Raw genomic sequence first — 72089 nt, forward strand, 5'->3', positions numbered from 1 at the left:
AGGATCTAAATGCCATCTATAGAACATCTTGTAAAAATTTTCTCTCAGATTTTGAGCTTGTGTAAATTTCACATTTCTTACCCAGATTCTTTCCCATGTATCCAACATTATTGGTTCCTCAATATTTTGAGCCCATTTTATCATACAATCTTTAACTAATTCTGTTTCCGAATCCATCTGTATTAATACATTATATATCCTCTTTATATGCATTAAGCTTTGATCTCTTATTTGTTTAAACAGATTATCCTCAACTTGGATAAAACCAATTTTTTGATCTATTTTCCACCTAGCCTGTAATTGCCCATACTGAAACCATGTTTGAACTACCTTCTCCTCTTTTAATACCTCTAAAGATTTTAATTGTAATACCCCCCTTTCCGAGGTAAGAAGCTGTCTGTAAGTAATTCTGTCCTGTTTTTGTGCTGTATTCATATTTTCAATTGCGTGTCTAGGAATTGCCCACATGGGTATCTTGTCATTTAATTTATATTGGTATTTCTTCCAAACCCGCAATAAAGCATTTCTTAAAATATGACTTTTAAAATTCTTATCCAATTTTTTGTTGAATAACAGGTAAGCATGCCAACCAAATACCAGATCGTGTCCCTCAATATTCAATATTCTATCATTGGTTAAATGAGTCCAATCACTAATTACAGATAATGCCACTGCATCATAATATAGTTTTAAATTAGGTAGTTTCAATCCTCCTCTCTCACGTACATCTTGCATTATTTTCATCTTTACCCTCGGCTTCTTTCCTGCCCACACAAATTTGTTGATACCCTTCTGCCATTCTAAAAGGTTCGCATCTTTTTTAAGTATAGGTAACATTTGGAAAAGAAATAAAAATTTTGGTAAAATGTTCATTTTCACTGCCGCTATCCTACCCAGCAAAGATAAGTGCAATTTCTCCCATTTTTTCATCTCTGTCTGTATGCTATGCCAAAGTGGTTCATAATTATGCTTATATAATTTCCCATTTGAAGTTAAAATGTTAACTCCAAGATATTTGACTTTTTTAACTACCTCACATCCTAGCATCACTCCTAATTCTTCCTTTTGTTTAATATTCATATTTATAGCTAATATTTTGGTTTTTCCTAAGTTTATTTTAAAACCCGACACTTGACCATATTGATTAATCGTATTCATTAAAACCATACTGGATTCCTGCGGTTGTTCCAATATTATGACCAAATCATCCGCAAAAGCGCGGACTCTATATTCTTGCTGCCTAATCTTGATCCCTTTTAAACCATCCAAGCCCCGTATTTTATTCAACAATACTTCCAAAGTTATAATAAACAATAATGGGGACAAAGGACAGCCCTGTCTTGTACCTTTTCCAATTTGAAAAGAGTCTGTTAAACTTCCATTGACTATAATTTGTGCTGTTTGCTGTTGGTATATTGCTTTAATTGACTGTAAAAAATTATCTCCTATCTGCATTTTTTGCAGTATCTTCAGCAGAAATTGCCAGTTATCCCCTTTATACAGTTCTGTAAAAAATTCCCAGAAAGCCTTTTGAATCTCTTCCTGTTGAAACACCTCCTTCCCTCTGTAAATCAGTTTAGATATATTTCGAGTTTTCCTTTTTTTCCTAATCTGATAAGCTAACCATCTGCCAGGTTTGTTTGCATTACAAAAAGTATTGTGTTTTGCATATAGTAAATTAGTAGCTACCTGGTCAGAGATCAACATGTCAAATTGAGATTTTAATATGTTAATAGCTTCCTTAACCTTTGTATCGTCTGGGTTCATTGTTAACTCCAGCTCTTTTCTCTTAATTTCCTCTTCCAGTTCTGTTCGTTTTAACCCTTGCTTATTTCTATGTGTTTTATTTATATTCATCAAAACTCCTCTCATATACGCTTTGCTTGCGTCCCATACAAATTCCATAGATGTACCCTTATTCATATTCAAAACAAAATATTCAGATAGTAATTTTTTACAATCATTAATATACTTTTCATATCTAAATAAGTTTTCATTCAATCTCCAAGACCTTCTTGCCTGCACTACCCTTCCCAACTCCATCCAAACTGGGTTATGGTCCGAAAGGACCCTAGCTGCAATCTTTGTTTTCTTGACCCTAGAAAGCAAATCATTAGTGGTTAGGATAAAATCAATCCTTGAAAGGGATTGATGCCTGTCCGAGAAGAAAGTGAAGTCATATTCCTCTGCATTTCTTTCTCGCCAAATATCTCTCAATTCAAAATCATCCATAATGTCAAAGAAAGATTTGGGTAACTTTGCTCGCATCTTGGTATTTAGGCGGGAAATCTTCTTATCTCTCTTAGTGTCTATCACTCCATTCCAGTCACCCAATAGTATACAGGAACTATAGTCCCACTGTACTAATTTAGCATGAAGATTTCTATAGAATCTATCTTGCTGTTGATTGGGAGCATAAATTCCCAAAAGTAATGTCTTTTTCCCTTCTAAAATTAAGTCTAAAGCAATATATCTTCCGAAGGGATCTGCTTCTATTAATTCAGCTTTCATATCTTTTCTTAAGTATACAACTATACCATTCTTCTTTTCCATAGCAGAAGCTGCAAAATGTTGACCAAGTTTTGAGTTGATCAAATATTTTTGATCAGTTGACTTGATATGAGTTTCTTGCAAACAAATTACATCGTTCTTAAACTGTTTGAGATAATGAAATATTTTCTTCCTCTTCTGTGGAGAATTCAGTCCGTTGACATTCCATGTTAAAATCTTAGTTGTCATCTTTGGTTGGTTGAAGCATTTTTAGAGCTTCTTGCACGGCCTGTTTAACCTTAGGTCTAGCTGCCAGTTTTGTGTATTGAGGGAAGACGCAGGAGCCAAGAATCAAGAACAAGATGTTTATTGAATACAGAGATGACAGCGATTCAAAACGCCCGGGAACGCGCCAGGGTATTTATACTAGCAACTGTAACTGTCAGAACTGTCAGAACCAATCAGGGGCTAGAACTGTCAGAACCAATCAGGGGCTGGTAGCTGGCTAGTAACAGGCTATGCTGCGTCCCAGCCAATCAGGGAGCAGCATAGGATGTTGCCGGCCCTTTGAGAATAACCTGGATATTCAACAGACAGTCTACGAGGAGAAGGAAAATAATAATTACTTCCACAAAAGTCTTCCCTCCTTCAAAAATGAAAAACAGTTTTGTTTCAAATTCACCTTCTTTGTTTTTTATATAATTATCTGTTCATTTAAAAGAGGTGGGGAGGCAAATAAATATAGGACTAAACCTGAGTATGGTTAGATCTAGCACAGCTCATTACCAAGGATTGCTTTATGGGTAGGCTTTTGTTTTATCATTATAAAATGAGTATAATATCATAAATCTATAAAACTGATACTTTGCTTTGTTGAATACTGTAGTAGCATCCTTCTAGCCAATGTAGCAGTAGCTCATTAATATAATATTGGACTTTTCATTCTCTAGTTGTGGAATAAATATATCTAAACTTTCAATAACAATTATACAAAAGTAATAAAATGCCACAATTGGTAATGAAATACCTTTGTTGCTCTTTTATTTCTTCCTATAATCTTAGCATGGCATATAATTTTTTACAACTTTGAAAATGTATTTCAAAAAGTACATTTCATCTAACGTGGTATTGATTTCTTTTTTTAAAAAGTATTAATGTTACTGCTACTTTGTATTGCATTTAGAAAACCTGAAAAGAAAGCAGCTGTCCAATTTGTTATCTATAAATGCTCATTCCCTATATGTATATTTAAAACTGAAAACTGACCTTTGGTATTTATTGCAATTATTGTACTCCATCATAGTACAATATGTTTTTTAGGAGAAATTTACAATAAAAGCCAATAAGTATTATTCAAAACCACCCAATCGCCAATTTAAAACAAGGCACATTGTAGCAATAGGCGTAGAGAAAATCTATCTGCATTAGTAAGACTCAACTATGATTTGATGTCACACAATTATTCAACACAGCAATGGCCCTGGGAAGAGCGAGTCTATTCTATGTCATGGTTTTACTTGCTTTCCTCTCTTTTTCCTCAATGATTGGTTGGTAAAAACTTTATGAGCAGAGAAAAAAGAATCTACCAATTATTGTACCTGTCTTAGTCCGTAAATCTTCAGGGATATGTAGATAACCTAGTCTAATTCATTCTTTTCAGTATTCCAGGATATTCAAGATGAAGTGTTGCCCATTCTCTAGTCTCATATCCAGTATATTTTTTTTGAAGGAAAATTGAAGATGTCAAAGAGGAGCATGATATATTTATTTCAAATGTTGCTGTCAGCCATGTCCCTACAATGATATTCATATCAGATGAAAATAAAAAAGCAAGCAAAATCTGGGGGACTGTCTCTTGCTGATCACATCTACCTGACCCATTAGAGGAGGGAGGCAGGGAATATTATGGGTCCCATCCCCAAGGGAGATACACCTGGTGGATCCAGAAGAAGGGCCTTCTCCACAGTGACTCCCTCTCTCTGGAACATCATTCCCCCAGAGATTAGAATGGCCTCCACTCTAATACTCTTCTAGAAGGTGCTGAAGACTGGGTTCCTCCAGTGGGTCTGGGGAACCCAGAGCAGGATGGAGCACATTAAATGGCTCGTGTGATCTGCTGTCACCAGGGTGGGTGGTGAGGGGTGGGGAATTATTTTGTTACATTGCACGGTATTAATTTATTTGATTCTTTTTGTTAGTTTTTATTGTTTTCAATGTGGTTTTATATTCTGTAAGCTGCCTTGAGTTGTTATGGGCAAATAGGTGGCAATATAAATTCAATAAATAAATAAATAAAAGTCAGATCCTCTTAGAAAATAAAAAAGGGAAAAGTCACCTGAAAGTCATTTGCTTGCTAGGGAAATAAATTGAAAGCCAAGAACCTACATTGGATAGTTCATTTTTTTCCTCTTTTTAAAGATGCCATTAAAGTCTCTGTGTATATATTTCATCCTCCCAAAGATTTACTAAGCAATAATGTTGCTTCATCAATTTTGCAATAAATGTAATCATATTGCTCTCCTTTGACCTGTGAGAATATTGACATGACTAGTGGAAAGGGCATCAAATGAAAGGAATTTAGATTAGTATCTAAGTAAGGTAGTCTAATCACTTCCCCTCCTCCATTAATACTGATTACTTCATTGTCTATTAACAAAATAATATGTATCTCTTGTTATTCCTGTAATTTTACTCCTGTCACACAAAAAAGCAACAATATAAAGTACCACAATGTATATTTTTGGATCATTTAAAAGGATTTCCACTATTACCAAGTAAGCTATACTCTATATTTTTAGGCAAAGGAACATGCTGACTTTAACACTTCAGGAGGATGGGAATTTTTCTTAGGTTTTTCAGTCCTGCTGGTTCTTAAGCTTTTTGGGTTTGTGCGAAGATTAGGAGTTAAAGAGAAAAAATGTGTATCTTAAACTTTACAAAATACAGGTTTATTTTATTAGATTCTGCAGTATAGCCATCAGTTCAGATGAACTACTTGTGAACTCTGGACCTACTTCTTCAATGGAAGTTAACCCAAATAGAGACAAACTCAGAACCAGCTGGAATCCAGTCATGTCAATTATCGATAAGCAGAAATCCCATCCAATGTTCCCTCTAATTTTTTTCCAATGTTAGCAGAAAAGTTTGAGCAGCACATTTTCATGCCTGAGCACCTGAATTTGTTTCACAAATGTCACCTAAGACAACAACAAAATCAGTATTATTTGAAACTCAAAAACTTGCATGCTTCAAATGCCAGAGTTTCTGAGCCAACATTTTGGTTGCTAAGCAGGAGCATTGTTAAGTGATACTGATATTATATAACACTTTTAATTAAACAGGTACCTTGAATAAACATAACTTTGAGTTTCAAATAATACTGATTTTGTTATTGTCTTAGGTGACATCTGTGAAAAAAATTTAGGTGCTCAGGCATGAAAATGTGCCGCTCAAACACTATACTTTTCTGCTCACACAGAAAAAAAATTAGAGGGAACATTGCTTTGGTGGCTTCACCCCAGCCGCAGCATCGGGTGGCAAATCCGGCAGTGCTAGTGGAGGAGGAGGACGCGGCAGCAGATATTCCGGTGGCGGCAGGGGCTTTGGGGCTCCACTACAGCTGCAGCACTGGGCGCAAGTGGCTAGGACTGGCTGCCCACAAAGGACCTCCCCGGGCTTGCTTTGCTGAACATGGGGTGATTGATGGTAGTTTGAGTGGCGCAGCCGGTGCCTAGGAGGTCCTAGGAGACCAGCCGTGCTGCATAAGTTCCTGCTGCCATCCCCACCCACCGCATCCATGCTAATCCTAACCAGGACAGAAAATCTGAGGCCCCTCAGCTTCCAGAGCCTGTGACATTAGAAAATTAGTTTTTTTGCCATGTGCGCGGCCACGCAGCCGCGCACCTTAGAGGGAACATTGATCCCATCCTCCAGCTTGTTTTTCCCTACCCTTTTCCACCCAAATTTTGGGGCAAAGACTTCCTGTCATCCCTGGCCCCATCCTGAGTTGGCAATAAACAACTGAGTTTCATTAACCTTTTGATAATACTTCACTTGAAACTGACAGATGACTTCCCTGTTAATGTCACATAATATTAAATAAAAATATAAATTTAAAAGTAACATTCTTAATATTCTCTCCTTTCTACTTTCCTGTAATACACACACAAATTCCCTGGTTTGATAGAAAGAAGCCTAAATTGATGTTCTCTCTCTTTCCCAATCTGATATGAAGTTTGCATCCTTGTGGCACTTTCTTTGTATAATTATAAGATCTGTAAAGTTTATAAATCATAATCTACTGTAGGATTATGTTTCTATTTGGCTTAATCTGTAGGTGAAATTCTCACATCCATATTTGAGCATAATAAATTGCATAATAATCCAGAAACAGAATGATATGAACATTGCTTCAATACTTTTTTTAAATTTGAAGGGGAGAGAGAGAAGGAGGGAGCGGGGGAGAGAGAGAGGGAAAGAGAGAGAGAGATATATTTAAAATATTTGAGAAGTTTTTGTCCAACACAACACATTGCAATTCTGTTACGTTATGAAAAAGGTTAGTAGCCTAATTTAATTTCTTCTTGACATGCTATTTTTTTTAATGTAGGAGTATATTTCTTAGAGGAATACTTGTTTAAAATATGAAGTTTAAATGAGCCTTATTTTTATTGGGACATGGTATTTTTGGTCAGACATAGGTTTTTCATAGGTGTTTCATTCCCATCACTTTTTGTGAGAAGAAAGCTAAGTTTTCGTAAAAACTTTCGTAAGTTATTTTACATTCTTTGATGGATTTTTTTGTTGTGTTCAGCTTTTGACATAGCCCCCTTGTGTAAGATGCTATAAAAAAAGAGACAATCCACCAAATATCCCTCACAAAACATTCCTTCTGTAGGATATTAAGAATATATAAATGCTGATTCATATAATTTCAGTTTATTAAAAATAATTATGCATTTCACAACATAATGGCAGCAATATTACATTTAGCCACCAAACAATTTGTGAATGGAAGTGACATACTGCTAGTGGCATTGTCAATCTCTGGCAGCAACTATTAAACTGAATATCAGAAGCAAAGTGAGCGACAATAGAATCTGTTAGACTAGAAGCAGGACTCCCAGGGGAAGGGATGGAATCACTTTTTTCAAAGAATATTTACAGCTCAGGAAAACAAAGGATATAAGAAGAGAAAGCTTTATTGTACAATGCCCACAGGGAATCGTGAGGTGTAAAGAACCCTTTTAAATGACTAATTTCTATGATTCTTTGAACTAATTTCTATGATTCTTTGAACTTTGAACTCTTTCATTATAGAATTTCTTAAGTTCTTAATGCTACTGCCTAATATGAGTGCTAAGAGAAGGCTTTACCCAATATCGCTTCCTAAGCCACTATTTGATTTTAAAGAAGTGGTTTTAAAGGTATGCATCATTGCATAGAAAAAGTAAGATAGTATTATTTTAAGCTGAAAAAATCCTGAGATTCTTTTTATTGAGTTTTAAAACATTCCAAATCATTGCACAGAATATCAATTTATCCCTGCCTACACAGAGATGAATGGCTCAGTGGCTTAAATGTCGCCAGAGAAGGTATGTGATCCAGCGGTTTGAGTCCTAACATCGCGTGATAGAGTGAGTTCCTGTCACTTGCTTCAACTCCTGCCAACTTAGCAGTTGGAAAGCATGTAAATGCAAGTAGATAAATAGGTACCACTTCCATGGAAAAGTAACATCACTCCATGTTTCACCATACTTTCTGCGCTATAGTGTAATGTCATGCTAGCCATATGACCATAGAAACCTCATCAGACAGTGCTGGTGCAATGGCCTAGAAATGAACACACATGCAAATTCACAATTAAAATCCTTTGAAAGTTTCAAATCTTATAATATTTTGTAGTCTTGTGCGTGATTTACAAAATTGGGATAATAGCAATTTTGAGAGATTTATTAGTCTTTCAATATTGCATCCATATTATCAACTAGTCTATTCATCATTGTGTAAGATTATATGATTGTGTGTCCTTATATTTTCAGTTATTGAGGTTTTTTCTCCATCCCCAAGCCTCCAAATGGGGGAGAATCTGAAAGTATACTATTATTTTATAAACATTTGATATTTTTAATATGCAATATGACTGCATTTTTGAAAACATAATGGCTATTATTGATACACGGGAAATTAGTTGCTGAAGAAGCAGGGGTGGGCTGCTATTGGTTCACCCAGATTTGGGAAAACCCGTAGCTAACATCATGGCTGGTTCAGAGAACCTCCAAATCCCACCCCTAGCTAGCTCTGCCCCCCTCCACCCCCCAGGAGCCTCCATGCATCTGTTTTGAATGAGAGTAAATGCAGGGCCCATGTAGAGGCTTGGGGAGGGGGAAAATGGGCCTCCCAGAAGCTCAGGAGGGCCTCCAGAGCCCAGGGGAGGCAGTTTTCTCCCTCCCAGAGGCTCGAAGAAAGCCACTGTAGCCTAGGGAAGGCAAAACAGCTCCCTGCCATGGTGCAGGAGCCAACTAGGCCATATCCACCATGACCACGCCCACCCAGCAACCAGACAGAGAATCTGTTGCTGAAATTTTTGAAGCCCACCCCTGTATAGAAAGTTAGCAATACACATTGGTTGCTTGGTTAAAGACTAGTCAGAAGTCAGACCACCTGGCTATAAAAAAGCAGGAGCCTAGTCAAACCCTGCTCAGTTGCCTGTGTATCAGACCACTTGCCTCTGAAAATACCAGTCAAAATTGCCAAAGAAACATCAGGAAATATGTGGTCTAGACCATTAAAACCTGAAGCTCAACTCTATCCAACAGGTACCAGCCATTAAAGCTGTCACCAGTAAACGTTGCTGTAGACATTTTTACAAATAATCCAATGACCAAAACAAGTTCTTCTGAATAAATAGAAATAAAGAAACTTATGTATGCTAACAGATTTACTTTTGAGAATGCTGTTCAAAAATATGAGTGAGAAAAGTATTATCAAGTGTATTGATGGCAAAGAATAATATGCACAAAATTCAATCGTCTTTATATGCACAGATACAAGGAACAACCATTTGTGTAACAGATGAATGAGAGGAATAGTAGATTTGATTTTTTCAATGGCTTGCTGAATGAGGTTTGGCTGTTTAAAAGAAAATATTGTCAAATGTGAAAGTATAGAAGAGTCTATTTTTTCATCTATTTTTAAATAAACACCTGATTTGAAAAATATGCATGCCTGCTGAGATGTTTGTATTTAAAAAATCTCTACAAAATAGAAAATGAGCACCAATTGTGCATTGAATTAAAATTATACTTTAATCACTGATGATGGAATTTTCACTTTAAAAAAGATATGATCCTCTTTTTATAATATATATATTTATTGTTTTCACATTTAAAAGAGTGCAGCATCGTGAAGTTGAAGTGACCATACAATCACATTATATACAAATAATCTCTTCCAGTAACTGTTAGCTCACTTAATACATTATCTATCCTTCTATCCAATCACATTATTTACAGTTTGTTCCAGTCTTGTCACCTTGTCTTATACCAATAATAAAATCTGTTCCAGACTTCAAAATATTCCAATTCCCCTTTATTTTTTAGTTCAAGGGTGAGCCTAACTGCTTCTGCATAGGCCAACATTTTTCTAAGTATGTCTAACTCTGATGGTGTATTTTCTTTTTTCAAATATTGTGCATAAGTTATACGTGCCGCAGTTAGTACACGTATAATTAGGTAAAGGACATCTTTCTTATACCCCTCTGGTATTATGCCTAGGAGAAAAAATTCTGGTTTAAACAAAATTTGATCTCCCACCAGATATGATCCTCTTTTTAATTATTGAAATCAGTGCAAAAAGAGCATTGATGATAACTGATAGTCTATATACACTTCACACCCCAGTTTGGCTGCTAGTGGACTAACTCTCCTAAAAAAAAAACATTAGGAAAGAAACTTCCCAATATGCTTTTTAGGCAACTGGACTTTCTGGTTTTTCTTTGAAGATGTTTCAGTTCTCATCCAAGAAGCTGCTTCAGCTCTGACTGGATGGTAGGGAATGGAAGGTTTTATACTCTTTGCAGACAGCTGGTCATTTGCAACTTTTAGTGAGTTGTTGAGGTCTGCATCTGAAATTTGAAGTGCAAAAGGTTCCTGAGGTCTGCAAATTTTCTGGAAATCCATTTATACTTCCTCACCATTTGAAAGCTGTTCATCTTCATCTAAGACATTTAGCTATGCACTTTGGGATAAACACACTTCAAATTTATAGTGTTGCATTCATCATCAGCACAACCATTTTTGAAAAGACAAAGAAAGACAAAAAAAATGAACTAAGAATCTCAAGTGTTTTCAGATTATCTCCTTCACATTCCCACATTTAACTTACTCACTTCTTTTGTGGAGTTGATGTTATAATTATATTTCTCAACCTTAGCAAGTTTAAGAAATGTGGAGTTCAATTCCTACAATTCCCCAGCTTTTGAGAACTGAATTCTACATTTTTTTATACTTGCTCAGTTTAAGACATTATAACATGTTCTGATTATTTGACATTAATTGACTTCTAATTCTTCAAGTCTTCAAACTCAGAAGGCATATACTAGATTTCAGCCCCGTTGCCGTAAGATTATTCAGAATGATAATGGGTGAACTCTGAAAACAATTCATAAGAGCAATCCCATTTTTATATAGGGAATGGAAGAAATTTCAGAAGAAACTTGATAACTAGGGCAAACATCTGTTCTCTTAATATACATACAAGTTCTTTTCCATGTTAGGATCTTTTAGCACAGTTGAGCTTCTTGTCCTGTCAGCTGAAAACAACTACTATTTTTGGAAACATATTATTTTATTTATTACCAAGAATAAGAGCTTTTCTGCAGGATGGAGCTTAATAAAATATTGTTTAATATTTTCAAAAAGTATTATAGGAGCTGTTATTTTTTATTCATGGCATGGAATAAATGTGATAGATTTATATTCTGAAAAGTTTTTGAAGTGTAGAGGGCTAAAGTATGTGGTTAAAATACAATTTTCAAGAATATTTATGGATTATATGTTCATGGGATTCACACACACAGTATAAAATGATATTTGTGTTGGGTGAGGAACCTCAGATGAACATTTTGGGACCACTCAGGTTGGCATAAAATACATTTTTCATTGTTTTTCTACAACTGTATGGCAAGTCATGAAAACTAAATTGTTGTGTTCTCTTTAAATGAATAGATGAATTGGTTCTGGAGAAAGGAACAATGTATAAATTCACAAATAAATTATCAATTACACTCCAAAGGTAGGAAATAGCAATAACACTTAGACTTATATACCACTTCATAGTGCTTTACAACCCTCTATAAACAGTTTGTAGCATCAGCATATTGCCCCCAATGATTTGGGTCTTCATTTTACCAACCATGGAAGGATGGAAGGCTGAGTCAACCTTGAGTTGTTCAGAATCAAAATCCTGGAGTGAGCAGTGAGCAGTGAGTTAGCATGCAGTACTAACTACTGCCCCATCACAACTCATAGTGAAATATAGTGAAGGAACTACTTTACATTAATCAGGTATTTATTGTGAAATAATATACTTCAAGATTTATATATCCAAGTCAGGAAATCCAGGGCCAAAAATTATGCAGGGGAATTAAAAACAAATATTGGAAGAAGACAATGGCAAAATATTTCTGATTTCTTGCCAGGAAGACAATAGATGTGTCCAGCTGTCTGGTAGTTGATTCCACTTTCAAAATGTTCTATTAGGAAGTATTTTCTAACATTCAGTTTGAGTATCTTCCTCTAGATCAGTGGTTCTCAACCTGTGGGTCCCTTTCACAGGGGTTGCCTAAGACCATTGGAAAACACATATTTTCGATGGTCTTAGGAACCGAGACACCAATTTTATGGTTGGGGATGACCACAACATGTGGAACTGTATTACAGGGTTGTGGCATTGGGAAGGTTGAGAACCACTGCTCTAGTTCAAATCCATTGTCTCTTATCTTGCCCTTATAAATAAAGAAGTCTTGACCTTCTGTGTCACATGAGGTATTTGAAAAATGTTCTTATTGCCCCATCAACCATCTGTTCTCAAAGATAAATATACTCAATTCCTTCAATCACTGTTCATAGGACTTAGTTTAGTCCCCGATCATCCTCACTGTCCTTTTTTAAACCTATTCTAATTGTGCTGAATCCTTCTTAGTGTGTTGAGAACTGGAAACTGAAGAAGGAATCTCACCAAGCAGGATAAAGAACAACTATTTTCTACAATAAAGGCATTATATTTTTGTTGAGGCATCCTAAAGTTTAAACATTAATGAATTCACAAATAAATGAGGGATGAAAATTCAGATTATAATTTCCAAGATTTTGCATTTTAGCCCTAATCCTTGCATTAAAAACATCTTGAATGAGTCTTGTGTAATTCTATCTTTCTTCTTTGTGCCCTACAGTGAAGAGATTGAAATTTTATTCTCTCTTTCTCTCCCCCTCCCCCTCCTCATCTATATCTCTATCTACTCTCTCATTCTTTCTTCCTATATATAGCATCTCTGTCTTTATATTAATTTACATATGAATATAAATTAAAGAGGGGATCTATGAAAGTTAGATGTCTTTACTTGCGCACATAATATAAAGGCCAATACAATTAGGTGCAATAGATTTAATTGCTAAACTATCTTATGCATGCCACAGCTTCTTGTAATATATACTTCAAAATTTATAATCTTTTTAACATCAATGAATGGCTTTTGATTCCCAGATTATATGTTTCAATAAATAGCAACACTCTCAAATATGATGATAATAGTGATGCAGAATCAAACTATTAGAATAACCACCAGCACATTGTATTTACATTTTTCAAAGGCTAAATAACCTGAATTACAGAGCATACCAGTGGTGGGTTTCAATTTTTTTTTGAACCTACTCTGTGGGTGTGGCCTCCTTTGTGGGAGTGGCTTGCCAGCCATGTGACCTGGTGGGAGTGGCTTGCTGGCCATGTGCTCTCTCTCTCTCTCTCTCCTTCCTTTTGTCTCTCTGTCCCTTTTTTCTTTTTTTCTTTCATCTCTCTCTCACATTTTCTTTCTTTTTTATTTCTTTCTTTCTTCCTTCTTTTCTCTTTCTCTCTCTCTGTGAGTGTGTGTGTGTGTGTGTGTGTGTGTGTGTGTGTGGCTCTTTGCCTCTATCTCCCTCCCTCCCTCTGTGTCTCTCTATGTGATTCTCTCTCTGTGTCTGACTGTCTGTCTGTCTGTCTCTTTCTCTCTCTCTCACACACACACACACATAAACAGACACACACACACACATACTGTGGTTACCTTGTTGAGTGTTCCAATAACATTTGAAACACTCAACAACTGGCCTGTATTCATGTTTTTTTGCAGCATTTTGCAGACATGGGGGCAAAATATATGGTTAAAAGTACCTGGCAGTGGCGTTCTTCCCTGGGGGGCTCCGCAGAACATCCCAAGACCAATGGCTCCAGGATGAGGGATGGAATCTTCGCCGCGGGCCAGTAAAGCTTCGTCTACCAGAGGCAGCAGGACCAAAGCCCCTGTTCCAACTGGCCCTTCGTCCCTCTGAGGGCGAGGGACCCAGCTGCCCCGCTGCCTCTGGCTTCCTTCCAAGAGTCTCCTCTCTCCAGGGCTGTAATTGTGCAGGCTGTGTGTGCATGCTTATGTTTTCCATGGGGGTGATGGATGGGCTCCGGAAACATAGGCGCGCATGGGCAGCGGGGCAGCCGGGACAAGGAAGTGCAGCCCGCACGGCTTGTTCAAATAGCAAAAGAAGGGACAGAAGAGGAGGTTGTTTGAAAAGCCCCGCTTAGAACTCCTCTCCTTTTCCTTCTTTTGCTGTTTCTACATGCCGAGCAGATCGTGCTGCCTTGTCGGCAAGGCCACTTTGCAGCAACAGGGGCCAGGAGTGGTACCGGTGTTCCCGGAAGTTAATTACTTCCGGGTTCACCGACCAACCGGTGCGCATGAACCGGGCGATCCGGGAGGAACCCACCCCTGAAGCATACATATGCTTTATTATAATCAAGGAATTGTCTACAACTGATATGAGGTATTGATAGGGTACAAAGGAATTTCTGTACTTCTTCCACAAAGGAATCCAAATTCCTCTGTACCCTATCAATATTCCATATCAATTATAAACAATTCCTTCTTTATAATTGTGTGTGTGTGTGTGTGTATGTGTATGCAAATACACATATACATATACATACACACACACACACACACACACACACACACACACACACACACACACATATATATATATATATATATATATATATATATATATATATATCCTATAAGAGAACTCTGTAGCCTAGTCTTTGTTTGTTAGTTGATCTTGATAACCAGTGATGCACTGTAAATTGCTAGATTTAGTAAAATTATGGTTAGTGTTTTAGGTAAGTTTTTCTACCACAATACAAAGGCAAGTTTCCCTTATCCTATATTTCTGAATTTGAATAATTTTACATTTTATTTTGTTGCTCTCGGCCCATGTCCCCCAAATATTAGGAGCCAGGTAAGTGGGTCCTTTCGTTTGTTATATTATGATACTTGGTGTTATTTTATATTTTGGATTTTATATTTATTTATTTATTATATATGTTTAATATTATATGGTTTAGATTTGTTGGTTTGATTTTGGTTTACTGTTTGTTTTTGCACCATACACTACCCAAAGTCACATTATAAATTGTGTTAATAAATGAATGAATATGTTGATAAGTAAATCTTTATGGCAAGATGATTTTGAATTTTATTTCAAACTTCAAATATTAGTTGTCCCATCCAATTATGTTTTACTTGCAAATATGAAAAACATCGATCTATTTATCATTAGTGAACATACTGAAGAATAATGGATCTAGGAGCAAACTTTATTACATGTACTTGAATATCTTTGGCCAGATCGTTGAGAAACCACTAATTAACATGTTTGGTATATGCTTTTGGAGCCAGCTGTATATATACTTCATTGTATTTAAGACAATGATTGCTTTATGTTCAGATAGATTTGTCTAAATACATTTTTAAGCAATATAAGCTACTGGCAATTACCACATTTTAAAGTAATGAAAGTATGTGCAGCCACTATAAATTTCTTTTCATCTTTCTTGAATCTGTCATTTTTCAGTCTGGTGGAATTATCTTGTGTCTTTTGTAGTTCCTCTGCAGTATTTGATAGTAAGCTCTAGAAATGATTGATGGCTTTTCTCATGATTGTAGGTTTTATTTCCATTGCTAATGTGTTGGGAGTAGAGAAAATCCTTCAACTTGAATACTGTAAAAATACATTGTGAAATGGGACAAAAGCTTGTTACTGAAGCAGGCAGGCAAATAAACTTTTTTTATTAGATTTTATAGTTTTCAATATAAGTAAGGATTTTTCATTACAATCTTTTAAACTTTCAGTTTTAAGCATTTTTTTATACAATTGTGTTATGCTGTTTAACATTCATATGTTGTCACCACCATTAACATTTGCAGAGATAAAGACAGATTGTGCCTTATGATATGTAATTATAGATCATGTTAGTGGCAATAGATTCTTTCAATAAGTTTTTTGAGAAAAGGGAAAATTCAATTGAGTGCTCCTAAAAATGTGTTAAAAGAATGATACATTCTCTAAATTGTAAAATACATCTTAAAATTGTCGATAGAGATCACATTTGCTTTGTTTTTAAAGATGTAATGGGTAAATGGTGTGATATATTTGCATGAGGAAAGGCATGTTAGGTCTGTATGTTTTACTCACTGATTAAATACTAGTGGATATGGTTATTTTTTTTAACATCAAATGTATTGTTTATATGGCTGCAAATATATCTTGAGCAAAGCATTCAAAAATAGGAATATGTTTCATTGAGTGAGAATATTACTTGCCTCATTTTACGTATTAACATTACTCTACATCTCTTATCAAACACAGATGTCAATATAGCTTAAATCATCATTTAAAATGTCTAGTGCAATAAATCTGTAGCTGCATATTTCTAACACATGGTCCAGACCCTTTCCTTCAAAGTTGTTCTTCGGGTTCAGGGATATGATTTGTCAAGCAATAGTAGTCAGTTGCTTGGAAATTTCTTCTTATTTTCTTCTTCACTGTGAAAAACAAATGTGGCAAGAGAAGCACAAGAGGGACATGTTAGTAGCTGATCACTATTTTTTCATCTGTCCATGATGCACTACTGGAAGGAACAAGAGTTGGATCAATGGAAAAATGGAATACATTAAAGGATACTAATAAGAACACATAACCATGCACAAATGTTATACAGTTTATGAAATATGAAGTAGCTATAGAAGTGATGGAATCTTGCTATTGGTGTCAATTGAATAGCTTACTGTGAATGTGACACCTGTTATAGCCCAGGACTCAGATTCTAATGCTGTACCATGAGGCCCATGTTTGATAGCATCCTTAGGTAATTCCTGGTTTAATGTTTTCTTAGGCTGACAGTCCATTAGTTCAGTTGAAGTAGCTTCTTCAGAGTGAGAGTCTGAGTCTTGAGCTATGACAGTATCCAAGCAAATACTGTTCAATACATTTCTTTTAATTTATTCTTGTTCTATCATGCATTTGCAAAAATGATTTTGCAAGATTCTTGTAATTATAATGCAAGAATATGAAATTTTGAGTAGATTCTTTGCAAAGAAATATCTTTACATAATAGCTTATGTTCATTATTTTAAAAAACTTTTGCAAAGAGGTAAATATAATTTAGTGCATATAATTAAGGCTAGTGCGTATAATCAATTCCAGTTGCAATGTATGTGTTTGAAAGTTGGACCATAAGAAAGACTGAGTACCAAAGAATTGAGGCCTTTGAACTATGGTTGCTGGAGAAGACTTCTGCAAGTCCCTTGGACTGCAAGGTGATGAAACCGGTAAGTTCTAGAGGATATCAATCCTAACTGCTTTTTAGAAGGCCAGATCCTGAAGATGAAACTCAAATACTTTGGCCACCTAAAGAGAAGGAAGGACTCCCTGGAGAAGAGCCTAATGCTGGGAAATATTGAGGGCAAAAGAGAAGGGGATGACAGAGAATGAGGTGGCTGGATGACATCACCAAAGCAGTAGGCATGAGCTTAAATGGACTCCAGAGAATGGTAGAGGTCAGGAAGGCCTGGAGGAACATTGTCCATGGAGTCGTGATGGGTCAGACACAACTTCGCAACTAACAACAACAACAAATATAATTTATTCATAAGTTATGCCAGAATCTGATGATCCATAATACTTAATGGTCATTTGTGCTTATAGATATGTAAAGTATATGTATATAATTTCCCCCCAACAGAAGATAATGTATTTGCAACACATATTTTCCTTATGTGATTTTCTTCACAACCATTTTTATGGAGGATAGAAGGAAATGATAAATTATTTCTTGTTTTTCATGAACAAAATTCCAAATCACACTATTGATGAGTTTCAAACACAATATTGGCATCAGGGCCAAATAAAAGATCCAAAATAGAGAATAATATTCTGGGTTTTCCAGACTCTAGAGAACTTCAGAGTTTCTTCCCCTCCATCCTTGTTTACATGTTTGCTGATCTTATTTAAACTGGTATTGCCCATGTGAATTTTTTTCTACCATTTTTAATCGAGATCATTTTCTTATAGATTTACTTAATCGCTAGCCAATAAATAGTCCAGGAGCCTAGAGAAATGAATTTCCAAATGAAATGAATGGGAAAAATGCAACGAGCTAAAATAAGAATGTTTCCTTTGATGAAGTAAAGCTTCAGCTGCTCCTGCCCTTAGTTCTTGCCGTTGCTGGCCTGAAGGCCCAAAGAGAGAGCATCACATAGGCACAGCTGAGCCTAAAAAATGTCTGTTCCCACAGAAAAATAATAATAGGGTGACATTCAAACCAGTAAAAGCCGAGTGTTTGGAAAAGATTTAGTTGACAAAAAGAACAAAAGGAAATTGCTCTCGGCCCACTTGTTGCTCATTGACCTGAATATGCTTCCTCTCTTTGATTTCTGGCTCCTTTGAAGCCAGTCACATCTTGCTAGCTCACCTTGACTGGTGGACCAATAGGTAGTTTTGCAAACATTTAGCAAGGCAATAATTTAGAAGAGGAAAAATGAATTTCAAACCACGTAACTATAAGGAAAAGAGATTGATGAAATATATAACGGGTAAATTATGAAGTGGGTTGCTAGGCTATGAATTATGTCAATGATTTATATATACAAAGTTATATTTTTTTTAATTTAAGAACCACCCATCTTTCTCACAGATAGATTCTGGGGGGGGGGAGTGGTTTACAATAAAATACTAACAGCATAGAAAACAATATGTAAAATTTAGCCACAGAATGTTAAAAATTGATTAAAAGTTGAGGGAAGACTATCAGGCACCAGCCAGACCCAGGGCTGCATACTCCTTTGCACACTCCAAACAAGGGTGCACAGCCATGTTTTTTGCCTTTATGGAAGACCAAGAGAATGGGGCCCCAGCCATACAATCCATGTTTCAAACTTTGGTCATTTGTCTGAATGCAGCAGTTAATCTCCAAGCTGGACTTTTCTTGCTTAGACATCTGCTGCTGGGTGAAAAAAGCTGGCTGCCTTGGGGTCCTTTTATTGCTGATTGAGCATCATGTTAGTTTATGATACATATATTGAGTGACGTTCTGTGCTTAGAACCAAAGCTAAGTGGCCTATTGTTCTATGGAGGTGAAAGTCACATGGTTGGAATGATTAATGACAACAGATGCTCTGGTCAATAAGTGACGAACTTACATATGTGAGCTGGCCTTATGATGTGATGCTGCTTTGAGTGGGTTTTTTTTAAAAAAAATTCTAACTGAATTAACTTATAAAGAGTGTGTAATTTTCCTTGCCATACAGTGAGAGGAGTTTGGCAATAAAGTCCAATGAAATTAGAGATTGTCACTTACCTAATAAATTTGCATGCAGAAAAGCCAAATGGTTTCCTTTCAGATATTTATAGAATTTGACAAAACAGGATGCTAATGCTGAAGTCAGCAATAGCTGGGTCTTGCATTGGTAATGCCAATGAAAGGTGGCTCCTTTTTTTGATTGGACATCAAGGATGTAAGTATTACTGCCCTCTTAGACAAAATAAGCTTTTTCACTGTCTTTTCTTCTTTCTTTGCAAGTCCAAAATAACAGACCTCAAAACAGTTGAGGTATGAGACTTCCTGGGCGGAGCTTACTGATGGAAGCAGCTTAACATAGCTGCTCCCAAGTTCCTGGTCGCGTATCTATTTAGATGATCGTCTATCAGACGTCTAACAGGTTTCTTACTCTTCGGGCAAGAAGGGAAGAAGATTAGTTCTGCTGTGCAAATGCCCTTTGATTTTTGCAGCTTCTGTGTCTGCGGAGAGAGGGGGGCCAGCCAAAGGCAGAACGGCATCCGTGCTGGGAATCTCCAACTGCCGTTGTGCAGTACAAAGTAAGAATCCTCCCACTCAGATCAAAGTTTGAACTATTTGATTTTAATATGAGCTGAGCTCGTATGCGAGGACTTTAATTGTTTATCCAAATCCTAGCTTCATTTTTTACAAGATCTTCTTTTGTAAATTTATCTACTAAAAGAGGCATTTAAAATGGCGATGAGCCTGCTGGATTCTTCCGTAACAATGATTATTTTCTTATTCTCCTTGTTAAATTCTACAGAGCTTTAAAACTTCAAAGGAGAGGAGTGATTTATTACTCTGCCTCACAGCCGGCCAGCAGAGTCTTACTAATTAGTTTCACTTTTACAAGACTTTCTTTCTTCCGTTAATTTTTGCTAATTTAGAGACACTTAAAATGGATGAATATGCTGAACTGTCTCGTTACAATGCTTATTTTCTGAAACCTTTTGCAAAGTCCTACCGAGCCTCAAAACTTCAAAATAAAGGGGGAGATTCAGTATCTTTTTCCATAGTTGTAGAGTGGGCCAGTAGAGTTTTATTAATTGCTTGAAGATAAAACTTGGAATGGCCTCAAAACCAAATCCTAATTTGAAACCTCCCCTCAGGCCCCAGGAGCACATCTCCAATACCTAGCACAAAGTCGCAGCCTCCGTTCTCCATGCCCCCTGCTGGAGATTTCCTAATGAAAGAATTCTTCTTGAGGGAATTAAATGAGGCTCTCAACACCCAGACAATTAAAGTGGAAGGCAAACTTAAAGACTTTAAAGAGGAGCTAAAACAGGAGCTAAAACAGGAGATAAAAGAGGAAATAAAAGAACTTAAAGAGGAGTTGTATGATAAAATTGATGTCAGGGTTGTTAAAATCAAAGATGAAATGCTGGGGCTTGTAACTGTACTGACAGAACATGTTTCCGGAATTGAAGATAGTCTAGAGGATCTTAATGAAGCTAATATCAACTTGACATTGAAAACAGAGGTAGTGCAACAAAAAGTTGAAAATGCTGAAAAAGAAATTATTATGATACAGTACAGGCAAATGGAAATGGCATTAAGAGTAAGGGGGTTGCGTGAAGAAAAACAGGAGAACCTGAAACCATTTCTTTCAGAAGCTTTTGATTGTCTGGTGGGAAGACTGGGGGCTAAGTTTGACTGGCAAATCGATAAAGTTTACCGTGTTAACTCTTGGCTTGCAAAGCAGAAGCAGCTCCTTCGAGACATTGTTATATATTTCGCTACAAGAGAGCTCAGAAACACAATATTACAAGAGTCTTATAACACTAAGCTCCAAATTGGGGGTCAAGACCTGACTGTTTTGAAAGAGATGCCACCTCAAATGCTATGAGCCAGGAGAGATTATGCTTTTTTAGTTGAAGAACTTAGAAACCGCCAGATACAGTACAGATGGGATGCACCATTTGGCATTATACTTACATTTGATAGGCAAAGATATCGTCTCAACTCCGTATGGAAAGCCCAAGATTTTTACCATAACATTTTGATGGCTGGACATCCTGCACCATCTGGACCTGGACAAAGACCACAAGAAGGACAGGACAGACAGCAAACCACACAACTACCAGATAAGATGGATCATCTCTCTCTCCTAGAAGCGCAAGGTGTTATGGAACAAAGACCTAGCCGTATGATTACTAGATGAATGGAGAAACAAGCTAAAAGGCAACAACCTCAACAACCACTATTGGGTGATTGGAATGGTGTGATAGACACTAAGAGAGATAAGAAGACTTCTCGCCCAAATACTAAGATGCGAGCAAAGCTACCCAAACCGTTTTTTGACATGATGGATGACTTTGAACTGAGAGATATCTGGCGAGAAAGAAATGCAGAGGAATATGATTTTACCTTCTTTTCTGATAGACATCAATCCCTTTCTAGGATTGATTTCATACTAATCACTAATGATTTGCTTTCTAGGGTGAAGAAGACAAAGATTGCGGCTAGGGTCCTTTCGGATCATAACCCAGTTTGGATGGAATTGGGAGGGGGGGGGTACACACAAGAAGGTCTTGGAGATTGAATGAAAACTTATTTAGATATGAAAAGTATATCAATGATTGTAAAAAGTTGCTAACCGAATACTTTGTTTTTAATATGAATAAGGGTACACCTATGGAATTCGTATGGGATGCAAGCAAAGCGTATATGAGATGAGTACTGATAAATATAAATAAAGCACAAAGACATAAACAAGGGGTAAAATGAATAGAATTGGAAGAGGAAATTAAGACGAAAGAGCTGGAGTTAACATTGAATCCAGGCAATACAAAAGTCAAGGAAGCAATTGCCATATTAAAATCTCAATTTGATATGTTGATCTCTGACCAGGTAGCTACTAGTTTGTTATATGCAAAATACAATACTTTCTGCAATGCAAATAAACCTGGCAGATGGTTAGCTTATCAGATTAGGAAAAAAAAGGAAATCTCGAAATATATCTAAATTGACCTATAGAGGGAAGGAGGTGTTTCAACAGGAGGAGATTCAAAAGGCATTTCGGGAATTTTTTACAGAGTTGTATAAGGGGGATAAAATTAATGGTTTAGATATAGACAAATATTTAGATAAAGAAAAAATACCCTTAATTAAAGAAGAGCACAGGCAAAAATTGAATCAACCAATAACCTCGGGGGAAATTCTACAGGTAATTAAGCAATTAAAGTCAGGGAAGGCACCAGGTACGGATGGCTTGACAGCGGTTTACTATAAAAATTTACAGTCAGAAATGGTAGAACCTCTTAGAGAATTATTTAATAAGATTCAAACTGAAGGCAAGGTGCCTCCATCTTGGAAGACAGCTTTTATATCTTTGATACCCAAAGAAGATCAAGATACTACTCAACCCAAAAACTATAGACCTATTTCATTACTTAATGTAGATTATAAAATTTTTACTAAAATATTAGCAAATAGGTTAATGCTGGTTATTCAACAATTGATACACGCTGACCAAACAGGTTTTATACAAGGGAGACAAATGAAAAGTAATGTTAGATTAGTTATTAATGCATTAGAATATTTGGGAAAGAACAATCAAATTCCTGCTGCGTTCATATTTTTGGATGCTGAGAAAGCCTTTGCTCGAGTTAATTGGCAATTTCTGTTGAAGATATTGCAAAAAATGCAGATAGGAGACAGTTTTTTACAGTCAATTAAAGCAATATACCAACAGCAAACAGCTCAAATCATAGTCAATGGAAGCTTAACAGACTCTTTTCAAATTGGAAAAGGTACAAGACAGGACTGTCCTCTGTCCCCACTATTGTTTATTATAACTTTGGAAGTATTGTTGAATAAAATACGGGGCTTGGATGGTCTAAAAGGAATTAAGATTAGGCAGAAAGAATACAGAGTGCGTGCTTTTGCGGATGATTTTGTCATAATATTGGAACAACCGCAGGAATCCAGTATGGTTTTAATGAATATGATTAATCAATACGGTCAAGTGTCTGGTTTTAAAATAAACCTAGGGAAAACAAAAATATTAGCTATAAATATGAATAGTAAACAAAAGGAAGAATTAGGAGGAATGTTAGGATGTGAGGTAGTCAAAAAGGTCAAATATCTTGGAGTTAATATTTTAATCTCAAATGGGAAATTATATAAGTATAATTATGAACCACTCTGGCATAGTATACAGATAGAGATGAAAAAATGGGAGAAATTGCACTTATCTTTTCTGGGTAGAATAGCGGCAGTGAAAATGAACATTTTACCAAAATTTTTATTTCTTTTCCAAATGTTACCTATACTCAAAAAAGATGCGAATCTTTTAGAATGGCAGAAGGGTATCAATAAATTTGTATGGGCAGGAAAGAAGCCGAGGGGAAAGCTGAAAATAATGCAAGATGCACGTGAGAGGGGAGGCTTGAAACTACCCAACCTAAAACTATATTACGATGCAGTGGTATTATCTGTAATTAGTGATTGGATCGATTTAACCAATGACAGGATATTGAATATTGGTATGATCTGGTATATGGTTGGCATGCTTACCTGTTATTCAACAAAAAATTGGACAAAAATTTTAAAAGTCATATTTTAAGAAATGCTTTACTGCGGGTCTGGAAAAAATATCAACATTAACTAAATGACAAGATACCCATGTGGGCAATTCCTAGACATGCAATTGAAAATATGAATATAGCACAAAAACAGGATAGAATTACTTATAGACAGCTCCTCATCTTGGAAAGGGGGGCACTACAACTAAAATCCTTAGAGGTATTGAGAGAGGAGAATGCAGTTCGAACATGGTTCCAATATGGGCAATTACAGGCCAGGTGGAAAATAGATCAAAAAATTGGTTTTATCCAAGTTGAGGATAATCTACTTAAACAAATAAGAGACCAAAGTTTAATGCATATAAAGAGGATATATAATGTATTAATACAGATGGATTCAGAAACAGAATTAGTTAAAGATTGTATGGTAAAATGGGCTTAAAATATTGAAGAACCCATAATGTTGGATACATGGGAAAGAATTTGGGTAAGAAATGTGAAATTTACACAAGCTCAAAACCTGAGAGAAAATTTTTACAAGATGTTCTATAGATGGCATTTAGATCCTAAAAAGTTGGCTTCTATGTATCCGAATTTACAACCCAAATGTTGGAGATGTGGTTCTCTCGATGCTACATATTTCCATATATGGTGGACTTGCCAAAAGGTTAAGGCATTTTGGATAAAAATATGGCGGATTATGCAAAATATTTTTAAAAGAAGGATAAAGTTTACTCCTCAGCTATTTTTGTTAGGTATAAGTACGGACTTTACAGTGGTAGAGATTAATTTGATTTTGTACCTAATAACGGCAGCAAGACTGTTGGTGGCGCAATATTGGAAGAAGGAAGACTTGCCTACAATTCAAGAATGGACATTGAAAGTTACAAATTTAGCCGAGATGGCTAAAATATCTGCATATCTTAAAGACCACTCAAATGAGAGATATAAACGAGACTGGAAAAAATGGATTGATTATATACAAAATAAATACGGGACTAAGAAATTCCAGATAGCCTATGCTTAAGACCAGGAATGATTTAAGTTGTTTAAAGCTAGTTTAGCAAGAAGGAGCTAAGCTCAATTTAGAGATGTTATTAATTTCTTATTCTTTTCTCTTCAATATATTTTAGACTGTGTTTGTTAAAAATCTATACCGTGTACGGGTTCTGGGAAGTTGGGGGGGGGAAGGATGTGGGGGGTTGGGGGGGAGGGTGAGGGGAGGGACAGATTTATATTAGGTTAGACAAGATGTGTTAGATCTCAATGTAATGTGATTTCACATGTATACTGTTCCTTTTTTTAAAATTTCTCTTTAAAAATAGGATAGGCCAAGTATATTGATATGTAGCGGAAATACACCAAGGAGTGGAGGAGTGGGAAAGAAGAAAGATGGGTAGAGAGGGATGGGAGAGAGGGTGGGAGGTGAGAAGGAAGGAGGGAGTAGATGTGGGGAGAGGAGTGGTAGAGGGGGAGGGGAAGAAGGGTAGAGGGGGATGATGGAGGGAAGATAGAAAGTTGGAGGGTGGTGGAAGAAAGAGGTGTATGGAGAGCGGAAGAATTATATTGGGTTTCTATTCTCTGGGGCATTGTTGACAAGAGGAATTGATGCAATTATTGTTTAATGCTGTATGGCATTGGTTATGTACAGTATACATGTGAGTGTATGAAAATGAAAATAAAAAAATAATTTTTTTTTAAAAAAAGGATGTAAGTATTACTGCCCTCTTAGACAAAATAAGCTTTTTCACTGTCTTTTCTTCTTTCTTTGCAAGTCCAAAATAACAGACCTCAAAACAGTTGAGGATACAATTTAGTTAATAGGCTAGTGCCATGGAAAATGTTGTAGGAGAACTGAGGGGACAAATGGCTTCCAGAATGAAACATTGAAAAAACATTACATTGGCACATATGTGACAAAAGAAGAGGCATTAAATGAACATCTTACTTCATGCATCTTTTCAGAATCTTAAAAAGGCCTTTGTTAGCACGGAAGTTAAAAGGTAAAGGTAAAGGTTCCCCTCGCACATATGTGCTAATCGTTCCCAACTCTAGGTGGCAGTGCTTATCTCCTTTTCAAAGCGGAAGAACCAGCACTATCCGAAGATGTCTCCATGGTCATGTGGCCGGCATGACTAAATGCTGAAGGTGCTGGAACACTGTTACCTTCCCACCAAAGGTGGTTCCTATTTTTCTACTTGCATTTTTACATGCTTTCGACCTGCTAGGTTGGCAGAAACTGGAACAAGTAACAGAGCTTACTCTGTTATGCAGCACTAGGGATTAAAACCGCCTAACTGCTGACTTTTCTGATCGATAAGCTCAGCAATTTAGCCACTGAGCCACTGTGTTCCTAGCACTGAAGTTAGCATTTACTAAATAGGGAATAAGAGGAATCTTTAAGAAAAATAATAGAAAGATAGTAGGAAGATAAAATTGTTGAATAAAATATGAGTGTAGAAAAATAGAGCAGTAATTGATACAATATTCCAAAACTGAAAGTGAGAAACTCAAAGATATCCTTATACATTGGTTAGCAGTGTATAGTATAGTTAGTAAATTGAGATTTTGCTATTTTTAAGTCAGTGGTGAAATCCTCCCGGTTTGGCCCAGTTTGGCTGAACCAGCAGGGATGATTGGCATCAGTTCTCCAAACCAGTGGCAAAAGTCCCTGGTGGCCCTGCCCATGCTTGCCTGGTCGCCCTGTCACTGCTCACCTCTTCTGGCCACTCAACCCACCCACCCAATCTGAATATTTCTCCCTCCATTCACAGCAGAGCTGCTACAGCCTGTCCCTTTAAAGTAGACCCAGGAAGAGAGGAGGCTGGGGGGGGGGACCATAAAGGGAACAGAAGCTCTGCTGTGAATGGAGGAAAAACGTTCGGATTTTCTCTGGCACAGAATTCAACATTAAATGCAGCAGAGACAATCTGAATATTTCTCCCTCCATTCACAGTAGAGCTGCTGCAGCCTGTCCCTTTAGGGTACTTCGACCCCGGGGAGGGAAGGGGCCAAGGAGGATCATAAAGGGAGCAGCAGCTCTGCTGTGAATGGACTCATACACACATTTTTTCCTACTGGGTTCTGTGGGTGTGGCTTGGTAGAGGTGGGGGCATGTGACTGAGTGGGTGTGGCCATGAGTGACATCAAGTTGGCAACACCACTCAGTCACAGGATCCCATCACCAAGCCATGCCCACAGAACTGGTAGTAAAAAATGCTGAATTTCACCACTGGTTCAAGTTCTATGTTGTATGATCCCTTGTTTTGTTAAATGTAATTCTGCACAAATAATGTTAGTCAGAATGAAAGACACATTTGTTACATGTGAGTCAAGAATTTTCCAAGACAGTCTAAATACTTCCTTGAGTTCAAAAATACTGATCACAACATCTATTAATAGAATATAGTTCGCTCAGAAGCATTAAAATCAGAAATAGGGAGTTTTTCCACATCTGTTATAGAGTCATACAAGGTAAAGCTTTCTAAAAGGAAGGCAAAGGAATTTAGTGGGGCCATAAAGGTTAGGAACAAGAACAGAACATGTTTCTACAGAGGATAAATTATGTTTTGGAAAGTGTTACTGATGTTCTTCCACACAAGTGTCTTTCAAATAGTCATCAAAAGTTGGGCTTACCTAAGTGACAATGATATACTTTTCTTTCCTCTCATAGCTTGGCAAATCTATTCATCAGAACTCCTTCCATTTTCTTCTTGTAAACTGTTGATAGACAGAAAATTAAAATTAATTCCATCAGCTCAGCCCCATGTGGCTTAAACATTAACTGCATTTATTGTAGGGTACAGTACATAGGTTTCTGCTTTCTATTTCCTCCTCCCGCCCATCTGTATGACAATCACAAAGAAGAATTTTTTGCACATGCAACAATACTATTAACACACTGGCAACCCTCTGGGAAGTGTAAGTCATTTGAGAGGTTTGTGTAAGGCTGCCACATAGTCATAAATGTCATATTTTGGCATTTAACAAATAAAACGGTAGCTATATATATGCATATGCCTTTATAACCTGAGATGACACACTGAAACTATCTTCCTTGACTTTTAAAATTCGTTATTCAGATGACTCCAGATGTTAAGTTAAATCCCTAGCATCTTTGTAAATACAAATCTTTCAGCATTCCCGAGCAGAAAAAAAGGACTTCATTTTTATGAAGGTCATCTTGGTTCCGCCCCCCCTCCACAAACAACATGGGTTTCTGTATTATTACATTGTCTGTCCCATGTGTCCAACTCTGTAGAATGGAAAGCAATATTCTCTGCACATATTTATAGTTACGCTTGGGGTCCATCTGCATCTGAAGAAAAAGAAAGCCTGTCTTCCCTCTTGTCACCATGTCCCCTTTGCCAGTATTGATCCTTTTTAATGTCAATTAAATAGTCATAAGGACATTGAAAACTTCAGGCTTAACAACAATATTGGCCAGTGGTATCTTGCACAAAATGTTCAGCAGACATGATTTCGTAAACAAGGACAGATGTGTTTGTTTTAATAAATTTTGCTGGGGAAAAAAAGTCCATTAAGGAAACAAAACTTTTTCCAAAGTTCACAAAGTCCTGTCTATTTCAAGAAGATGAAGGAGGAGCCAATGTTGTGATGTCACAATGTGCTGTCTTGATACTCTGAGACTGCCATTGACACTTTTGCCGCTGGACGGTCCATTGAGACCTAAACTGTTCTGTAGAGATGGTGATCAGGAAGACGAAGTCTTGCTGGTCTCAGGGACATCGCAAAGTCCCTGATCGACCCAGGGGAAGTGCTTCAAGCCGGCAGTAAACAGGCAGCCCCCAGGTGATGAAATCGGGATGGGTCTGGAAGGAAGTGAAAAGAGAAAGTGAGTCCATCTGGTGAGGTATTTTTCTATTTTGTGAAAGACTGCCCAAAGAATTTTTTTTAAGGCAAATTAGATCCTTAAGCAAAAGAATTGAGCAGCGAAATTAACTCATATTGCTTTGCAAAGCTTTTTTTCTTTGTAACTATTCTTTGTGGATTGAGGTGCTCGCAACATTTCTTATTTTTCCTCTTAAAGTGAACAGATTGATTTTTTTCTTCTGCTTTTTGTTGCTTTATTTCTTGACTTCTGGATTAAAATCTTCCTTCTTATTTTAACAATTCTTCCTATTACTTGTTATTAAAAGAAATCTAAAGAACTTTGTTTCCTATAAGCCAGAGATAAATATTATAAAGTGAAAAGTAGCAACACTGCTACTCGAAGATCAGAGGCTGGAGTTTTTGAAGCAACATATCTCTTATCTTTCCTTCTTTGATTTCACTGACTTTGTAGCTGAAGGGTTTGCAACTTGTTTACAGAAACTGTTTACAGGGAAAGGGCATGAATTGTTTCACAGGTGCCTTTGAGAACTATTTTGGCAAGGGAAAAAAAAGGGGGGGAATAGAACTCTTCTCCTTTGAAGAGCATAAAAGAACTTGTGTTCAAGTCAACCTAAAATAAAAATAAAATAAAAGAGGCCTGGAAGGCTAGAGTCGCAGTGGCTATTAGTTTTTTCTTTTTCTTTCTTTCTTCTTTTTTGGAAACATGGATCAATATTCAGATGAGGAAACCTTAAAATTCCAAAATATCTTGGCTGGAATTCAAAATCTATTGGAAGGATATGGGATAATTGAGAAGAGGCTGGAAAGACTAGTCTTCCTCACAGCAAAAGATGATGGGGTTGGAGTCCCAAAAATTAAAGGGGAGAATGAAGATATAGAAGATAAAGACAAGACAATAGATGGATTTATTAATGGAGCAAATGTGGGTGAAAGTGGAAAGAAGGGAATATGGAGAAAGGAATTCGATGAGTTGGAGCTCTACCCCAGATTCCAAGATACAGAAGAAAAAAAATGGTAATGATGATGGACTTAAGAAGAGAATTTTTTTCAGAAGCAAGATTGACAACCAAAGACAAGCTAATTTTAGTAGCAGCTGGAGGGCAACGAGATTACCTGAGAGATCCTTCAAGCAACAAAGTGCAGAGAGAAGTCTATAAAAACCTTATAAAGGAGATAAAAAGAAGACTGACACCACAATTGGCAAGAGAGATAAGACTGTTTTGTTACTGGAAAGATACAGGTTGACAATGAAAGTTGATAATAAAAAATTAGTTGATTTTGGTGATCAATAAGTAGGAATTTAGTAACTCTTAGATTGTTTTAGATTGTTATTAAATGTTTATTCATTAACAAATAATTAACTATAATAACAATAATGAAATTATAATGGATACAGCTTAGTGATATATACATGTACTGGCAAACTAGTAAAAGCAATTTGGATATAAATTGCAAATTGTGACTTGGGAAACAGACCTATAAATTTTATTAACAATTTTTTATTTAGATCTTGTCATAAAGGTGTAAGGTTTTTTTTGGAGGGGGGGGTGTCTGATGAAAGGAGATGGGACATAAATAGTAAATGATTTTTAGCCAATTATAATAACAACAAGGAAATGTCAATGGACATTGTTTAATAATATATACATGCTATGGTATTGGCAAAAGTAACTTGTATATAAATTTTAAACAGTGAGTTGGGGGGAAAAGGGAAGGGAAAGGCTTAGAAACTTTATTTATTGACTTTTACTTAAAATATGCTGTAAAGGTGTAATGTTATTGGAGGATTTTTTGAAATAGCTAATGAATGCCATTACATGGTTTTGTCTTTAAGTATGAATGATTTGAGGTAAAAAAGCATGTTCAAATAATTGTCGTCAAATGAGAATTGTGGTACATTGATAGTAAGATATACAAAGATTTTTGATTTAAAGTGTATAATCTAATATGTACTATAAGTAATGGCTGTGGAAGAAATGCATGAAAGTTATCTGTAACCAATTGACACGCTTTCTACAAGATGTAATGAAGGACAATTCTTTTTTTGTGTTTTTGTTCAATTAAAATAAAAAAACTTTTTTAAAAAATGAATATGCTAATCTCAAACCCTAGAGAAAAAATTGATTTATTTAGAATATATACATTGCACTTTTAATAAAAAATAATAAGGAGGCCCCATATGGGTTCCCAACTAGGTGCTGCATGTCTTTTCCTAAGACTTTATATGTAGCTCTCAGCTTTTGGATCAGATATTATCAATTTTTAACCATTAAAATTAAGTGATTTTAAACACAGATAAAGTGGTAAGCAATAGAAAAATAATGAGTGTGTATCAATAAAACTTTCTTTTGGGATAAATGGAGCTCTTTAAGAAAAAGAAAAAAGTATGTGGGTTTTTTTGAAAAAAAAAATGGGGACCAAGGTGAATGATGGGGTTCCGCAAGTCTGCAGCTACAGAGCCTAGCATGGATCATGTCCTTGTCATGCCCCTGTTGGAGTCTGAATCGGAGGGGGAACACGAACGGCTGATTGAGAGCGGGAGAGTGGCTCCGTTGGCTGTGGAGAAAACTGGGGAAGGGCAAAGTCAGGCTGGGCAGAGCAGGGGAGATGTAGAGCAAGGGAGAGGGGATTCAGATGGAGACCAAGGGCCACCCCCTCCCCATCCTAGGGCATGCAGGGAAGAACGGAGAAGAGAGCAGTGTGGGTTGCATGGCTTACGAGGGAGAAAAGGGCCCTGATTCTCTTCACAAGGCACACCTGGGGATGGAGTTTAAAGGCAAGGAAAATGAGAGGGGCAGTTGTAGGGAACAAACACTGAGTTAATCTGGTGTTAATTGCTTATCTGAGTTCCTGGCATCATCCCCACTGGTTTGATTTACTGCCATGCTACTTCACTTCTGAAACTCCTTATCTTGCTTGCCCTGCCAGATTAATGACCTTATCTTGCCTTGTTGGATTTATAGTTGGAAGCTTTCTGCTTACAATGTTTGGATTGGAGTATTTTCAGCCAAAGGCTGTTATAAGTTTGTGGATGAGTTTTTCTCCAGGCCGGAGAGTTGAAAGGGATGTTGGGAGCACAGTTGGTGTTAATAAAGGGACTCATACCAGTTCTCTGGCTATGTTACCTTTGTGCCATACCCTAGGTCAGTGGTTCCCAAACTTGGCAACTTTAAGACTTGTGGACTTCAACTCCCAGAATTCTCCAGCCAGCTCAGCTCTGCTGGCTGGAGAATTCTGGGAGTTGAAGTCCACAAGTCTTAAAGTTGCCAAGTTTGGGAACCACTGCCCTAGGTCATCGCAATCCTATTATAGATTGTGGAACTTCAGGATTTTAGCTGTACGTCTCATTTGCAACCTTGCCTCTCTTGTTGATACCTTTGTAATATTATAATATAGGTTATAAAGTCATAAAATGAATTAAAGCCTAAAAAACAACAATGGCACCTCATATTCATTTTATATGAAACAAGATCAAGGATGGTGAAATGTTTTTTAAAAAAGGTATAATCTTTTTTGCATGAGTACAATAGGATAAAAGGAAAGGGTCCAGAAATTTGGTACTGTAGCAATATTGACTTGGCTGACTAGAGATAGCATGTGGACTTAAGCATATTCAATTAAAAAAGATTGCTGAGAATCTATTTTTCAGACCTCAATCTGCCAACTTTTTGAATCAATACTTCTATTCAGACTAATCACAAGGTGACTGCAGTCTGCCAAATGGAGAAGACAGCCAAGTCTACAAAACGTATCTTTAAAAGGAAAATATGCTTACTTTCTTACCACAAAACTTGAAGAATAAAAAAAGAATCATCATGAGAGTTTCATACAACCACGACAATCTGAAATATATATATATATATATATATATATATATATATATATATATATATATATATATATATATATATGTGTGTATGTATGTATGTATGTATGTATGTATGTATGTATGTATGTATGTATTTTCAAAGCCAGATCACTTTGAAATCCATTCATGGCAGCCTAATTGTCATAAGCATAACCCAAGGCTACATAAAGACTACACGAAATGGATCTCACTTATTTCAGAAGAAAGTACATTTAGTAATAACAAAGGCATTTGCATTTTACAGAAAGAAAGCCCAATAACAAATCCTGTTTGTAAATCTGAAGTTTTCCCACTACTTCTTTCACTACTGAACTTAAGGGGCTGCTGATGGTGGAGGAACTGTTTAAGAGAAAAAGATAGAATCGAACTTTTCAGCAAAAATGCTAAAAATTGTAGTTGTTGTTAGTTGCAAAGTCATGTCTGATCCATCATGATCCCATGAACAACATTCCTCAAGGCCTTCCTGTCGTCTACCATCCTCTGGAGTCCATTTAAGCTCACACCTGACTCCATCCAGCCACCTCATTCTCTGTCATCCCCTTCTTCTTTTGCCCTCAGTCTTTCTCAGCATTAGGCTTTTTTCCAGTGAGTCCTTCCTTCTCATTAGGTGGCCAAAGTATTTGAATGCTAAAAATACTAAATACTAAAAAATAACTGTCTGAAGCAAATACATCAACTGTAATATACATTGAAATAAAGAGGATGTAAATTATAGCCAATGTCTTTTTCACTGGTTTCAGCACTTCTTTGATTCTCAGAAATGTTGGTGTTCATCCTCTGTTCACTATAATTTAAATACAGTAATATGTTTATTAGAAGGACTTCTCCCTTTAATAAGATTCCCTGTCAAATAGGCAGCATGATATCACTGTCTATTTGCTTCCCAACCATTCTCCATCAGGAAAAAGAAAAACTACTGTGAAACCCAGCACATGTTAACCTTTGGTCCAACTGCAATGGCAGTAAATGCCATTCCAATGAAGAGCCACCAGATAAAAAGACAATGACGACTAGCTAGATTGATGTGGAGTATATTGAATACTACTGGATTTTCTTCCTCCCTGTATGTTAGCAACAGATGGAAGGGAGAGAAAAAAGCAAATATGTTTCTTTTCTTTGCTTCTCATTGACAATGCTGATGACAGCTGTGTTTATCAGTCTGTAGGCAGTATGTACATAGCATTCTTGAGTATCACAAAGCTTTCTCAAATCATTTCAATCATTGTCAGTACAATCTTACAGGATACGCCATTATCACTAACATCACCAGACTCGACATGGGCTGAGGCTGAAACACAATGGTTGAGTCTGTATAGATTAGTGAAGTTTAATGTGTTAGCCATGGTTTGTCTTACTTATGTAACCTGTTAGATTTATTAAATAAGTTATGCTTAAACACACAACGATTCAGCATAAAGAATTCAAATGGTGGCTTTTTGAAGTCCATCTAATGAATTAAGAGGTAAAATTTGCAATTCTGTTTTCACATGTTGAAAAATAAGGTACATTTAACTTAATGAGTAGTAATTTTTCCTTCAACTTTTCCTTTTCCTTCAAAATGAAATCCCTCTGAATCTTATTCCTATCCTATCACCACCATCATATCTTGGAAAATGGATCAAACACATAGCCACTTGCTAAACAAATGACTGATTTTATTCTGAGTACCACTGGTAATTCTTGACTTATTAGACTGGAATTTCAGGCACTAAGTGATGCGGTCATGAAGCGAGTCACCACATGACCAGACTTGATTTTACAACTATTTTTACCATGGTCATTAAATGAATCATGTGATTGTTAAGTGAATCTGGTTTTCCCCATTGACTTTGCTTGTCAGAAGCTGGCTGGCAGAGGTGGGTTCCTACTGGTTTGGACCGGTTTAGCTGAGTAGGCAGTAACTTGGCCACCCACGCCCCCGAACCATCTTGTTTTTTGCTTCTTCATGTGCGCAGTAGCAATTTTTTCACTACTGCACATGTGTGCATAGTGCGCATCAAGCGCATGCACGAAGCACATCCCTGAGCAAACCGGCACTAAAAGAATCCAGAACACATCCCGGCTGGCTGGGAAAGTTGCAGATTGTGATCACTGGATTGCAGAAGTCATATGATGGTCACAACCTTGAGAACAGTTAAAAGAAAAAGAAACAAGTGGTCCTAATGAAACCAGGGATAGAACTTGAAACAATTCTGGAAACAACCTTGGACCAAAGCTGGAATATAAAGGAATTTATAATGTCTCCACAATCTCTCTGTAAACCCTAGTTAGAGCTTCCAAGATATAGGGAGTCCAGGAAAATTAAAGCAGAGAAATAGATCCTTCAGATACTGCTATTCCAGTAGTATAGGCAAAACTCTTGCTGGGAATTTGTGTTAAGTTATTTTTTTTAATACAAATTATATGACTGAATATGTAAATTTATATTTTCATTTGTTTGTCAGACTGTATATAAAAATATCACATTTTCTATATTGTTTTTTAATCTGTAAGATTAATTCGAAACTTATAAACAGAACCAAAATTTTCTGCCACTGATTTCACCTGCGTGAAGAAAGATATTTGAGCTAGACTTTAGCAAGTTGCATTTTGTGTAAGAAAATAATAAAAGTTTGGTTTTTTTAAAAAAAAAAAAGATATGTTAGAAGAACGTTGATAACTTCTATGGGAAAAAAACCCCACAATTTTATTGCGGTTAGTTATCCAAATATATGATGGCTATTTAAATCAAATTTAAATCTGCTCAATTCTAAAATCTTTCATTTTAGAATTGAGCATCTGCATAAAAAACAACCAAATATCAAGCTAGAGGGTTAGAATCTGTGACCTTCAAATATACATTTATAATGGTGACATTTACAGATGAATTTCTTAGGTTAATTAAATGACACACTGTGTACAATATTAATCTCAGCTGAACATGTATTTTTTCAGTCTTTTTTAAAAAAGATGTGCTAGATAGTCCTTGTTTGATCCCTATGTATCCTGCTTACTTTACAGTATTTTCAGTCTTAGATTCCAGAGATTATGAATGGATAATAAATGTATAAGTGGGCTCTTACAAAGGCAATATAAAACTATAATACCACTAAGAAAACTGCGTGGGTCTAGTCATCAATTTGGACTGTGATTGCATTTATGATTTTGACACATATATTATACAGAGAAGAATTTTGGTAACCATTTTGCTATGGTTTCATCTAATGTTATGCCAAAATCTTCATTGCAATTTCTCAACATTTTCTTCCTTCTCAATGAAGATTTTGCATTTCTACTTCAGTTTCAGGATACATGAGACTTTTCTTTTGGATGTTTACTTTGCTATTGAATGGGATGAAGGGTGAAGCAAATGACAACAGATGTCCTCTTTCATAAACTTAAATGAGAACGAAAATTGCAAGAGAAAATTTTCTGCATGTGACCAGTTTCAAACAGTTTCCAAATGATGGGCAGTGAAATAAAGGGGACGCTTGGTAAGAGTAGAAAAAATATATATAGGGTTTTCCCCACAGGCACATAACAAGTTGCAAAAGATTCAGGTTGAAAGCTTAGAAATGCACAAAGGGTAGGAGAGATGTGGCATAACTATAGCAACAGGAGATGAAAAACATTTAAGCAGAACCTGCTAAAGTGACTAAAGTTAAGGAAAATGATAGGAACAAAGGATAGTTGAGAAAGAACAAGGCTTTATCAGAAATAAAAAGTTTTAATGTTATAATGCCTTTAATGCTAGGTCAAAAGAAGAGGCAATACTTGGCTCAAATGTGAGGAAAAAGTAAAACAAAAAAGTAGGACAGAAGAAAATTCAGGGAGCTAATGTATTTGTTAGAATTCTATCCTACCTTTTCTTTAGAACTCAAACTAATTTCATTAGCATATTCTTTTATTTTATCCTCCTAGAAGAACTCTGTGAGGTGGGTTGGAAGTTGTCACCACAAATCACCCAGTTAGTTTCCATGGTTAATAGTGGAACTGTACCAGGGTCTTGCCAATCTTACCTCAACTCCACACTAAGTTCACCTAGTATAGTTTCTATAGATGCAGGTAGCCCTCTATTTACAACCACAATTGGAACCAGAATTTCCATTGCTAAGCAGTGTAGTCATTTAGTGAATTGTGCCCAATTTTACAATCTTTTTTGGCATGGTTCTTAAGTGAAACTGGCTTCCCCCATTGACTTTGCTTGTTGGAAGCCTCCTGAGAAGATTGCAAATGACAATCATTGTAAATACATGACAGTTCCCAAGTGCCCTCATTTTGTTTACCTGATCATAAGGACACTGAAATGGTGGCCACGCAGACCACTTGCAAGTTACATTATTAACTTTGAAAGGTTGTTAAATAGTCATAAATCAAGGACTACCTGTATAGATAAAAACTAAGTTTACATGCTGATATGGACTAAATTTAACTGATCAAAGCAGGAAGAGATGTTGTTCACTAGTTTCTCCCATTTTTATGTTGATAAATGGAATCATAAGGCATCTGCAATACAAATCAATCAGGCTTACTCATTACTTCAAATATAGTCTTATAAGCTCCTTTACTAACACAACGTAGATTTTTCAGCAGGAGAAAACAGATGAAGGAAAGATTCACTTGGGACTTTCAAACAAACCCTCCATTTATGTAATATGTGCAAAACAGTCAATACACTGGCAAAGATCCAGAATATTTTATACATTGCTTTTATAAATTGGGGATTTAGTTGTCACAGAAAAATCTGTTTCAGTTACTTCAGGTTTTTCATGTATGGTCTTGTGAAAAACTTAATGGGATTTTTCTTTCATTGACTATTGTGATTCACTATGGTAAGCCATGGTTTCTTTTCACTAAGAAGTAATAATAGCATAAGCTGTGATTTATAAACTATAATGACACAGTTACACATTCAGCAAAGCCAAAGTTAAACTAAAACCCATAATAATACAGATATTTCTCTGGCTCAGACTTTTTTAAATTATGGTCTCTATAAAAATTAAAAGGTATAAGCAAGATCCGGATAAAAACCAGATTTTCTTCAAAATAAAATTTCATAGAAGGAACTGTACTATTAACAGTATCATTTAAAGTAGCCACTAGAATTTAATATAGTGGAAAGAATCCAGCTTTACCACCTTACAATATTATTCATTGAAAAGACCCACAGGATCTTGCAAAAATAATCCAATTACAATAAGTTCATTATGTACTGCTTATTTTAATAGTTTCGTTCCCAGAAAGAGGCTCTTGAGACATAAATTCTGTTAGTCTGGGAAGATAATAATACAGGATTTATAAATGAATAATAACAGGAGAGAAAAAATGTTAATTTGAAAGGTTGGACTCTTTCAGTTGGTTTTAGCTCAAATATTTGGATAGAAGCCAATTCCTTAAAGTTGGGAGGAAAAGCTCCAAACATGTTTGTGATTGTGAACTGTGATTTAGCAGCATATAAAAGACCTTTTATGTACTTTGGAAGGATTAGTACCAGGGAAATCTTCCCAACTTTTTGCCAGAAAGTTATACTTGATTATAGTTTAGTACCTAGAATTTATACCCTCATTGGCTCAAAGTGCTGGTAATTGTTGCCTGCTTGCCTGCCTGCCTGCCTGCCTGCCTGCCTGCCTGCCTGCCTGCCCATCCATCCATCCATCCATCCATCCATCCATCCATCCATCCATCCATCCATCCATCCATCCATCTATCATCTATCTATCTATCTATCTATCTATCTATCTATCTATCTATCTATCTATCTATCTATCTATCTATCTATCTATCTATCAAAGCCAAATACCACTCACTCATCACGAAATCTCCAGAACTGCAAAGCCTACAAACTTGAAATTTGAAACGTATGTTCCTCTTGGCTTCTAGATGCTAAGAGAGGATTTTTCAAAATGACCATAGTATTTCTTATAAAATAATTAACACACTCTGATGTTAAAGAGTTCTACTCCCCCTCCCCACCTGAAAAAAACTTTGTTCCAATTGCCAGTTGCCTTATATTAATACACTGTGATGCTAAGGAGTTAGACATTCTAATCCACCTCCACACCTTAAAAGAACTCTGTTCCAACTGCCAGTTGCCTCACATTCCGTTACCTCAGTTCAAGCTGGCAGACGTTCCACTCTTACCCTCAGGAGTGGTTTGAAGCTTCTTACAGTTCTAAATGTCGGTACCTCACCAAAATGTCTATGCCTTCCACCTATGAAACTGCTTCTAGACTCAAGGTCTTGGGAGCGATACTCCCTTGTGTGCTTCAATCACCAACCACCACTGAGCCAACAGATTGAACCGGAGTGAACCGGATTTCTTCTGCATTGCCTGATTATAGTTTCGTTGTGAAGCACGGGTATCCAGCTAGTAAAACATGTATGAAGGGCACTATATTAAGGAAGGCTGTTCTGAGAAACAGAAACCAATCTTTAGAAGACTCTTATTTCAGTACCATTTTTTAAAAAATTTAATCCATATGAATCTAATATCAAATTTAAAGTTTTCTAGACATGTTTATCAAGTGTAAAACTTGTTCCTCTGGTCTTTCATGCAATACACCAAATCATATTGTAATTGGGAAAAGTCTATTGATCCGTAGCTTCTCAGACATTCTTATTAAGGCATGTCTTAGCTGGAAGGTAATAGTGGAAGTTCTCAGTAGATGAAAGTGAAACACATTACAAACTATTTAATCATGAAATCACAGCTACAGTTTACAAATCATGCTAATTATGGTTTATTAAGTAAACCACAATTGGTTTGTATCACACAATACCTTAAGCAGAAACCAAACCTTATTATCACTTACTGCGTATGAACTAAGTTCCAAAGGCAACACTAGCAATCATTATCCCACTCTTCCCCCTACAGGATTGAGCTGTTAAATTACAACACAGATGTGACTGTGATTCTCAGTGATTTCATATTGCAGAATATTTTGACTGTGTGTTTTCTCTAGTTTCTCACTCAGTTGGATGAAAGAGTTTACTTTCAGAATCTTTTTCAAAAGGAGAAAGAATTGCAGTGAAATTCTCATGGCCAACCATGATCATGATGTTGTTTTTATCTAGTAACAAATAGTCAAAGATATGTAAAATGCTCTGCGTATAATTTTTATTCATTTACTTATTACTCCAATTTATATAGCTGTCCAAGTCATATGACTTTGGGCAATTAATAATAGACTTTCTAACAATGACACCTCAAAATAAGAGATCACATAGGAGCCCTTCTTTGGGCTCTTTCGGATTGAGAATATATGCTGTGAGAAAACCGCTGGGGAATATAAAGATGTACAATTGCAGCTTAACTATAGTATACTTTAAAGGATCAGGATCAATTCACAAGAAATTCACGAGAACTCTGAGAAGGAGGTAAAAATCTGCGCCTGTGGAGAGGGGAGGTGAGAAAAATAGTAAATAACCTCTAGTTAACTATAATAATAATAATAAAGATATGTTAGGGAGAGGAAATGTTAGATGTCCTATTAATTGACTTTTTTTAGAATATGTTATAAAGATATAAAGATATGGCAGATTGATTGAGACTGGGGGAAGAAAAAAATGCCAGCAGGTGGCTATGTTCTTGAAATCTTAATTAAATGAAAATGGTGATATGGTGATAGTAAAATATATAAATTTTTAACATATACAATTCAAACTGAATGGAATATATGTGATTGTGGAAGGAACACACGAAATGTACTTGTGACCAATGGATACGCTTTCTACAAGATGCAATGAAAGATGATTCTTTTTTTGGGGGGGGTGCTTTTTCTGTAATAAAACTAGTTCAAAAAAGTTAAAAAAAAAAGAGAGAAGGAGGTTAAAAAAAACAACAACGCTTTCACGGAGGAAGAAAGAAGACTGCCCAAAGACTGTATTTTTGTGCTCCTCTGTTGCTGGTTTTATTGTCAATAGGGTTACTTCTGCTTACTTTAAGTTTTACTTTTTATCAGCTAAGATAACATGGATAATTTGGCAGCATATGAATGATAAAAGTGCTAAAAAATAAATATTACTAAAGACTGCCTGAATTAATGTGGATAATCAACATTTTTTTATAATCAAGTTTCAGGTATTTGCTTCAAAGAAGACATTTATCAAATGTTTCATCTCATCTGGCTGTTGTTCATTGTTGTTTTAAACCCTAACTGGGAGGCCCCTGGAATGAATTCTGGTGAAGCTATTTAAAATTTTATACCACATATGGTATACGTCATCATTCTTAACTCCTTTTGTTAAAACCTTCATTTTAAAAGCATTTCAGTAGCATCCAGCTCCTTATGAAAACTGCAGTGAAACAGGTGAGACAAATTGATATCTTTTAGCAACTTCCTTTTGCTGTTTGACTATGGGGATATTAAAAGATAATGATAATATGCATTGCTGTTAAATATGTACCGTACTTCTAGAACACCACAGTAAGGTATTGCTACTGATTTGATGCATTTTGAATTGAAGCAAATTATTTGCTTTTACTTTTTCTCAGAAGGCTGATAACAGCCATCAGGTCACAAACATAAAACTTTATGCGAACTATAAGATTGGGATATAAACATCCTACTTTTAGTTGTGAAATAGCTTATCAGAGATATATCTGACATTGAGTTATGATCTGCTTCAGATTTTCTTCATGCCATGAATATTTCAATGCTGATATATTAATGAAGTGCTAAAATCAGCCTGTTCTTCTAGGAGAAGCATGGATATATTCCTATATTAAAATCGAACTCTTTCAGAGAATCCTATATAGAAGAAAATTTGCCGTTGTCCTGAATCAATTCTGAATCACAGTCCCAATGACATCTTTTAGATGTTAAACAAAGAACACCTCATGTTGGGTTTGAGCTCCCCTCTTTCACAAGCACAACTAGAACTGTCCACTCAGGAAGAACTCAAAACATCATATGGAGCCAACATACCATCTTTGGTCCTAGATAGGGTTGGACTATCCCAGATGAATCCTTGTATAATCTGGTGGGCTTTCTGGATTTACAATTCATGCTTCAGGAGCAGATGGCAGTTGTGGCTAGGAGGGTCTTTACTCAAATTCACATTGTGTGTCAGTTATTTCCTTTCCTACATCAAGTAAACCATCTCTCAGTTACTCTTGGTTATTTCCTGTATAGACTATTGCAATGTGATCTACGTGGGATTACCCCTGAAGAGTATCTGGGAACTACAATTGGTGAAGAATGTAGTAGTGCAAGCAGTCCTAGGTGCAACTAGGGTTGCACATGTAACACCTCTGCTATATGAGCTGCCTTGGATACCTCTTTGCTTCTAAGTCCAGTTCAAGGTATTGATTATCACCTTTAAAGTCCTTCATGACACGGGCACAGGTTATCTATGAAACCCAGTAGTGTATTAACTATTAAGCAGACTTAAGGCACTAGGCCCAAAGGGGATACCACAAAGTTGAGAAAGAAAAAAACCCCCAATGAAACTTGGCTTCATTTGTACAGTATGTACAAAGGAGGGAAGCACCAAGATTTGTCAGTGTTTAGGGCACCAGTGAGCATTAATGCCACTGATAAAACCTTCTTATCCCAATCACACCAACCTATCCCACCTGGTCTAGCAGGGAGGGCTTGTTGCAGATCCTATTGGCTAAATAATTTTGAATGGAGGTATCCAGGAAGAAAACCTTCTCTACCATTGTACCTGCCCCATGGAATACCTTATCCCCTGAGATAAGATGGCCTCCGTTCTTCTGGCTTTCTAAAAGAGCATTAAGACCTGTTTTTTCCAAATGGCATGAGGCTTTAACATATTTAACTCTAGTGATTAGAGATATGAGGTTACTCCCTCTGTAATGTTTTACAAAGTTCAATGTTTAACTTTGTTTTAAGTTGTTTTTATTTATGCTTTTATACTACAGCAGTGTTATTTAAATGAGATATGTGGTACATAAATTTGATAAATAAATAAAATAATTCTCAACCCTCCTATGTGATTCAGATTGATCAATTATTATCAAAACCTACTAAGACAAGGGGTGTCAAACTCAATTTAATTGAGGAACAGCAGGATTGAGGTTGACTTTGGGGGGCCAGGAAGGCATGGCTGACTGGGTGGGTGTGGTCAACCTGGTGGGCGTGGCCAGCTTGACACCACTCCCCAAACTATTGACATGTTTCCTCTTCGCACTAGGTAAACTGGGCTGAAGCCACACTCATCCGATGTTTCCTCTTTACAGACCAGGCCGAAGTAATGTGGGCTGACCCCATACATTTTCCATTACGGCCCCATGGGCCAGATCCGACCACATTATGGGCCAGATTCAGCCTGCGCACCTTGAGTTTTACACCCCTGTATTAAGAGATCAAGTACAACAAGAAGGGTCATGCTCCATGAATTCAGGTTCCATCTCAAGCACTCTGTCTGAAAATAGTCTCATTAATTTGCTTCTTCCAGTGCCAGAAGGATCTGTTGCACATAGATCTGGCATTCAGCTTGAGCTTGTTCAGTCACTGGCCCTTGATTTGTAATTAGGAAATTGGAAGCAGAATTGGATGCACACTTCCAGTGTCTGTCCTTATTATGTCCTTGTAACAATTTAGCTCTCATCTTCCACCATACAACCTTAAGAATAGTTTCATAGTAACTGTACTCTTTATAGTTCCATGTCTTCCTACACAACTTACCACAAACGAGCACACCTTCTCTTCCACACTATTTATTGAGCTTTAACAGAGCCTTCATTCAGGTATTACCAGGTTAGTTGCCAGCCCCACTCCCCATCTTTTATTTCAACAGTGAACATTATTCTTCTATTCTCTATCTATCAACTAGGAAACAAACTTCCAATTGAAATCCCTGCATTACTGACCACACCTGGTGGCAGCCACCATTACTCCAAGACCACCATTACGTCTCCTGTAGCAGCATAATTTCTGCAACTATTGCCTTTCACATAATCATACAATGTGAAACTGATGTAATTTTATTACCCTACTAGCTGATAATGCTGAGTTGCCCAGGTATTTATTTATAGGGAAAAAATGTCCAGACTAAATGTAATTTCTAATGTTGGATTTTCCCCCTTACCAGAGGGAGCCCCCTTGTCAAGTACAGTGAAACCATTACCATGGCAACTCCACTGTGCCATTTTACAGCAGTACAGTAGAAGCCATTTTAAGACACAACAGGCTATATCTTAACAGAACACACACACTGAGCAGTTTTAGGTGTGTCTCCCCCCCCCCCCCAGTATTTATTTCCAAAGAGTAAGTCATCTGTATATGAAGTTTGGTTGAAATTGCTCAAGGCGTTCCAGAGTTATGCTGGGGGAAAAAACCACACACACACACACACACACACACACACACACACACACACACACCTCTCTCTCTCTCTCTCTCTGTGTGTGTGTGTGTGTGTGTGTGTGTGTGTGTAGCCTGATTCTTGAAGAATCTAAATGAACGTGATGTTTTTATAAACAGAAATATATCCCAATAGTTTAATTCAGGTAGGCTTTATTTCTGCTAGCTCTTTGTGAGAGCCTATAAGTTAGAGAAGACTAAAAGAGAGATAAATATTTTCTGACATAGACCATGTAAGATGTGACAAAACAGGATAGTTGAGTCATATTTTAAGCATTTTCACTGGTATATTCTATACATTCCATCACTAGTACTAAATTTCATTATTTAGGTTATTGAGGTGACAGCTTCTGTGATACTTAAAATGAAAAAGACAGGCACAGAAATGTTGTGTCAAGCAGAGAGTTGTACCATATTATAAATCCTTCGGCTAGCAGACAAGAAGATGAATATCAGGGATAGTGTGATCTGTTCAAGAAGAGCCTTGCCTACAGGTGTGTCATAACATAACATCACTCCTGAGTGTTCCGGATTAATTCATGAACCATTCAAGTCAGTGTTGCTACCATTCAAGACACAGCAATTTAAGTAACAATCTTTAAAACTGAACTGGGGGGAAAAACCCTAGCAATATATTGCTACATTTTATAGTATGCCCATACATTTATATTTTGTTCAATATTCTGAAAAGCAGAAAGCAAAGTCTCATTCTCATTCTCTTTAAGACACATAAACCATAGTAGTATTTCTGCTTTTAAGATTGAGAAACTCTTATAGCATTAATTCAAAACTTTGAAAACTGTTACCATCATGTTTGCAATAGTAATTAAAATAAGGATATACTTTGTGGAATTGTATAAGACATATCAGGAAAAAAAGAAAGACACTACTTACTGTATTATAAGTATCAATTGATTAGTATCAACAGTTGTCATCCTTCTATAATCCAACAATTCCTTAAAGCTTATTATTTGTTTTATCTGACAAGTCTTTTGTTGTCTCCTATAGATACTGACTAAAGAAGCTTTTTGAGTTGTGGCAGTTCAGGGGAAAGCACTGTCATAGGGTGACAAAAGAAGTATGTCTTTATGTTAGAGGCATTTCAAACCATCTGTCCGTAATACATGTAAATGCTTAATTATCTTGAAAATATAGTCAACTTGAATACATAATTATGAGATGTGCAAGAGACAGAATACACCTTGTAGAATTATGCTGCTACAATGCCAAAAAAGGAAGATTCTGGGCCCATCTTCATGTACCCGCATTTCAACACAAACATACCCCAATAACAGATTTAACATAATGCAGCATATACTTTATCCTCAGCACATGGCAAGGCCAACTCACTTCATTTTTTTTCTAATTTGATCTAGAAATAATATTTTCCATTCTTGCCTAAGAAAAAGCTTGCCCAATCTTAGGATTGCGATTTTTGACTTGTTTGGGCAGATCCATTCTCTTGATGCTTTCATCTCATGGCCATTTTCACCTGGATAGCAGGAATAAACAGGCACAGAAATTTGTCTATATAATAACTGAAGGGAAGAAAAGAGAACTAGCTATTCCTATATGAAATAATAGTTGAGGAATTGAGATGATGCATATTTACTCCCAAGTAAGAGTTTGTAATTTGTAATTACAAAACCTATTTAGAATTCCATCCTCAGGAAAAGCAGCAATATTTCCCTTTTAATAGGATGACTAGAATTTCTTCTTCCTATCTAACATATATTACTCCTCCCCGCCCCTCCCACATACTCCTCCAAAAAAATATGCAGGAAAATGCATTTTGGAGAAGAGATTAAAGAAATAACCCAAAAGATGAATATATCTTAATCTTTCCCCCCTATACATCCCAATACATTTTGTTAAAAATACTGATGGTAGGAAGTAATCTCTCTGAATTACAAAACCACAGTTCCCATCTGACTTGTTTGTAATGCAACAGTTTGTAAATTCCACCCCACTCTTTGAAGCGGGCATTATCTGTTGATAAAGTCTAACAGGGAGAAAAGGGAAGATGGCTTTCCCCATGCATCCCTTTAGCTTGTGAGCATTGTGAAGGGATAACTCATAAACAAGTCATATTTATTGTTCCTTCTGAGATCCCTTGCATAGTGTATCAGTGCTGGCTAAAGTGTAAGGCTTTCCTACTTCAGATACAGCTTAACTACATGTAACCTAGGGATGCTGCCCAAGTGTGTTGATAGGGGAGATAGCTAAGAAAGTATGATCAGAGGATCATACTTTTCACTGCCCTATCCACTTTGTGGCATGCCAGCTGTCAGCATGGGGGCATGAGATGGATCAGCTACTTATTTTTTTTTGTACATTTGTTTGCTTAAGCACTATTTTACCTGCTAGAAATAAAGCCAACCCAATATAAGGAACAGTTGAGTAATACAACTTATACTTGTAAGTTTTTAGCAGGCAATCTTAAAAACCACCATTCTATGCAAATTCAGAAAAAAGATAAATTGGAACTGTTGGCTCAGTAACCAAGCACACAATTTGTATGCCTGAGAACCAAAAGCCTGGGGAAAACTCTCTTCTGTATTCTGTCAGTTACTAGAGGTAATATAAATGGTCTGCCTTGGTTAAAGACACCTCTTTATCTTCCAGGTTTCCTAATGTCATATATTATATATAATGGAAATGGTACCTTTCAAAAAGGAAAAAAAAAACAGAAAAAATAATGCAATCTTCCATTATCATTTGATTCCTCTTTTTGGTATCTTCCTGAAGCAATATGTCATATTCCACTTGTCAGTCAAGACTTGTTAGTTATAAATAGCTCTCAGAGAAAATAATTTTATGGTTGATATGAGCAGGTGCTAAAATTACATGGATCTGGAAAAGAATTGTGCAAGTTAAATTTCCCCAAATCCCTGGAGAAGGGAGGGAGGGAGAGGGGAGGGAGGTAGAAGGAGGAGAAGGAGAGGGAGAGGGAGAGGGAGAGGAAGAGGAAGGGAGGGATGGAGGGAGGGAGAGAGAGAGAGAGAGAGAGAGAGAGAGAGAGAGAGAGAAAGAGAGAGAGAGAGAAGCAATGAACTAGATGTATCAAGGACGTAGTAATGCATCCTTCCAATAATTTGGGGCAGATGTTAAAGAAGACTGACATTCCCATGTACACTGATAACTGATACTAAACTTATAATACCAACAATTACAAAAATATTTCTGCTGGTAAGAAAATTCAAGTGTTTGCTAAAGAACTATTTCATCAGTCTTATTAACAATGGCATTTGGTTAGGGAGATAACAAATAAAAGAGAACATCAGGGTAGTTTGCTTTGACAGTTGAAGCTTAAGTAACTATGATTGTGATCACTTTCCATTGTGAATTCTGGAGGTCAGTCAGTGAGTCAATTTCTAAAAAGCTAGTATTAGAGTCATGTTAAAGAGGACATAATAAGAAAATTACATAGTGTCTTGGAGAGAAATGACCTTATTCAACTCCAGCACACTTTTAAAAAGAACAAACAGGGTTCAGGTTCGGTGCTGAAGTTTTATCATTATGTATTTCTTACAATGTTTAAATCCCAGCAGTACAATTAGTAGCACAATTCTGATAGTCATTCCATGTGGATATTATGGATAATGCCATTGAAACTGTTGAGAATCCAGGAGGATCAATAAGGTTGCAAATCTCCTTTCTTGTTTCCTGCACAAGTCATCCCATGGGTTAGCAAAGGCAGATTCTATTCCATAGCTAGATTGAAATGTATTTAGAAAATTAGTTTCATCCAAAAGAACAGTCACCACCCTCTGTCCTGAAAGACTGGATATAAAAAATTGCAAACTCCATAGTTGGAAATACCATTTCCCAAAAATGTATCTTACCTATTCTTAATTAGGTAGGAAATTACAGAAACTCAATGGAGAATAGAGAGGAAGCTAAAACATGCTAATGACTACTCCAGATGTTTTAGCCATGACATGCTGCATTTTAGGAAGGACATTGACAAACTAGAGGGTCCAAGGAAAACCAATTATGGTGATAAGGGATCTGGATAAAATCAAATACACACATACACACCACAGCGTTGTATTATTATGTATTATTATGTATTATGATGCTTATGCTGGAAAAGAGAAATCTGTGGGATAGCACAACTATCTTCCAAGCACCTGAATAGGTTTCATATCAAATTTGTTTTGTTCTGTTCCAGAAAGCAAGACAAGAATCAGTAGGTTTAAATTGCCACAAACTAGATTTCAAAATCAGTATGAATGTGCTAATGGTAATTACTGTTTGAAAGTGGAATAGACTGCTTCAGAGGGTAGTGGACTCTTTTCTGAAAGTATTTAATTAGCATGTGAGTGGCTATCTAACAGAAATGGTATAATAGCACTGGGCAGAAAATTGGATGACACAGTCTCCATGGATTCTTTTAACCTTTACATTCTATCATGTGTGATTATAGAAGATTGAGTATTAAGCTATTTCATAGTTACTTCTGAAAAAACACTGCTGCTACAGATTGCAAGATGTGCAGTTTAGACAAGCACAATATCAGTGGTAGCATCATTGAGATATTATAAACTTATTTCCTCTGTGAAGCCAACAATAACTCCCATACTTTTGGATAAACAAACAAAAGATTTTATCTCAGATCATATTTTATTGCTTATTTTTGTGATAAATGGATGTGGCTGAAGGGTATTTATTTATTATCTATTATCTAAAAGATTTATATAGCCACCCAATTTATATATCATAATCCTGGGTGGTCAAAACAATAGCTAAAGTAAACAATAAAAAGTGTGAAACCAATAAAAAAAGTTCCCAGCCATCCAGTGTAAAGCAACACATTCCTCACATTCAGCAGCCATCTTTTTTGGGTGTTTTGCCCAATGTTTCTGGAAAAACAAAGACTTCTTAGAAAGCCAAGTAGTATTAAACAGAATGGGGCCACTAAAATACTTTCTTTTAAAAAAAAAAGATAAGGAAAATTTAGTTGCTAGTGACTGTGGTCTGATCAAAGATTAAAAATAATATCGAATTCAATTCTATTGTTTTGATTTGTCCCAACCAGAAGTGGTATTAAGCAGGTTTTGACCAGTTCTGGAGAACCTGTAGCAGAAATTTTGAGTAGTTTGGACAACTGGTAAATACCACTTCTGACTGGCCCAGTCCCATCTATTCTCTGTCTCCCAAGTCCCAGCTGATCAGGAGGAGATGGGGATTTTGCAGTAACCTTCCCCTGGAGTGGGGTAGGAATAGAGAGTTTACAGTATCCTTTCTCTGGAGTGGGGTAGGAATAGAGAGTTTACAGTATCCTTCCCCTGCCATGCCCACCAAGCCATGCCACGATCACCAAGCCACGCCCACAGAACCAATAGTAAAAATATTTGAATCCCACCACTGGCCCCAATGTAATGTGAAATACTTGTTATTAACTAAGATACTTAATTGAAACTGAGAAGTAACTGACATATACTGAATTACTTATTCTAGCTAGGATCAATTTAATGTAGCCTCTCTATTCACATATGGTTTTTATACCCTAGGAGTCAGAATATTAACAGGGTTACCTCATCTTGAGGTATAACCATTTAAAAGGATGCAAATGACCAGCTGTCTGCAAGGGATATAAATCCCTCCATTCCCCACTAACTTGTCAGAGCTGAAGAAGCTTCTTGGATGAGAAGCAAAACATCTTCAAATAAAGAAGAAGAAGAAAAAACAGAAAGTCCAGTTGCCTCCTGAAAAAGCACTTTTGGGACAACCACGATCTGAATGACTGAGAATCTCTACAGACTTTTACTGAAGAACACTGACACTTAAAAAAAGACAAAGCATGCGTTTTACTCAGATAAGACATATTTGTTTTTAAGACCCTGATATTTTATCAGTCAGTAGCAGTGTACAAATTATTATTAGAAATCATGCAAAAATAATTATTGAAGAAAAGGATATTAAAAAATGGTACTAATGTGTTTATTTTAAGAAATCAATTTAACATAGGAGATTTCGTAAATAACATTATTTGACTACCAATGCTTTGAAACATTTCTGGATAGCGAATAGCTTCCCTTGAGCAAAGCAAAGATCGTTTCTATGCTCTGAGTAACAGCTGTTGAATTCTAATGGAAGTTTTCTTTTACCCTTGATTATAACTAATTAACAAATTTAACCTTTTTGAACCACATATGCGACATATTGTAGATGTGGCTGCTGATCATTCTGATAATTTGAGTCAGATTGTTTAAGCACAACCAGATCATTTCCATAGTTGAATGTAAACCAGAAATTCAGTAGAGCTTTTACATTGTTGCAAAATAAAGCACAGCATGGTGCCCTAAGTAATTTTCCTAATTAGTTCAAAAGCATGTAAGAGATATCTTATGTCTAAGATTCCATTAAAATAGCAAAAATTGTAATTAGACAAAAATTATTAGCGATTCTTCAATTAATATCCTATTCATAGAACACTGGACATAGCCCTAAGGAGTTTGTAATGATATAATCAAATATTGTATTCAACCATATTTCCAAATTAAGAATGTTCTAGGCTATATAGGTCTACTATACCTATATAATGAAGTCAGATTATACCTGTCGGCACAACTGCTTCAATCACAATTTATAGATTTATTGAGAAGATTTTATTCAGTTATTTTCAACCCCAACATAATTGCTAATAGGAAAATCAAACTGCCCTTTTTTTCTATAATTTGGGACACGCTCAACTCTCAAGAAATATCAATAACTAACCTTCAGGTTTTATCCACCTCTGCCAGAATCTTTCTATCGTATTACGGACAGTCTCACTTTAAATATATATATATATTCCAATGCAATAAGCAGACAAATTGTATAAAAGAAGTCTGTAAGATGGATATTAGCTAGCTATCATGGTGAAGTTTATTAACTGGTAGACAAAGCGGGATTTGAACATACCATGAGTGGTTAGAATGCAGTATTGCAGACTACTTCTGCTGACTGCTGATTGCCAGCAGTTCAGCAGTTCAAATCTCACCAGGCTCAAGGTTGACTCAGCCTTCTATCTTTCCAAAACCAGTAAAAGGAGGACACAGATTGTTGCAGGCAATATGCTGACTCTATAAACTGCTTAGAGAGAACGCTAAAGCAGTATATAAGTCTAAGTGCTATTGCTATTGCTACTTTGCAAAGGAAAGAAATTTAGTACAAGTACAATATAAAACATTACCTTGTCAAGATATTACTATTATTAATTTGATAATAGGCTGCCACATGGGATGTTTGCTGTAGACAATCTTTTCCTCATATGGTATTTTTACTTCAGAAGAGGATAATGCTACTGTAAGTTTTAATATACATTTTGCATTTCATTATTAAAATATAGTATTTGTAAAGATATTAAATTTATATGTTGCTACCTCCATTTAGATGGATGGTGACCTATCCATGAAATTAAATAGTCCACAGCATTATAGAATTATATAATGCTAAATTATTCATGGTAATAAACAGCTATAAAATATCCATAACATTTAAGATTTTCTAATCAAGCAATCCTAACTATAAGCCATTAGCTATAATAATCATGTAATAAAAACCACAGTTCACAATTAACTGATACCAGCAACATTACATTCAGCCACCAAAGGCCCTCTAGAATAATTAGGCCATTAACCTTTTCTGGAAGGAAGCCATATTTTTGGGATTCTTGTACAATATTATTAATAATCAGCAGAATAAGTACCTTGATGCTGTGCATATTATAGCGGGGGACTTTAATCAGGCTGATTTAAAAACAGTGCTCCCTAAATTCTATCAGCATGTTAAGTGTGCTAATAGAGGAGCAAACATATTGTACAAAGTATATACCAACATTAAACATGGCTAAAGGTTATAAAATTATCACATTTAGGACAATCAGACCATATGTCACTGCTTTTAGCACCAGCACACATCCCTCTAAGGAGATGGGCTCTGCCTATAATAAAGACAGTGAAATCTTGGCCAGAAGATGCTTCTCAACAACTTCAGGATTGTTTTGAGAACACAAATTGGGACACCTTTTACCACCCTGACCTAGAGGAACACATTGCAACTGTTCTGTGCTATATCAAACACTGCATAGATACTATCACTGTGGATAAACGTATTAGGATCTATCCCAATCAGAAGCCCTGGATGACCAAGGAAGTCCAGCACCTCTTGTGGGACAGGACCAAGGCTTTTAGGTCTGGTGATGGGGCAAGATACAGACTGCCAGAGCTAGTCTGAAGAAAGGTATTCGGAAGGCCAAGATGGATTATAAGAGAAAGATTGAATATAATCATCGTAGTAATAATATGAGGCAGATGTGCGAGGGATTCAACAAATTACAAACCATCAACCAACCAGTCATCCCTGCTGAGGGGGATGCTTCTTTGTCAGAGGACCTGAATCATTTCTTTGTTCGCTTTGAAGTGGAGACATCAGAGACAGATAAAGACAGCCCATTGTAGCCCCCACCGCATTGTGGAGAAACAGGAGATGAGGAGCATTTTGAGGGCTATGGACCCTAGAAAGGCTGATCAGTTGGTTGGAGTCTTGATCAGAATCTTCAATCGGTCTTTATCCCACTACACTATTCCAACTTGTTTGAAGGCTTCCACCATTGTTCCACTACTAAAGAAGTTCCTTATCAATAACATCAACAATTACAGACCATTGGCACTCACTCCTATCATCATGAAGTGCTTTGAGAAATTGGTCTGCTGGCACATCATTTCTGGTCTTCCACATACATTTGAAAAACACCAGTTTGCATACTGAAGAAATAGATCTATTTCTACTTCTATAGAGTATGCCATAGCCATCACTCTTCACACTGCTTTGACTCATTTGGAACACCAAGTGGGGTGGCTATGTGAAGATGCTTTTTGTAGATTTTAGCTCTGCATTTAACATAATACTTCCACATAGACTAGTGTTTAAACTTATGAATCGTCAATTTTCTTATTCAATCTGTTTTTGGATTATCAATTTCCTGTCTGGCCGCTCTCAGAGAGTCAGGTTAGGTAATCATATCTCTTCATCCCTTATTCTTAACACTGGGACACCACAGGGTTGTATGTTGAGTCTCTTATTCTATACCAGTGATGGCGAACCTTTTTGTAAAGGTGTGCCAAAATTGTGTGCATGTGCCCACACCCACAATGCAATGCGCCCCTCCCACCTGCAGGTGTGCACATGACCACCCCACATGCATGGGGGAGTTTTCACCCTCCCCAGCCTCCGAAGGCTTTCCTGGTGCCTGGAGAGAGCGAAAACAGCCTCTCTTGGCCCTTTGGAAGGCCAAAAATCAATCAGCCAGTGCACTCATGCACACCGGAGCTGACAGCTCGTATGCTGGCAAATATAGCTATGTGTGCCACCTGTGGCATGCATGCCATAGGTTTGCCATCACAGCTCTATACTCTTTAGGTGCATGACTGCATTCCCCCTCATGATAGTAATACTATTATTAAATTTTCAGATGATACAACGGTGGTGGGACCCATCTGTCAGCTTCTGCTTTGCTGCTGCTTCAGCTGCCATGAAACGGGAAGGGGGGGGGCGTGTATGTGGGAGGGTTTTACTTGGTGTGCTGGAGGACTGCTGGAGGAATGTTCTAGGATGTACCAGTCGTTGGGATTGCGCATGCGTACGTGTTTCCCGCCTGCATCAACGGCCTTCACATTCCATCTTGGCCTGTCTTTTTGAAGTTATCTCACACCTGACAATTGAAGGACTTATGATTGGACTGGAGCTTTGATCCTAAGGGGGGGGAACGGGCTTTGCTATATATCAATTGCTTTCGCGCCATATTATTCAGATTTTGCTTCACTGCTGCTTGCTTACCATTTATAATTAGTAAAAGTACTTTGGATTTCCAACCCATGGAGTCTATTGGTCTTCTTTCCTAGTTATGGAATGGAGTGGGGCGTGACAAGAAGCAAAATCTGAAAATATCCCTTTCCAGGAGATTTTACGTCTACCGAGAAGGGAAATAATGTCTTCTCCGACCAGAGAGGAGGAAGGCGCCGTTGGAGGGACGGATTCCAGTGAACTGGGACCTCCCGACCTTTCTTTACACCAGCCCAGCCCGTCTGACCGGCCGTTGCACGAAGATTTATTTCAACTGCAAATTTCCAGTCAGCCTGAACCTTCCCCCCTACCCCGTTGGTCAACTTCAGTGGGGCAAAGAGAAATAGAGACAAGCTGGAATGCTGGACTCACCCAAAAACCTCCTCAACAGACTTCGCTGGAGCCAGGGGCCGTGAGGAAACCTCAGGCGGGTGAGTTTCATGAATATTGGAGCCAAAGGGGCGATGAAGGGGAATGGAGAAGTTATCAGCACCAGGGCCCTGGGAGACAACCCCCCCGGAGTGAACTACCTGATTATTGGGGTCAAACATTTTTGGAAGAGAGAAGGGGAGAGGAGGACAGAGACTGGAGAAATTGGCAACGTTACCCACGCCAGGATTCTCCCCCACCCCCCCCCCTCGGCCCGCATCACCCCCTGCGGCTAGAGGCTTTGCTGACCAAAGGGGACCTCCACCCCAGGCTCCCCCCCGAAGACATCGTATGGCTAAAATCCCTCCTTTGCCTGTGCGTTTTAATGGGGCTTCGGCTAGCCTCGCCTCCTTCCTCATGCAGGTTTTTAATTACATGGAGATATATGGCCGGGACTTTGAATCTGACATTTTAAGGGTCAGGATGGTCCTGTTATCTTTGGATGGTGAGGCGGCGGCGTGGTCGACTGCTTTGCATATGTCTGGTTCTCCCCTCTTGGGGAATTTCAACCGTTTTATGGCAGCTTTCCGTCGACGTTTTGATGACCCGTTGACCGAGAAGCGAAACAAATTGAAGTTTTTAACTTTTGACCAAGACGACAGGCCTGTCGCCGAATACATCCAGGAATTTCAGTGTCTGTCTCAGTACATGAGAGGCTGGGGGGAGGATGCGATGCTGGACAGATTTGCCGAAGGCTTAAACCCTGAAATTTATCAACAATGTGTTAATCGTAACCTGCCGAGGCGCTTAATCACTTGGTTCGAGCATGCGGCTGACGCTGAGCTTGACTTGATTCGTTTGCGATATGCCACTGAAGAAAAAAGGAAGCGGAAAGAAAGGGCTGCCAAGGCCCTCCCCCCTCCTGCTACTCAAGTGCTTTCCAAACGCCGAGGCGACGCGAGAGAGCCCCCTTCTGGCCCCTCCAGACCTTTAACATGTTTTCGCTGTGGCAAGCTTGGGCACACCGCCCCCCTCTGTAGGGCGAAAACACCTCTCTCTGCCCAACCCCCTCCCAGACGTGAGGAGAAATCTGCAAGAGGCTCTGAGAGGAAAAAGAAGGAAACGGCTTTCGCTGGAGAAACCAACCCTCCTCCTCTGGCCCAACCGTTGAAGGATGACGCGGATGCTAACTCCTCTTCTTCTGATGACTCAGATGACGACGCTTCCCCTCGCTGGGTGAGTTCAAACAAGGGGCCCCTTCTGCTCCCTATTGTATTAAGAGTTCCTACTGAGGGACCACCTGCCACCCTCCTAGCATTACTGGATTCCGGCTGTTCCCGGTCCATGATCAATCCGGCCATGGTTGAGAAATTAGGCCTCAAATTGCGCACTTTGAAAACCCCAATTGTTTTTTGCCAGATAGACGGATCGATTGCAGGGGGGGGGCCCGCCCATTTTTTTACTGAGCCTTTGGAAATGACAATGGGTACCCACACTGAATTAATCTCCTTTGTGGTCGCACCTGGCATGGACAGACCACTTATTTTAGGCATCCCATGGCTCCGGAAATGGAACCCTCACATAAACTGGCGGACAGGCCGCTTGCGTATTCGCTCCAAAGTGCCTCCTGTGGGGGAGGGCTCTCCAACCCAGCCTAACGTCACTGACGTTCCTGAGATGGCCGCTAGGGGGCAGGAGAGGATTGCAGGAGAGGAGAAAATTCCGAAAGAATATTTGGATCTTAAAGAAGTGTTCAGCGAGCAATCTTCGGACATTTTACCCCCCCACAGGCCCACTGATTGTTCCATTGACATTTTGCCCGGGGTCAAACTCCCCAAACCCCGCATTTACTCCATGTCACCCAGAGAAATGGAGGAGATGCGTTCTTTCATTGACAAAAATTTGAAACGTGGTTTCATTGAACCGGCACGACCCAAGGTGGCGGCACCTGTGTTATTTCGTGAGAAGAAAGATGGGTCTCTTCGTTTATGTTGTGACTTTAGAAACCTTAACGCCATCTGTTCTCACAACCTCTACCCACTACCCTTGATGAAGGACTTATTGGCACAATTGGGGAAGGGACGCATCTTCACAAAATTGGACCTGCGAGAAGCTTACTATAGAGTACGCATCAAGGAAGGGGACGAATGGAAGACCGCGTTCAACTGCCCCCTTGGTTGTTTCCAGTTCCGGGTTATGCCTTTTGGCCTTCAGGGGGCTCCTGCTGTATTCATGCAATTTATTAATGAGATCCTACACGACCACCTCTATAAGGGCGTTATCGTATATCTGGACGATATCCTCATTTATACCCGCACTTACGACCACCACGTCAATCTGGTGCGCACTGTTTTGAAGAAACTCCGTGCTGCCAACCTGTATGCCAAGTTGTCTAAGTGTGAGTTTCACCAAACTACTATTGACTATCTGGGCTACCGTATCTCCCCTGATGGCGTTGAGATGGACCCTGAAAAAGTGAAGGCCGTCACTGAATGGGACGCTCCCAAAACTCGTAAACAGTTGCAAAAGTTTTTGGGTTTCGCTAATTTCTACCGTCAATTTATTCCCTCTTTTGCCGACATTGCTCTACCCATTACTAATCTGCTCAAAACAAAAGGCGACCCGAGACCAAAACCCAGTAAGCCTTTGGACTGGACCATGGAATGCCAGGCGGCGTTCGAAAAGCTTAAACGCCTTTTTGCAGCTGAACCAGTTCTTAAACATCCTGATCTCGACCAGCCGTTCGTTGTCCAGGCGGATGCCAGTGATGTCGCCGTTGGGGCCGTTCTCCTACAAGCCAATGACCAAGGTAACTTGCAACCTTGCGCGTACACCTCACGTAAACTCACTGACACGGAACGGCGCTGGGCGGTTTGGGAGAAAGAGGCTTTTGCAGTCCGTTGGGCCCTCGCTACTTGGCGCCACTTCCTGGAAGGCTCTAAGCACCCATTTGAAGTGTGGACTGACCACAAGAACTTGGAAGCGTTGCGCACACCGCGCCGTCTCTCCCCAAAGCAGATGCGTTGGGCCCAATATTTTAACCGTTTCAATTTCACTCTAAAGTATATCCCGGGGGGAAAGAACTTCATGGCTGATGCTTTGTCCCGGTTACCTCAGTATAATTGTTCCAAACTGAGTATCGTCCAACCGCTCTTGGCAGCTCCGGTACTCACACGTCAACAGACCAAGGCTCAACAGGACGTACCTCACGATCTGCTTTCTGACCTCAAAGCAGCTCTTCCTCAAGACGACTGGTTCCTGAACCATCGGGACGAGTGCACCATGAGGGAAGATCTACCGTGGATTGGTGCTAAATTATACATCCCCGCTTCCCTACGTCTTGTGGTCCTTCGTCGCGCCCATGACTCCAGGATGGCGGGTCATTTTGGATTCGTCAAAACTTTGCACCTCGTGAAGAGACAATTCTGGTGGCCCTCTTTAAAAAAGGACATTGAACTTTATGTTTCCAGTTGCCCGGTTTGTGCTACCGCCAAAAAGCCACCAGGGAAACCACACGGCCTTCTGCAGTCTGTCGCTCGCCCGGTTGCCCCGTGGAAGGAGATTTCTATGGACTTTATTGTGGAGCTTCCCGAAAGCCAAGGGCACACCGTCATCTGGGTGGTTACTGACTTGTTCTCCAAGCAAGTTCACTTCGTGCCTTGCCACAAGATTCCTTCCGCCAAGGCGTTGGCTAAATTATTCCTATTTCACATATACCGCTTGCATGGGGTCCCCGACCGTATTATCTCCGATCGTGGAGTCCAATTCACATCTAAATTTTGGAAGGAGTTCCTCACGCGCATTGGCTCCGCCCAGGGCCTTAGCTCCGCCTACCATCCTCAGACTAATGGCGGCTGTGAACGTACTAATTCCGTTCTTGAACAATATTTACGTTGTTTCATCAATTATCAACAGGACGATTGGGTGGACTTGTTGCCGCATGCTGAAGTGGCCTATAACAATTCGGTTCACTCCAGCACGGGTTTCACCCCTTTCCGGGTGGTTTACGGCCAGGATTTTGTTGCTATCCCCGAACTGCCTACGGCCCAGCCTCAGGTTCCTTCCGTTGCTGACTGGAGTGAACGTCTCAGTCGCCTTTGGCCCCTCACTCTTTCCACCTTGGACGCTGCCCATAAGGCTCATAAGAAGCAGGCTGATAAGAAACGCTCTCAGCCTTATGAGTACCACGTTGGGGATTTAGTATATTTGTCCACAAAATTCTTGCATACTACGCAGAAGTCTAAGAAATTGGGTCCCAAGTATGTTGGCCCTTTCCCAATTGTGAAAGTTATCAATCCTGTGTCTGTACGTTTGCAATTGCCCAAACATCTCAACCGGGTCCATCCGGTGTTCCATATCAACCTCATCAAACCAGTTCGGGTCTCCGACCTCCGGCCCGCAGATGCCCCTCCACCTGCTCCGTTACTTATTGATGGCGACCGTCATTTTGAAGTCCGGGACATTCTGGACTCCCGTCGCCACCGTAATCGCATCCAATACCTTGTGGCTTGGAAACATTTTCCCCCCTCCCACACGGAATGGGTTGATAAGTCCCACGTTCGTGCCCCCCGCTTACTGCGGAAATTTTATGCTTCGTATCCCGACAAGCCTTGACTTTTCTCCTTTCCCTCTCTTGCTTGTTTATTGTTTGTCTGTCTTGTTTGTTTGTTTTTTTTTTTCCTTCCAGGCCTGACAGCCTTTTTCCGGGGGACGGCCGGATGTCAGCTTCTGCTTTGCTGCTGCTTCAGCTGCCATGAAACGGGAAGGGGGGGGGGCGTGTATGTGGGAGGGTTTTACTTGGTGTGCTGGAGGACTGCTGGAGGAATGTTCTAGGATGTACCAGTCGTTGGGATTGCGCATGCGTACGTGTTTCCCGCCTGCATCAACGGCCTTCACATTCCATCTTGGCCTGTCTTTTTGAAGTTATCTCACACCTGACAATTGAAGGACTTATGATTGGACTGGAGCTTTGATCCTAAGGGGGGGGAACGGGCTTTGCTATATATCAATTGCTTTCGCGCCATATTATTCAGATTTTGCTTCACTGCTGCTTGCTTACCATTTATAATTAGTAAAAGTACTTTGGATTTCCAACCCATGGAGTCTATTGGTCTTCTTTCCTAGTTATGGAATGGAGTGGGGCGTGACACCATCTCTGGGGGGATGAGTCTGCCTATTGAGATGAGGTGGACTGGTTGCTTTTGTGGTGTGGAGACAACTTGGTCCTCTATAGTGGACTATAGAAGGAATAGATCAGACATACATCCCTTGCTTATCAATGGAGATTGAGTGGAGCAAGTGGCCAGTTTTAAGTTTCTGGGTGTTATCATGAAAGAGGACATGACCTGGGACATTCACATTGCAGCATTGGTCAAAAGGATCTATCTATCCTAGGGTAATAACTATATTGAAGTCTATTGTATAGTGCAATATTAATGCAATATTAATGCAATATTGGGTTTTCAAGTCAGTTGTATAGAATGTGAAGGATGTGTGTTTGTGTTTTATTGTTATGATTATAATGTACACTGAAGATGCCATTTAATTTCATTGTACGAGGTGCAATGACAATAAATAAAATAAACTATTGGAGTTGAATCTGACTTCCAAGCCAGAAACCTGGTCAGTATGTGTAGTATACATTTTAATGAGTTTCTTAGAGAGATAACATATTTTACTGTAAGACTAAAACGACCAAGGGTTTACACATTAAAAATAACTGTCATTGAATGATTATTATTAATGCAACCTGTAATATTGTTTAACTTTCTGAAATCTCAGCTTATTGGATTTTCACATCCATTTTATGTTTTGTATTTCTGCTTCTTTTACCATTTAACAGTGCATAACACAGCTGATAACAGCCTATCATCTATCTGCATATTACTTACCAAAATTAGAAAGTTACCCCACTTAATAAGAATAAATCACAGTGTGAGTAAATAGGACCAAGGACTTTTTGAGTAAAGAAGGTAGAATTGCACTAATTAGAATAGCACCGAAATAACATTCATCACAAGTACTTCTCAATAAATGCAATGAAAACCAAATAAATAATTGTGGTTCAACAATGATTGCCATCATATCTTTCTTTGATAGTGCTGTTCCATGTGCTGCTTCATCTGTTTATACTTGGTTGAGTAATTAAGAGTACAGAGTCTCTCTTCACTTGGGTCAATGCTATTAAGGGAAAGATGCAGAAATCCATTAACCTTATTTAAAATTTAATTGCCTCCTAGCCATTATTTGAACACATTTCTTCCCAGAAGCAATTAATTATAGATTCATCCCTTCATTTTTAAGTATTTACATTATTACTTTTTTTTAAAAAAAAATGCTATAATAAGAAAATGGCAGGTATATGAAAAAGGTAATTTCCTAGCCCATTGCAATGATTTAAATGTTTTAAATAATTCTGGTTTACTATGAATAGAAATAAAAAATACATCTACTTCTTTCATCGTGTAGTTAAAAGGCAAATCTTTCTGAAAATTTCAGAAACAGGTCAGAATTCATATCCTTTCTGTATTGTAGAAACATGGCTTTATACAGGAATTGCTGGGAGTGCTAGACAGGTTATAGTAGAAAGCACTCTGCTCTTAATTTTTCCCTTTCTAATTAATAAGAATGTTACTTTCTCCTTCTTTTAGATTATCTCCAATCTTTCAAATTTCAACTACATTTTTATAACGCTTTTTCCTTATTCAGTTCAAATTGTACTAAATATATCGTACTTGAATTCCCAGCTTTGTTAGAAGGCCAGAAGGTTCCTTTGTGGTGACTGGTTTGTTGGGACCTCCAGGAAACTTTGATTAGATGCCTGTGCTTAAGCTACAATAACCTTGGAATTTGGTATCTTATCCCATGAGATTTCCAACTCTTCAGCATAGAGAAATGCTCTGCACTCTGATATTATCCAAGCTATTCTGAAGGTAAAAATAAAAATAATTCTTTCTGTGAAAGTCTTATTTTTTCCTGCTGAAAGGAATTTAGAAAACAAGAAAAGAAAGAAATTAAAAAGTAACTGTCTACCTGTTTCAGCTGAAATGTGGTACTTATTTGCATATGCCAGGTTCAGAACAACAATTTCAATAAAGTTGAAAGAAGGGAAAAAGAGAAAATTACTTTGGACTGACCCAAAGGTGCTTTTTCTGGACTTTCTTGTTTTTTCTTTTAAAGAAGTTTTGCTTCTCATCCAAGAAGCTTCTTCAGCTCTGACAGGATAGTGGGGAATGGAAGGATTTATATCCCTTGCAGACAGCTGGTCATTTGCATCCTTTTAGAGGATCGGTGAAGCATTTGGAGGTTTATCTGTGTCCTAAGGGTAGTGCTCCTGGTTCCTGTAGTCTGCAATTTTTCCTCTGGAAATCCATTCCTACTCCCACACCATTCCAAGGGTGTTCATCCCAAATTGTATAGCTAAAAATCTCTAGAGATTCTCAGTCATCCGGGTCATGGCAAACTTGAACATTGGGCACTATCTAATAAAATGAAATTCAATGGTGAAAAGAGTAAGGTTCTACATTTAGGCAACAAAAACGAAATGCACAGGTACAGTATAGGTGGTACCTTGCTCAACAGTAGTAACTGTGATAGGGATCTTGGAGTCCTAGTGGACACCATTTAAATATGAGCCAGCAGTGTGCAGCAGCTGCCAAAAAAGCCAACACAGTTCTAGGCTGCCTAAACCGAGGGATAGAATCAAGATCACGTGAAGTGTTAGTACCACTTTATAATGCCTTGGTAAGGCCACATTTGGAATATTGCATTCAGTTTTGGTTACCACGATGTAGAAAAGATGTGGAGACTCTAGAAAGAGTGCAGAGAAGAGCAACAAAGATTATTAGGGGACTGGAGGCTAAAACATATGAAGAACAGTTGCAGGAACTGGGTATGTCTAGTTTAATAGAAAGAAGGACTAGGGGAAACATGATAGCAGTGCTCCAATATCTCAGGGGTTGCCACAAAGAAGAGGGAGTCAAACTATTTTCCAAGGCACCTGAGGGTAGAACAAGAAGCAATGGGTGGAAACTAATCAAAGATAGAAGCAACTTAGAACTGAGGAGAAATTTCCTGACAGTTAGAACAATTAATCAGTGGAACAGCTTGCCTCCAGAAGTTGTGAATGCCCCAACACTGGAAGTCTTTAAGAAGATGTTGGAAAGCCATTTGTCTGAAATGGTATAGGGTTTCCTACCTAGGCAGGGGGTTGGACTAGAAGACCTCCAAGGTCCCTTCCTACTCTGCTATTGTATTGTATTGTATTGTATTGTATTGTATTGTATTGTATTGTCCCAAAGGTGCTTTTTTAGTATCCTGTCAGAGCTGAAGAAGCTTCTTGGCTGAGAAGCAAAACACTTTCAAAAGAAAAAAACAAGAAAGTCCAGTTGCCTCATGAAAAAAAACAGTATACAATTTGGGATGAACACCCTTGGAATGGTGTGGGTGTAGGAATGGACTTCCAGAAGAAAAATTGCACACTACAGGAACCAGCAGCACTACCCTGAGAACACAGCTAAACATCCAAGTGCTTCAACGACCCTCTAAAAGGATGCAAATGACCAGCTGTCTGCCAGGAATATAAATCCTTCCATTCCCCACTATCCTTTCAGAGCTGAAGAAGCTTCCTGAATGAGAAGCAAAATGTCTTCAAAAGAAAAAAAAAGAAAGAAAGTCCAGTTGCCTCCTGAAAAAGCACCTTTGGGATAACCATGACCTGGATGACTGAGAATCTCTACAGATGTTTACTCTGAGCTGCCTTCTAGTGGTCACTTAACTCACTTACATCTTCTATCTATATGGTTATTTGTAAGGGGTAAAAAGTTCAAAGACTCTTATAAAAGTAGCTGCAGTTTTCTCCTTAACAAAGAAGTCAATTTAGCCATTTCTGTAAACCCAGCCATCTTCACAATCCATTCATTCATTATTAGTGTTTCGGGAGTCTTCCATCTTTGTACATACCTCACTACCTTTTTACTATATATAAAACCAAATGTCCATGAGCCTTTTCTACTTGAGCATCCATAAGTCTTAATAAGAAAAGTCTGTTTCATCTGAATGTTAATTTTCAAAATTCTCTACCTCACCATATGTATTCCTCTCTAGTACCTCCTTGCTTTTTTACAAATCTATCATGCATGAAAAAAATGTCCCTTCATGTATTTTATATTCTCAGCAGTGATTAGAAGTGCTTTCATACATCTTAAATATTCTTCATATCCTACAGCCTTTTAGAAAGAAACTTTAGAAACATTATTCCCCACTGAATTTAAGAATAAAGTGATCAAAATATTTCTATTTCATCGTAAGTCTTAGCCAATGCAAGATTTCTTCCTGTCAGAAGAGGTTTTTGCAGGGTTAATTCATCAATATCAGCCCTTATAAACTGTTTCAAACATACATATTTTTCTCTATGTGTGTATGCATGTGTTTTTGTATGTAATCTCCATTCATCCGTGCACTTTAGGTTAAAAATGCACTTAAAATCAAATCTAATATGGATCTCAGGCCCTGGAGTTAATGATGGAAAAATGAGTAGCAATTTCTCACCCAAGGCTTTTATGTACATTCCTAAGTCATTTACAACTGAAATCCTATTATAGGAAACAGTTAATGCACACATTCACAATATACAGTGTAATGCATTTTAATAAACATACTATTAAGATAAAATATAAGATTAAAGTTGGATCTCATCCATGTTTGCACTCATCTGGATTGAATTGGTGGATTTAAACTATGCTTCATGTTTGCAATAGTGGCGAATCTCTGAAGCTTGGATGTAGGACGAGGATGAAACTTCATTCTCCGAGCTTATGGGCTGGTTTCCAAACATTTCATTACCAGGCTAGGTTACATCTTCAGCAGAGTTTAGGAGATGTCAATGTTCTTCTGTTTATAAGGGCTTCAGGTATGGGTGTATCAAGTGAGGATCTTGTGATGGCTCAGGTATGTCATCAGTGAAAGTCTTGATATGGGGAGATTATTTCAGGTGAGGGTCATTGGGAGGTAAGCTGCTGGTGGGCAGCCTTGCATGGGTTGGTTGAGGGTCGGTGCTGGATGTGAGGTTGATTTGGATTCTGATGGGTCTGTAGGCTGGTTGTAGGTTAATGTGTCTGTTGATGGAATTGCTTGTGGAGTGCCACGCTTTGATGAACTCACAAGTGTGGCAAGTGGTAGCTTGGCCAATGACTTTTAATTGATTTTCAATTAAACTGGTGCTGTTTGGTGTCAATGTGGGTAGAGATTAAGGATTTGTTATTACATGCATAATATAATTATAACACTCCTGCCTTAGCTTCTCCTTTGAGAGCCTTGGTGGCGCAGTGGTTAGAGAGCAGTACTGCAGGCTACGTCTGCTGCCTGCTGGCTGCCTGCAATTTGGCAGTTCAAATCCCAACAGGGTCAAGGTTGACTCAGACTCCATCCTTTAGAGGTGGGTAAAATGAGGACCCAAATTGTTGAGGGCAATATGTAAACTCTGTAAACTGCTTAGAGAGGGTTGTAGAGCACTGTAAAATGGTGTGTGTGTATATATATATATATATATATATATATATATATATATATATATATATATATATATATATATATATATATATATATATGATTTTTTATTTATTTATCAGCACAAATAAAAAACATATATATATATATATATATTTAAAGTCACAGCATAAATATAACATATATATATATATATATATATATATATATATATATATGTGGTGTGTGTGTGTGTGTGTGTGTGTGTGTTTATTTTTATTTGTGCTGATAAATAAATAAAGGTAAAAATCTAATATATATATGTGTGTGTGTGTGTGTGTGTGTGTGTGTGTGGTATTGCTATTGCTATTAAAATCTGTTCTTAAATTCATCTGGAAGCTGAGTCGTGGCAACTGGACTTCTATTCTTTTTGATATGAAATGTTTCATTGTTTATCCAAGTAGCATTGTCAGAGACAGAATAAGCTACTTGGATAAGCAGTGAAATGTTTCAAATCAAAAAGAAAACAAGTCCAGTTGCTATGACTCAGCTTCCAGACAAATCTACCTGGATTAATGAGAATCTTCATTGACATATTCTGATAATATCTTTATATCATGATATCATTAACTATATTTAGTCTTCCTAGAAATCTAGAACCCCAGCATTTAGCAGTGATTTCTCTCAATATTCTTGCTCCCTTATTAAATTAAGATTTTCTTTCCCTTGAAATGTGTTACCAAATTGAGAAAAAATAATTAACATAGAGCCTAATCATATTAGTTACATCTACATTTCATTAAATGTGAATAAATCAATTTTATTTTTTGTCCTGCCCATCTCTCTCTCTCAAAGGACAAGTGAAGCTTTCACATTCATTTATGGAATAAGATCTACATTAAAAATAATATTATGAAGGTTATCTGTCATTTCCTTGCTGATTATGTTTGTTTTTCCAGTATGAAAGATTATATAGACAGTTCGTAAGAAATCTGATGTCATTGGGAATACCATCTCATTAACAAAGCAATAAGCCAATTTCTGTTTCATCTCTTTAAATCTTCCACTGCTATCTATGAAAGACTATACAGTAAAACCTCTCTGGATATTTTTAAAACTCCCAGAGCTAACATACTAAGTGAAAATAAAGTTGACATATTTAGCTAATCTTGCAGAAGAAACTGAGCCATTATATATTAGCAGACTTCAAGCAGAGACTAAATACAGTTCCTTGCATTTTGCAAAGACTTTAGTTAGATCATCTTCAATGTTCTATCAACTTATTTTAAAAATGTATATTTTATGGCCCTAAACTCTCTGTAAAACTGTTTTTGAATAGCTCTTATTTGTTACATATTTTCTGAGTATAAGGGCTATGCTCTCTTTATTTCCCAAACATGAGTAATATTAATTTGTGCAATCAAAGCAATTGTAAAATTCAAGCTACAGTTACATCATCTGATGACACCAAGTGAAATTTGACTCAGCCCTCCAAAGGTCAGACATAAACTGTTGGAATGATACTAGAAGTAAATACTGAATCAAATTTTAGGCATGGTGGACCCAGAAGCTAAGCTGACCACAGCAGTTCCTCTGGTTGTTATAGATATTAAATTCTATCACACAGAGCTTTTAGAAGAATTTGGCAGTTTCTGAGGCACAATGCAGGGGTGAAATTCAGCATGTTCTGACAGGTTCTGGAGAACTGGTAGCATGAATTTTGAGTAGTTCAGCGAACTGGCAAATACCACCTCTGGCTGGCCCCAGAGTGTGGGCAGAATGGAGATTTTGCAATATACTTCCTCCAGGAGTATGGAGGGAATGGGGATTTTGCAGTATCGTTCCCCTGGAGTGGAGTCGGAATGGAGATTTTGCAGTATCCTTCCCCTGCCACTTCCACCAAGCCATACCCACAGAACCAGTAGTAAAAAAACCTGAATTTCACAACTGGTACAATGCTCATTCGACCACTTTTTCCATTTTCATTTCTTTCTGCATCCTCCGTGCGCGTGTGTGCGCGCGCGCACACACACACACACACTTTGTCTCTGTCTTTGCCTCTGCCTCTGCCTCTCTATCTCTCTGTTTCTGTATCTTTCCCCATCCTCCACCTCTACCATACATAAAACTACAACTTTGGCAGGATACATGGATTAAAAAGCAACAACTACAATGAAAATGATGAATAAAAAATTAGCACATAATACATGCAAGAGAAACACAATCAATCTCTTCGTCTTTACAGAATAACACTCTGAAGGAGAAAGTATTTTGGAAAACATATGCTGTGACAGAGAAGTGCAGGGTGTTATTGGATGGCATTGTTTCATAGACGGAACTTAAAGCATGTGTACATTTTTGAATCTTGTGAGATGTGCAGAGATTAATCTTTGCATGGTGTTTTTAATTGTTAAGCTTTGCTGCCTTAAATAAAAATATTGATCCAATTTATTATTTCAAATACTTGTTTTCCATTTTAACAATGGTCTATACTTAAATAAACATGAGAGATACTTTATTTTTATAATGTTAAAATATCTCTTAATTTATGTAATAGGGGAATTGAAATTAGAAATTGGTTAGCTAATTAACAGTGAAGTGCTTATTTCAGCTCCTATTTCAGACATCAGTAGCTATATAGAAATAAATCACATTTACACATTGCGCATTTATTTAAAATACTTCCCTTCATCCCTGAAATTCCCCCAATATTTTTCATTCTTTAATCTATCTTCAGAACAGTAATTTGATAAGATTTTCATAATTATTGGTGACATTTGAGTATGGCATCAATGATAAAGACTTCTGGAGAGACAGTGGATTGAAATTAGGTTTATTGTATTATTATATTGCTTTATTCATTGATATAATTCAAAGGCAGGAAATTAGAGAGCCTTAGGTTGAAAATGTATCTTTTAGTACTTAGTTTATTATACTTTCCCGTCCAGATTATGGAAGTTGTGGTGATTATCTGCTATTGCTTCTTTGTTAAGTGCCTTTTGATCAGTTCTTATTGCTATTAAGCAACCATGTAGCTTTATCCTGTAAATTGAAGTATTTCTAGAATACAAGTTAGGTTTCAAAAATTGTTAATGGCTTTTAGCTACCATTGAAATCTGTTCAAAACAGTTGAATATCATAAAACATACAAATAAAATCTGTCTGCATTTTCCTAGGTGAATGTGGATTATAATATAAGAGTTCCATTGTTTGCAAAGAGAATATTTTCATAATATAAAGATAATAGGGTATGTACAGTATGTTGACAACAGAAGACATACTACAGAAATAAAGAAAAGAAAAAAAGTCATTTTCAAAATACTGAGTTGCTCAAATTGTGAATTGCACAACAGGTAAATAATTTACCTCTGATTAATTAAGCAATTTTTGATGATCTCAACCATTCTCTCCAAATATGCAGCAGATCAATTATAATTTATTTCTAAATTGACATGTACCTAAAGATATGCAAAAGAGAAGCAATTACACTGTCAATATTCTAGGCAACTGTAATTAGCTGTTCCCATTAGTGAGACTCCATTTTCTAGTATGCTAAGGGTCTGTAATTAGTGTAATTTAGATAATATTTCAATTACATAGATTGAGTCTATTATCTCTTCTAATATGAAACAAAGTAGATTTGGTAATTGCTCTTTTAAAAAGCCAGCCATCTCTATTCAATTTTCTTTTGTGTCCCTCTGCTCTCCTATATTTTAAATTTTTCATACTATGTAAGACAGTGACTTGCCAAAATGTGTGCTATGGCTTTAGAAGGGTTTTTTTCCACATGCAGTCAGCAAGACGTAAAGCATTTTCACCCCATTTATTTAATTGGTCAAGATATGAACACCAAAAATGAGTGAGCTGATGAGTGCATAATTTCCAAACAAGCAAAATGGCATTTTAGCAAGATGGCAAAAATCTCTCTCACTTCAACTAACTAAAAATGATATATATCATTTTTTTCCATCCAGAAATGCTGATGTGCACAAAATCTACAATTCACTAATGTCAGCTCATTGCAGGTAAATTGTATTGTGCATTTATTCTTCAGTCCAATTAAATAGTGCTAAACTTTCCTATCAGATGCTTAACACAGACTCAACTAATTTTAGTATGAACCTAATCTATATTATACCAAATGGAAATGCTAGACTTATTCAAAATAAGGCAGCAAATTCTGAACATGATTAGGAATGAAGGATCAGGAAAAAAAATCAGTGTCAAATATCTCCAATAAAATTTCATAAACATAATGAAAAATAAACATAGTTGCATATTTTTGAAGTTATATTTTCCTATTAATTGCATTTTGCAATAACATTTCAGAATTAAATATATTTGTAAGGCATACAATTGTCTTCATTCTAATATTTCTTATTAGAAACTAAATAACCTAGAATAATTGGGGAAAATAAGTTCAGAATTTCATAGCTTGAACATAGTATTCAGGTTTTTTAAGCTATTCTTGTTCATATTAGTATGAATTCTGCTTGTTATATTGAACACCCAAAGTTGTATTATGTTCCCCACTTAAGAAGGAGGTAGAGAATTTCTCCATTTTTACATAGTACATTCTATGTTGTATTTTTAGTTACCATTAGAAGGCACTGTATTACCAGTTTTACCCTTATTAGAAATTGTCAGATGTGATTTTCGTAGATGTTCTTTAGCTATGAATTATGTGAATTTCTGGAATAAGGGTAGGTGGGACTCTAATAGGATTGTTAGTATGATATCTTCAAATTAAGAGCTCCAGCCAACCTTTTTCTGATCCAAGTTACTCTATTTCCAGATGTTATTTCTTATTCTCTCTCTCTCCACACTTCATTCCGTTTTTTATTTTCTCTTTTTTCCTTTCAATATTTAATCAGTTTGTCATGGCAATTATACAATTAAAAAAGATGGTTATGATTCTCAGTAAGCACCATAGTTACAACATTGCATATGTTGTTCTAGTTATTGGGATGTGTTAACACAATATTTTAAATCACATAACTCGTAAATGCAACATAATTATAGATGCAACATATGAAAAAAGGCTGAATTGGCTAAGAAGAAAGAAAAAAAAATTGAGCCAAGGTGATTGCATGTAACACTGATGATATTTGAAAAAGAGAGAAAAGAATAAACAACAACAGGGATTGACAAATGACTTCACCTAGCCGCATTAGAGGGATATAAAATAATAAGGGGAAATGGTCAAGTCTTGTAAAAGCAGTCATGGACTTGACCTCTCCTCTTAGATAATCCACTCCCTCAGAAGTCTCTGCAATTGTGAGATTTTTTTTTTTTCCTTAATCTTTAAAATGTTCTTTAAAAGGAAAGTTGTACATCTTGATGGAATAGCTGGATCAAGAGATGGTGTCTTAATAAAAAAAATGCACCTGCTTCTCCTTCAATGCAGCCAGAAAGTACGCTGCCTCAAGCAGATATTCACATCTTGGACTGAGCATCCTGTCATTCACTGAGCCATTTAACAACCAAGAAAAATTCCCCAGGGGGGCTGGCTAACAGAATCTTTGGGATTCACTGGCTCAAATTAATTCTTATAACTAAGGATAGCAATGCCATTATCACCATGACTGTTTTTGCCTAGCTAGTGGCTGTTAGTACTTTATCCTAAAAATATTGAACAAATTTCTTTCCATGGCCTAACCACAGATGATCTGCCTATGATTTCACACTAGGGAACAAATAATTCTGAATAAACCTGGCCGGCTACCTATCAATAGGATAATTGTGGAGAAGTAAGGTGATTGTGTTATAACCTTAATTATGACATCCTACCCATGTTTGTTCAAATAATTGTTTTAATCATGTTTTTACTTAAGAGCTTTCTTGTCTTGGCTGATGGAACAAAATATTGCAAATATTCATCAAGGTTTTGTATCTGATCTAGAACAGGAAAAATGCACAAAACATTATCTGCTCAGCTTACTTTATAAAACAAACTTCCTAATCCTGTGCCTTTCACATGTTTAGTAGATATATTCAATATATTATTTGAGATAATGGGAATTGTAACCCTGACATGATACATGACACAGTGTTGCCAAGTTGCTGCAAACCTAAGCAATACAGATAGTTCTTACATTATGACATCAATTGGGATTGGAATAGGTAAGTGATACAGTCATAAAGTGTAAAATGCAATCCTGTCAGCTCCAGTTGCTGTCATAATCCTGATACATATAGATCATTAAGTCAGAATCAGTGGGAGTTCTAGTAAGGAGGGCTGCGATGGGGGAGGGAGAGGGGGTTCATGAAGGTGCAAGATGAGTGCAAGCCCAGGGAAGCCCAGGAAGGAGGGTGCCAGGTGCATGTGAGTATAGGGAAGCCATAAGGAGAGGGCTGATAGATAAATTTGTGAGAGCACAGAAAGGCCCAGGGTGCTAGCAAGCAAGGGGGAAGGAGAAGGTCATGATGTGAGCAAAAAGGAGAAAAAGGGCATGGTGCATGAGACAAAGGCTGGAGGTGGGGCAGATTTACTGAAATGATTTCCAACCTTCCCTGCTGGCTTCTCAGTTGACTTTGCTTGTGGGAAACCAGCAAAGAAGGTTGCAAACCATGACCACATGACCATCAGTTGATGCAACAAGTCATAAATGGGACTTGGTTGCCAGAACTTGAGGACTCGTCATAGTTCCTTCCTGCACTGCCATCATAACTTTGAATGGTTGCTGAATGAATGGTCGTAACTTAAAAATTACCTGCATTGGACTAAGAGATTTTGATACTTCAAATGTATAAGCATCTGACATTCCTCCAAGTTTCTCTTGCCTCTTATCGATATGCTTAGGTAGAGACGGTGCACTTTTGTGGGCAGTTTTAAAAATGTGTCTCTCTTATCTCCACTTGGGCTGTTTAGAAAGTTTGGCTCTACCCTGATCAAAATGAGGCATGTCACAAATCCACAGACACTACCCATATACCATAAATAATTATTATGTTGAAAATGTTGAAAAAAAGAACAGCTTTCTCCCTGAAAGCATTTTTTCTACTTTATCTAAACACCTGTGCAATCACTAAGAGTTTATTGCATCATGTGAGAAATTATTGCCGGGATATTCCTCTCATAGCCTTAGTTAAGCAGTACCAGGTGCACAATCAAAACAAATTTTAAAAAAACTCTTGCCAAAGTATACAACACTATAGTATACTTACTGTATGTCCCACTGGCTCCATTGGATGAAATGCATGGTTATATTAATTGTTTGGTTTCATATTAATTTTGGATTCTGCTGGTTCCAAAATTAGTTTGGATTTTTCTCTCTTAATGGGTTGTTCAGTAATTTAATATAATGGCTGTACTCTAGTGCTTGCATGTGTATTTCTGGCCAAAACATGAATTACTCTTCAAAAGCTCATATTTTTGGTTCAGTGGTTTCATAGTTGTGCACTTATAAGAAGGAGGAGGCTTAATATGAAATA

The 72089-nt window shown here is 37.4% G+C and overlaps 1 long non-coding RNA gene across 1 annotated transcript; it reads right to left on the reverse strand.

Annotated features, from left to right (window-relative positions):
• Nucleotides 1–15848: 15848 nt before the first annotated feature.
• LOC116510019 lies at nucleotides 15849–28666 on the reverse strand. Its single transcript, XR_004255595.1, has 2 exons — nucleotides 27576–28666; nucleotides 15849–16621 (listed from the first exon to the last, which is right to left on the reverse strand). It is a non-coding gene; the product is annotated as an uncharacterized LOC116510019 (long non-coding RNA).
• Between the last annotated feature and the right edge of the window lie 43423 nt (nucleotides 28667–72089).

This window comes from Thamnophis elegans, chromosome 6 (genome assembly GCF_009769535.1).
Source record: "Thamnophis elegans isolate rThaEle1 chromosome 6, rThaEle1.pri, whole genome shotgun sequence".
Classification (NCBI taxonomy): Eukaryota; Metazoa; Chordata; class Lepidosauria; order Squamata; family Colubridae; genus Thamnophis; species Thamnophis elegans.